Source organism: Furipterus horrens, unplaced genomic scaffold (assembly GCF_987537825.1).
Source record: "Furipterus horrens unplaced genomic scaffold, mFurHor1.1.pri manual_scaffold_2, whole genome shotgun sequence".
NCBI classification, from domain to species: domain Eukaryota; kingdom Metazoa; phylum Chordata; class Mammalia; order Chiroptera; family Furipteridae; genus Furipterus; species Furipterus horrens.
This window is the reverse complement of record NW_028327172.1, coordinates 157,596,365-157,668,453: the sequence shown is the minus strand read 5'-3', so window position 1 is coordinate 157,668,453 and position 72,089 is coordinate 157,596,365. Positions and strand designations below refer to the sequence as shown.

General features: G+C 40.2%; 2 pseudogenes; both read right to left on the bottom strand.

Moving 5' to 3' along the window:
- Window positions 1-23,379: 23,379 nt before the first annotated feature.
- On the bottom strand, window positions 23,380-23,701 carry LOC150019801 (COX assembly mitochondrial protein homolog pseudogene; annotated as a pseudogene).
- Window positions 23,702-41,727: 18,026 nt separating this feature from the next.
- Window positions 41,728-42,443, bottom strand: LOC150019800 (peptidyl-prolyl cis-trans isomerase A pseudogene; annotated as a pseudogene).
- Window positions 42,444-72,089: the final 29,646 nt, after the last annotated feature.

Genomic DNA, 72,089 nt, shown 5'->3' with positions numbered 1-72,089 from the left:
TATAGAAAGCCTGAAAATGCAGAACCCTCTTTGTTGCTGTGGCCAGAATTCTAACAGGTTCTTTTTACTGAACAGATGCATGAGCCCTGATTCAATCCACAAACTGCTTAAATGATGCATGTCAGTACTCCAAAGACAAGCAGTACAGCCGTGTGTATTTCATGAGGTGGTGAGTGAAGAGGATTGAGGGTGCCACACATTGTGTGTGTGTGTGTGTGTGTGTGTGTGTGTGTGTGTGTACACAGCTCTAGAGAAATTGGGGAGGTCTCTTTTTTATACAAAAAAGCAGAAAAATCTTCAAGACAGTGGAATTTACTGCTTGAGATTTAGAGAAGCAGCAGGCACCAGTGGTAAGAGCTTGACCAAGCCTACTAAAGGACACATTGAAGACTGGTGCCTTCTGAGGGTCAGACTTCTGTGAGATGGAGGCAATGGCTTGATGATGAAGTCTTGGGAGAAAGCAGGCACTCTGTGTGTGGTGTGTGTGTGTGCGTGTTAGTGGTGTAATGCAAGTACATGTGTACTCTTTGGATGAATGATTTTCAAGTTGCCAACTGAATTATAAAGTTAAGAAATGACACCTGAGAAACAGCTCTGGAGAATTGCTCACTCTACCCAGAGTTAGAAGTTACAGGTGGTGGAACACAGGTGAGGCTGGGGGATAGTTACAGCCTCATTTGTGTGAAGACACAGATTGTGGGTGACAGACGTGAATCAGGTTTTCTGTGCCTGCTGACAATAGGGGATCAATATACTTAAAATACAGTTGTTGGAATGAAATATTTTTGCCCAAACTGGAAGTTTTCCTAGGAATGTGTGAGATTTCCTTTAGGGTGTCCTGAGGAAAAGGGCAGGGGTTGTGAGAGTGGCTTCCTGAGAGTATGAGTCCTTGGCCCTGCTGGGAAGGAACCCACTGGGAGTGGTGGCTTCAGATCCTATTCACGAGCCTGCAGAACCCCAGACAAAGGGGCACTTCTGAACAAAGATTTGGGCCAACCAAGAATAGGAGATACTAACTGCTGGGCAAGCACTGGCCTAAGCACCTGCCCGTCCTTATTTTATTGATTCCCCAGAACAACCTCTTGTGCTAAGTACATGATATTCCCATTTTACAAATGGACAAACTGAGGCTGAGATAAGGTAAGTAGCTTATTCAGTGTCACTGAAGTAAATACGTTTTTGGATTTGTGGGAGTGGGTTTTCTTCAGCAGCAGCTCTGGGACAAGATGACATAGATGTCAGGGCCATCCTGGCCCCTGTCATTGTTCCCTAGCCATGAGCCAACACCCATCTAATAAATTTCCATTGGGCTGAAGTTAGCCAGAATTGGTTTCTGTCACTGGTGACCACTGAGCTCTGACTGATGTGATCACAGGTTGTCAAGCAGAAGCAGCAGAATTTGGATCCAGGCAGGCTGGCTCCAGAGTGTGTCCCCTTAGTCACTCTAGTCTGTGCCCAAAGGCAGCAGCCACAGAGGTATCTCTATGGACCCTCAGGGTGAAAAGAAGGCCCATTGAGAGTTGACTGAGAGCCACTGCTTTTCTGCCTGTCCATGTGCAAGTTATGTTCTCATCATTCTGGATGTGTTTATATCTTCTTCACAGAGGTGAAGAACTTGGTCCCATCTCCTCATGGCCGCTCAGGCAGAATGTTTTGTTTCTAGGGTGCTCCCTGGAAGCCACAGCCACAGCCCACCTTTTCCTCAGGTCTTTACTCAGACATGCCTTTCCTACAGGTTCCTTTAGCTTCTCTGCTCCTTCCCTCTTGCTCCTTAAAGGTCATGGTACCAGACACACAAGCTGTGGTGTGGTATTGTCCAAGGTTAATCCATGGTCATGCCTTCACTCTGCCGTTCATCGTGGAGGGAGGGCTTAATTGGCAGGTTCAGAAATATGATATTTCAGAAAGCAGGTGAGGGATGGGAGGTTGCAATCATACTTGTCTATGAGAGGTTGGTCTGTGCTCTGCTAATGGTAGCTGCCTTCAAGCAACTGTTCTCCACTTTTGTGGGCTTCTCTGATTCTCCCAAAGATTGTTCTGCCCAGCTGGCCAGATCTGCTACACAGGCAAACCAGTTTGGTCAGGAAAATGTCAGCCTGATTATTTTCCAGTCTTGTATGTTTCTTTGCCCACCCTAAGTCTCTTCCATCTGACTGAATTTTTTTCTATTTTTCCTGGCTTATTACATGGCTCTCTGGCCCATCCCTAGGGCATCAGGCCTCCTGGAGTGTTGCATTCCTTGTCCTGGGAAGCCAGCAATGGGGCCCAGGGTAGAAAATTGGACTTAAAGAAAAAGAAAACCTACTTAGTTCAAAAGAACAAAAGCATAAAATTTGTCATTCAATGAAGTCATTAGCAATGTGGAAGAGATTAATTTCTAATTACTTTAAACTTGAAAAACAAAATAAATACTAATAGACCAAAGCAATCAATTCATTAATTTTATAATGCCACTTTTCATTAGATATGTAGTATAGTTGATTAAATTCTATTTCTTTTCATTTTATTTTTGATTAGGTAAGATATGCACATGGTTCACAAATCATTAAGTATAAAAAATTATGCAGAGATAAGTTCCCTCACAACCTTGATCTCCATCTGCTCTGCCTCATAAATAATCAATAATTTGAATGTTTTTTTAAATTAAATTTATTGGGGTGATGTTGGTTAATACAATTATATAGGTTTCAGCTATACAATTCTACAGTACATCATCTGTATATTTTATTGTACGTTTACCTGCCAAGTCAGGTCTCCTCCCTCCATCATCATTTACCACTTTTTACCCTCTTCTACCTCTTCCATCCCCCTTTCCCCTGGCTATCACCATAGTGTGGTCTGTGTCCATAAGACTTTCATTTTTTTTTTTTTTTTTTGCTTAATCCCTTCACCCTGCTCACCCAGCTCCCAAAGCCTCTCCCTGTAACAGCTGTCAGTCTGTTTTCTGTATCTATGTCTGTCTCCATTTTGTTAGTTTATTTTTTTCATTACCACACATGAGTGAAATTATATGGTATTTGTCTTTCTCTGACCAGCTTATTTCACTTAGTATAATACTCTGCAGGTGCATCCATGCCATTGCAAAAGGTAAGATTGCCTTTTATTTTGACGGCAGAGTAGTATTCCATTGTATCAATGTACCAGTTTTTCTAGTCCACTCATCAGCAGATGGGAACTTGGGCCACTTCCAAATCTTGGCTACTGTAAATAATGCTGCAAAAAACATAGGGGTGCATATATCATTTTGAATAAGTGTTTTGGGTTTCTTTGGATATATTTCCAGAAGTGGAATTGCTGAAATATAAAAAAGTTCCACTTTTAATTTTTTGAGAAAACTCCATACTGTTCTCCACAAATGGCTGCACCAGTCTGCATTCCCACCCACAGTGCACTAGGGTTCCCTTTTCTCCACATCTTCGTTAGCACTTCTTGTTTTAGATTTTTTTATTCTATCTATTCTGATGGGTGTGAGATGGTATCTCATTGTGGTTTTAATTTGCATTTCTCTGATGATTAATGACATTGAGCATCTTTCCATATGTCCATTGGCCATCTCTATGTGCTCTTTGGTGAAGTGTCTATTCAAGTCCTTTGCCCATTAAAAATTTTTTTTTTTGATGTTGAGTTTTATAAGTTCTTTATAAATTTTGGATATTAAGCCTTTATCAGATGTATCAGTGAATATGATTTCCCATTCATTGGGTTGTCTTTTCATTTTGTTGATGGTTTACTGAGCACGAACTTTTAAGTTTGATATAGTCCCGTTTGTTTACTTTTTTGTTTCCTTTGCCCAAGGATATATATCATAAAAATATTGTTATGAGAAATTTCCAAGATTTTACTGCTTATGTTTTCTCCCAGTCTAACATTTAAGTCTTTAACCCATTTTGAGTTTATTCTTATGTGTGGTGTAAGAAAGGAGTCTAGTTTCATTTTCTTGCTTGTATCTTTCTAATTTTCCCAACACCATTAATTACATATACTATCTTTACCCTGCTGTATATTTTTGCCTCCTTTGTCAAATATTAATTGACTATAAAGTCATGGTTTACTTTTGTGCTCTCTGTTCTGTTCCATTGATCCATATGTCTATTTTTATTCTGATACCATGCTGTTTTGATTACTTTAGCCTAGTATTATACTTTAATATAAGGTAGCATGATTTGTCCAACTTTGTTCTTCTTTCTCAAAATTGCCATGGCTATTTAGGGTCTTTTGTGGTTCCATAGAAATTTTTGGAATACTTGTTCTAGTTCTAGTATCTTGACAGGAATTGAGTTGAATGTATAGATTGCTTTTGGTAGTATGGACATTTTAATGATGTTAATTCTTCCTGTCCATGAACATGGAATATACTTCCACTTATTTGTATCTTCTTCATATTTTTTCTTTAGTGTTTTATAATATTCCAAGTACAGGTCTTTTACACCCTAGCTTAAATTTATTCCAAGGTATTATATTTTTTTGGAACAATTGTAAATGGGGTTGGGTTCTTAGTTCCCCTTTCCAGTAAGTCATTATTACTGTATAAAAATGCAGCCAGTTTTTGAATATTTATTTTGTGTCCTGCTGTTTTACTAAATTCATCAATCAGTTCTAGTAGTTTTTTTGGCAGAATCTTTAGGGTTCTCTGAATACAGTATCATATCATCTGCAAATAATGACAGTTTTACTTCCCCTTTTCCAATTTGCATGCCTTTTATTTTTTCTTCTTGCCTGATTGCTGTGGCTAGGACTTCCAGTACTATGTTGAATAAGAGTGGTAAGAGTGGACATCCCTGTCTTGTTGCTAAAGTTAAGGGAAATGCTTGTAATTTTTGCCCATTGAGTATGGTGTTGACTGTGGGTTTGTTGTATATGGCCTTTATTATATTGGGGTATGTTCCCTCTATTCCCACTTTGCTAAGAGTGTTTATCATAATTGTTGCTGGATTTTATCAAATGTTTTTCTGCATCTACTCTTATGATCATGTCGTTTTTTATGTGGTGTGTCATGTTTATTGATTTGCAGGTATTGTACCAACCTTGTATCCCAGGAATAAATCCCACTTGATCATGGCATATGACCATTTTAATGTATTGCTAGATCCAGTTTGCTGATATATGGTTGAGAATTGTAACACCTATGGTGATCAGGGATACTGCCTATATATTTTTTCTTTGTAGTATCTTTATTTGGTTTTGGAATTAGAATAATGCTGACTTCATAAAATGAGCTGTGGGTCTTCTTTTTTCTTGAATTGTTTGAAATAGTTTGAGAAGGATAAGTGCTCATTGTTCTTTGAAAGTTTGGTAAAATTCACTTGTGAAGCCATCTGGTCCATGACTTTCATTTGTTGGGAAATTTTTTATTACTGCTTCATTTTCACTAGTTATAATCTGTCTATTCCAATTCTCTGGATTCTTCCTGATTCAGTTTTTGAAGACTGTATGTTTCTAGAAATTTACCCATTTCTTTCGGATTGTCCTATTTGTTGGCATATAGTTGTTTGTAATATTTTCTTATAATCCTTTGTTGTCAGTTGTTTCTTCTCTTTCATTTCTGATTTTATGTATTTGGGTCTTCTCTTTTTTACTTATGAGCCTAGTTAAAGATTTGTCAACTGGTTTATCTTTTCATTGGGTTCATTGATCATTTGTATTGCTCTTTTAGACTCTTTTTTTTTGTTGTTGATGATTTCTGCTCTAATCTTTAATATTTCCTTCCTTCTACTAACTTTGGGCTTTATTTGTTATTTTTCCAGTTCCTTTAAATGTAAAGTTAGGTTGTTTATTTGAGATTTTTATTGTTTCTTGAGGTAGGCCTGTAGTGCTAAGGATTTTGCTCTTATGACTGCTTTCACTGTGCTCCATAGATTTTGAGTTGTTGTGTTCTCATTTTCACTTTTTTCAAGGCATCTTTTGATTTCTTTCTTGATCTCTTGGGTAACCCATTCATTGTTTAGTCACATGTTATTTTGCCTCTATGGTATTTTGTGTTTTTTAGTTTTTTTTCTTGTGTTTGATTTCTAGTTTCATAGCATTATGGTCAGAGAAGATGCTTATTATGATTTTAATCTTCTTAAATTTATTGAAGTTTGTTTTGTGTCCTAACATGTGGTCTGTCCTAGGAAAATATTACATGTGCACTTGAAAAGAATATATATTCTCCTGATTTGGGGTAAAATACTCTGAAGACATCAATTAAATCTATTTGATCTAGTGTGTATTTAAGGTCACCATTGCCTCATTGATTTTCTGCCTGGAGGATCTATCCATTAATGTCAGTGAGTGTTAAAATCCCCTGCTATGACTTTATTATTGTCAGCCTCTCCTTTTATGCCCATCAAGATTTGCTCTATATATTTAGGTACTTCTATGTTGGGTGTATAAAGGTTTATAAGGGTTATATCCTCTTATTAGATTGCTCCCTTAATTGTTATGTAGTGTCCTTCTTTGTCTCTTATTATAGTTTTTGTTTTAAAGTCTATTTTGTCAGGTATAAGTATTGGTACCCCAGTTTTTAGAAAAATTACCACTTGCATGAAATATCTTCTTCCATCCCTTCACTTTTAGTTGTTGTATATTTATCATTCTGAAGTGTGCTCTTGCAGACAGCATATATATGGGTCTGGCTTTCTTATCCATTCAGCTACCCTATGCCATTTGATTGGAGCATTTAAGCCATTTACATTTAAAGTGATTATTGGTAGATACATACTTATTGCCATTTTAATCTTTATAACTATGTTCTTCTGTTTTTTTCTATCTTCTCCTTCTAACACTCCTCCTCCTCCTCCTCTTCTTTAGGCAGGCCCTTTAACATTTTTTGTAATACTGGTTTGGTGGTGGCAAACTTCTTTCACTTTTTCTTCTCTGGGAAGCTCTGTTTCTCCTTCAGTTTTAAATGATAGCCTTGCTGGATAAAGTAGTCTTGGTTGTAGGTTTTTGCTTTTCACCACTTTGGATATTTCATGCCCATCCCTTCTGACATGAAGTTTTTCTGTTAAGAAAATAGTTGACAAGTCTTATGGTGTTCCCTTGTAGGTAACTGTCTTTCTCTTGCATATTTTTAGATTCTCTCTTTGTTTTTAATCTTTGCCACTTTAATTATGGTGTGAGCCTCTTTCAGTTCATTTTGGGTAAGACTCTGCATCTTCTGGACTTGTGTATTTTTTCCCTTTACCAGCTTAGGAAAGTTTTCTGTCAATATTTCTTCAAATAGGTTCTTGATTCTTTGCTCTCTCTCTGCTCCTTCTGTTACCACTATGATGTGGTTGTTGTTACCCTTCATGTTGTCCCAAGGGTCCCTTAAATTATTCTCATGTAAAAAAAATTCTTTCTTTTTGTTGCTCTGATTGGTTTTTTTCTCTATCTTTTGTTTCAAATTGCTGATTTGATCCTCTGATTAATCCAATGTACTGTTTATTTCTTCCAGTGTAATTTTGTAATCAGATACTGTATTCTTTGTTTCTGACTGGTCTTTTTTATGTTGTCTATGTCCTTTTTCTTTTCTTTTTTAAAAAAGTTTTTATTTATTTTTTAGAGAGAAGGGAAGGGAGGGAGAAAAGGAGGGAGAGAAACAGTCATGTGAGAGAGAAACATTGATTGGTTGGCTCTCATACACACCCTGACCAGGAGCCAAACCTGCAACCCAGGCATGTACCCTGACTGAAAATTGAACCAGTGACCTTTCACTTTGCAGTATGATGCCCAATCAACTGAGCCACACCTTTCTCATGTTTTTGTAGTTTTCACTAAGTTTCTTGAGCATCCTTATATCATTACTTTGAACTCTATATCTGATGAATTGCTTGCCTTCATTTCACTTAGCTCCTTTTCTAAGGATTTCTATTTCATTTGGGGCATGCATTCTGTCTCCCCATTTTGGCTGCCTCTTTGTGTTTATTTCTATGTATTAGATAGATCTGCTTTGACTCCCAGTCTTCATGGTGTGGCCTTATATAGTAGGTGTCCTGTGGGACCTAGTGGCATAGTCTCCTTGATCACCTGATCTGAATGCTCTAGGAATGTCCCTTGTGTGGGTTATGTGGGCCCTCCTGTTGTAATTGAGTTTTGATTGCTATTGGCTCCTTAGTGCATAAAATTGACCCTCAGGTTGGCTGACTATTGGGCCCAACTCTGACCACAGTGTGTAAGCTGCTATACAGGTGCTGACCACATGAAGGGGCATTTGCCTCAGTTGGGTTCGGTGCCTGTTGAGATCTTCCTTTGGATATGCTGTTTGTGAAGCTTTTTGAATCCTGCTTTGATGATTTCTGAAGCTCGCTACTAGGCATGTTGGTCCTGGGCCTCATGGAAAGAGCTGGTGTAGACCTTGTCAGACACGGTATGTGCCTGGCCCTTGGCAACCTGTCTGTAGCTACAAGCAATCCACAATTTGTGGCTGCCTCTGCTAGGCTTGGGTTCATGTAGGCAGGACTGAACTGCACATCAAATTTCCTTTTTTTCCTGCACTGGGCCCTGAGAATAGGTCATCAAAAATCCCAAGGAACCCTGAGATCTGCCTCTGCCTGCTCTGTTTGCTGGCTGCCAGTTACACATCACTAAAAGAGCCTCTGGTGGAGGCAGGAGGATGGGGCTAGTCAATCTTTTTTTTTAAGGGTGAGTTCCAGTTAGGTTCATGGGAAAGTAGCAGTAATGGTCCTGCCCCAAAGCCAGACAACTCAGTCACTCATACCCCCTGAGTCTTCCCAGTTCAATACATGCTGGCCAAGCCAGCTGACTTCTCACCAAGGCCTAAGCTTTGCAGGATAGGGCAATAGAGAATCCAGAGGCTGAGACAATTGCTTTCTCCCATGCTGGTGCCAGAGAAAGGAGTGCTCCACCAAAGAAGAATGGCATGGACAAATAATTCAGCACAGAGTTCATGGCAGCTGTCTCCAAATTCTGCATCAGAACCACAAACCATAGACTTTCCTCCTGTGACTCTGGTCCACTCTGCCCTCCTTCCACTGGAGTATGAATGAAGTGTTTTTGTGTTGGCTCTTTAAAGAGGGTGCCTGTGTCTCCAGCAGACTCTGTTTTCCTGGAGGACAGAAATCTTGCTGCTTTTCACAGATATTTTGTGGGCACCTCTTACCAACTCTGGTGCTCTGGGCTAAGGAGCATGGTTTGGGGTTAGGCCCCATACTTCTCAGGGGGACCCTGCCCCCCCCCCCCATTGCTGAGCTATCCCTCTGGAACCTCAGCTGTTACCTGTGTGAGTGGAGCCAGCCTTTTTCACATCTCTGCCCTTCCTACCAGTCTCAATGTGGCTTCTGTAAATCCTTGATTATAAGATTTCTCTTCAGCTAATCTTCAGTTGGTTATTCAGGATAATTGTTTTTTAATTTAGTTGTAATTTCAGTTTGGTCCTGGGAGAAGGGGAGTATAACTTCTACTTACTTTGCTGCCATCTTGAAAAAAGAATTTGGATGATTCTGAATGACGAAAATCTATCTTTCAAACCCATATTCTCCCCTAGGCTTAGTTTTAACTTACTTTTATCCCAAATATTAAAAAACATTTTCTCACATTAACTTTTGAGATGATCATTGCTATAGAAATAATAAAAAATATATGTTACATAACTGAGACTGTATTGCAATCTTTGAAATTTTTGTCCCTGGTGTTTTTACAAGCCAGCATCTCCACTGACTTCAGATGTCCTTCAAGAGGGTTTTTATTTTGGTGGTGGTGGGGGAGTTCCCAAAATCCCAGAAAGATGTGTTGAGTGTCAGGTTGAATCTTTAGTACAAGTAGTCAATGATTAATACTATGAAAAAACTTATCCATAGTGGCACTCAAATGTTAAAATCTCCAAGAAGAAAAATCATAACATCATGCCTTTCATCTTCTCAGGGTCTCAAACTGTCAGTAAGAGTGTGTTCTGTCAGATCAAAGCAGAGAGATGTTGGAAGCAATGGTATCCTTGAGAAATGCCTTCAATTCAGATTAACAAATATGGCCTGAGCTCCACCATGTACCAGGTGGTGTGCCTGAGCCTATGAAGGGGGAAAAACTGTTTTAAGTAGTTATGAAGTTGGGTTTTTGGTTGGGGGTAGGTGTGTGTTTTTGTGGAGAGGGGGAGAGAGAGAGAGAGAGAGAGAGAGAGAGAGAGAGAGAGAGAGAGAGAGAGAGAGAGAGAGAGAAAACAAACAAACAATAGCAACAGAAAGAACAATATTCAAGCCTGGCCACACATTAGAATCACCTAGAGGAGCTTCTAAAAACAATTGGTCCCAAAGGCTCACATCCTAGATTTCTGATTCAATTGACTTGGAGTGGAGCTCAGGTATCACAATGTTTTTAAACCTTTCTAGGAGATTCTACTGTGCAGTCAGGTGACAAATCACTACTCTGAGCTAATTAGAGTCCACGATATTTACCTTGAATTGCACTGAGATCCAGAAGCATGTGATTACAACTTGTATTGTGCAAGTCTCACATTACAGACATCAATTTACTTTTCTATCAGAGGGAAAAGTGAACAATAAAAATGCTTATCTCTGATGTATCTGGATAAAACCATCTACTGTCTCTCTGCATTGACTACATAGCTTGGAGCTGTGGTTAAAACTGAAACAAGCAGTGCAGAACCCAACAGTTTGGAATAATATGGCAGTCCTGACTCTATGGCATGCTATCTTCCCATTCTGTTCTGGGTTTTTCTCCCTTCTCTTCTCTGTAAAATGAGCATTACCTTCTCTCTCTCCTTCTGAAGATAAACCTTCTGTTCAGAGCTTCCCAAAACACAGGCAGGATATTACTTCCAAAGTTGGTCTGAAGCTCATACTTCTCTACTCTTAGTGAGTCACCATACATGAATATGAGGAAATGAAGTGTGTAACTTTGTTTAATCCACTGTTTTCCAAGCTTATTTGATCATAGAACACTTCTGTATTCAAGGTAGTGAAGTGAGATTTCCCACAGACCTGACCTTGCATCCTGAATGAAGCACTTACCAGCTTCCAAGTGGTCCTCAATGCTTCTCAATTATGGTATTTATGCCTCAGTGTATCCCCTTGCATGCTGAACCAGAGATGACCTGTGTGACAATGTTTAATACTGTGTGAGTTATAGGGTGTGCCTTCTGAGGCTAGGTAATAAAGGGGTTGTGGCTCTGCCTTGTTTTCTTGGGTCACTCACTCTGGGGGAAGCCAGCTGCCATGTTGTGAGGACATTAAAGCAGCTCAGTAAAGAGGTCCACATGGGAGGAAACAGAGTTCTCCCACCAACAACAGCACCTGCGTGGTGAGTGGGTGAGCTGCCTTGAAAGAAGAGTCTCCATCACATTAAAGCCTCCAGCTGGCAGTACCCCTGACTGACATCTTGACTGCAACCTCAGGAGTCTATGAGGCAGAAGTGCCAGCTAAGCTGCTCCAGAATTCCTAACTCACAAAAACTGTGCGAGACAGACAAGTCACTCATGTGACCATGGTTCAGAGCCACAGGACAATCTGGTTCTTAGCCTTGGAGGTTCCATCTTGTCAGGTAAGGGTAGGTGGAGATCATAAGTGGTAGTGATGACCCAGAGCTTTAGGAACCTTACTACTCAAATACTATAGTTCCCACTTCCTTAGAAGTTCTCAACTTTCTCCATTTTTGTCTTTCCTCACAGTTAGTACTATAGGTCAGGCCATCATCATCTCTTGCCCAAACTATCAAATGGCTTCTTCCTACCTGGTCCCCCAGCTTCTGGGATTGCTCTTCACTCCCTACAATCATGTCCTGATCTTGCAGGTCAAATAATCTATTTAAAGTTTAAATGTTATTATGTCACTTCTATGCTCCAAACTCTTTAACATAATTTATAAGACATTGCAAGATCTGGTTCCTATTTATCTTTCATGTTCCACCTCCCAACACATACCTATCTGCAGTTCCCAGATGTGTTGATTTCTTCTTAGTCACCTGAGATTTGCACATAATTTTCTCTTTGCTTCAGATTGTGTAATGTACAGCACCAGAAGGTTCCCCACAAATGCCACGACCATCAAAAACCCACAGCTCTCTTATTCCAGATTTGCGGTGGTTGCGTAAAATCTCACCATTCACTGGTAGTGACACTCAAGAGTTTAATAGGTGTTTTCTCCTATTAGGTAGCAAATAACTTGCACAGGATAAGTGGATAGGGGTTGGAGAATTCTAAACAAGTATGATTTCTAGGCATTAAAGATCATATTGTCCACATGATTCCCCAAACCATTCTAACTAGCTGGAAACTAGGGCAGATTGGAGTTGTGGGGTGAGAGCAGTTAGCAGTGGACAAAAAGAAAATCAGGTTAGAATTCTAAGTTCCAGAGCCTACACAGGGAATTCCTCTTGGCCTGGACCCCTTATTCTGAACTTCAGACAGAGAAAGCCAATTGCCAACTGGTTGCAAGTTCCTCTTGCATGTTCTACAGACACCTCCAACTCCAAATGCTCACAACTGAACTAATAGTGGGCTCTCCAAACCTCTCCTCTTCTGGCATTTCCTATCTCTCAATTAATGGAGCCATTAACCACCCAGTCCCTGAGCTAGAACACCTGGGCATTACCCTGTGCCCACCTCTAAACCTCTGATACAGTCATTCACAATGCCTTGTGCATGCTGCATGTTAAGTATCTCTTCCTGGTTGATCTTCCCTTTTCCATCCATTCTGCTCCTCCTTGCTTCTGACGATCCTTATCTTTTTTCCTGGACTACCACTACATGAGTTTCCCGAGAGTTTCTCTGCTTCCCATTGTATCTTTCTCCATATTTTTCCATAATGATCTTTGAAAAATGCATCTCTCTCCTGATTAAAATTCCTCAATGACTTCTTTTGTCTTTAAGATTGAATTAGATCCTTGCCATTGTACACAGGGATCTGGATGAAGGGCTGCTGCCTTCCTCTGCAGCCTCACTTTTGACCTGCACAGCACTCACATCCTACAATCTGGCCATGAAGAGCTCTGCGTCCTATTCTACTGCTCCTGGATCAGACTGTGAGGTTTTATCCTTGTCTCACACTTTTTTCACACCTATGTGTGGAAAGTCCTTTTCCCCTCTTCCTTCCTTCATCCCTCCCTCCCTCTCTCTCTCTGTGTGTGTTTCTATCTCTGTCTCTCTCTCTTTCTGCCTTTCTTTTTGAAAGTCCTTTCTTATTTGCTGTTCCACACACTCCACAAACACCCTGTCAAAGGCACCTTCAAGTCCTGAAACAAAATCTTGAAGTATATTTTAAGACAGTGCAAGCATCAGAGGCTGGCCAAAACCTTTCACAGTCACCACCCCTGCCCTACCCCCTCTTGGATGAGCATTTACATGGTGGGTGTTCCCCATTTCGGCAGCAACCAGTGGAATGGGGGAGGGTGTGTGAGGGATATAGTTTGAGGCTGTTAGCAATGGTATGAAAGATTTGCTCAGTGGGAAACATCAGTGAGGGGGAAGGTGATCCAGAATTAACTCTACTGTGGATTTGGCACCAACGCTTTGGCCTTCAGCCTACATGAAATTGAAGTGGACCTAAAGGAGCTGAGGCCACTGAATGGAAGAAATCAGTCTGTGGGACAACAAAGAATGGAAGATATCCTCTCTGGCTCCTCAGACCCTCTGTACTTCTTGTTCTGGTGTTTGTGGAAATCTCAATGCCAATTTGTGTGCATGTGTTGGGGATGAGGGGAAAGGGGAAAAGCAGCAGAGGAAAGGGGAGAAAGGAGACGGATTTCTGAGCATATGCAGCCATATACTTGGAGGAGGTTGCCTTCAGAAAGGGAAGGAAGGGCCAGGACTCAGGATGGCTGAGGGGGAGGGAGAGTGTCACCCCATTTAAAAACTTTACCAGGTGATTTGATATTAAGGTCTGCACCTCCTTGCACTGCCAATCCAGAATCCAGCTTTAGGTTGACTTGGAAAAGCAAAGGTATGTGTGTGGGGGGCACATCCACGCTCCTGCCTCTAGCCACTTACCCCAAACACTATGACCACAGAGGCCCACTTCTCCACATCAGACACTGCAGTTTTGCAAATGGGAGAAAATTGGGCATAAAAAAGGAAACGTGCAGTGTGCGATGCCGCTGCTGGCTTGGAGGGGCTCCAGCGTGGCCTGTTGGCTGGGTTGCCTTTGCTTCACTCTGCTGGGACTCATCCATGCAGCAGGAGTGGTGCCTTCCCAAACACCACGTTTTTATTTAACCAATTCAGAAAGAAGTTAACTGCTCTCGGAGCATTTAATATAATTGGAAACATGCATTCTGGCAAAGAGGAATGGAGGAATTCTTGGTACAACTCCAGCAAAAAGGCCAATCTATCAACTGAGGGGCCCGACAGTGGCTGGCCCACTGGAGCCTGGTGAGTTTGTACAGGAGATGGAGCACAGTGCTTGGCTGTGTGAGCCAGTAACTGGTGAGCAGTGCTGCTGACCCTCACAGGAAGGCAGAAGAGAGAGCTCCGTAAAGAAAAGAAGGGGAGGACTAAAAGTAGGATAATTTTCCTTAATGTTAGAGCAAAATTTTTCCAATAAATAATGTAACACAGACTGGTGATATGTCAGCAACTTACAGAGTGCTTAATATTATGTTCAGGTATGCAGATGATAGATAAATATCTTGTCCATACTGCGTGGTATAGAGGGAAGAAGGTGGGTTCCCTCTGCTACTTATTAACATGTTTCTCAGCTTCTCTAAGCCTGTTTCCTCAGAGAAAAATTGAGGACACTGATGCCTATTCATAGAGCTGTCACTTGGTTAAAAATATGTATAAAATATGCTTAGTACAGTTAGTGGCACTCCATATTAACAAAACCTTGCAAGTAACTTTTGATGATTTCTTCCTACTAGTCAACTACTTATAAAATCTTGTTGGCCAGCTAATGAAGGGAGAGGAGATACCACCAGACATAACACTGAACATCCTAGGCAATTTTGGTGCCCGTGTAGCTCTCAGCTGGTTACACACTATCTGAGCCTCTGGGCTACCCCATGGTGAGGCCCCATGATGCTCTGCTTGACCTTGGTCCTTACTACTCTTAGCCTTGCTCTCAGAGCTCTGGCCAGCTTCCCCAGATTCCGATCCCTACGCCTCTACTCTCTGTGCCTCTCTTGACCCAAATCAGACTGCTCTCAGCTCTCAAAGGTTGGGGGTATCTTTATTCATCCTTCCTATGACTATTCCCTTCCCACTTGCAGGACACTCCCAGGAATCATTACAATGACAAAATTTTGTTGAAGAGAAAGTTCTCCAGCAACAGAGGACTTCCCAGGATGACTTCATTCCTGGATTTGAGAGTTTCTTGGTGGTGAAAAGTGAGTTTTTGAGATACCCAGGTCTGAATTCTAATTCTGGCTCAATTACCCATCATCTGTGGGCAAGTCACTTAACTTCTCTTAACTTCAGTATCTTCAATCATAGAATAAGAATAATAACAACAACCTCATGATGATATTAAGAAGTTGTAATTAGGACCTAGTACTTGGGAAATGTTTGATAGATGTAACTACAGAAAAAGGATATACCTATAGGTGTATACATATATATGTATTCACACACTTATACACACTTACATGTACACATACACACATATATATAGGGTTGGTCAAAAAGTTCATTTAGCTTTTTTTATAAAATGAAAGACATATTTTTCATTTTTACCAGTAACTTTATTGATTTGGATATTTTGAGTATGTTGGCTATCTCCCCTGTGGTATAATGTTGATTGTTCTCAATTAATGTCTTGATTTGACTGCTATCAACTTCAACTGGTCTACCTGACTGTGGAGCATTGTCCATTGAGAACTCTCCAGCATGAAACTGTGCAAACCACTTTTGATGTGTTTGATCAGTTCCAGCACCTTTTTCATACACTGCACAAATCTCTTTTTGTGTTTCAGTTGTGTTTTTATCCTTCTTGAAATAATAATACATAATATACTGAAGATGCTGCTTATTTTCTTCCACCTTCAATATTAAAATAGCTACACCGTTTTCTTTTAAATGCACACTGATAGGACAGCTGTCACAATACAGTCTAACAAAATTGTTTCAAATGAAGTTGAAGACAACTAAGCACTACTAAAGCCATCTTATGTAAAATAACAAACAAAGTTTTGTATATAACTCCCATTGGTCTTCAACACCCATCTTTACCATAGGGGTCAGAGAAGAGTAACACATACTCTAGAGCCAGGCCACTCAACTGGGACCTGGCTTCTAACTCTGCACTGTCTCTGATTAGTAGTGTGACTGCAGAGAAGCCACTTAACGTAGTGGGTTGTTGAGGCACTTGCTACAAACTGAGAGTCAAAGAGAAGCTGTGCTGGGGATTGTAGGGGCTAAGAAGCAAGGGTCCTGATGGGGTCTCACACCTGTCAAGACAGCTGTGGGAAAGAATGGGGAGGGACCACTGCGTTCTACCTTGTTTCCTCTCCAGCTTTCTCTTCAGACCACACTGTGGCCATAACAACCATGTGGACTGCAGAAAAGGGGCCTCTCATGCCTGCCAAGACTTTCCCTCTCTGAGCTGGAGGCTGCTGTCAATCTGAGGCTACTTATTTACTCAGAGACCCTGAGTTCCTGCCCATGTGGAAATGACTTCCCAGTTCACTGTAGGGCCATCTGCAGTCTGAGCATCTGCTGTGTGCTGTGAAGGGGTTTTCCCACTGGATCAGGCCTTTGAGGCTGTAGTAATCATGGTGTCTAAGTCCGACATTGGGACTCTAGGTATGACACATGGACAGAATGCTTAAAACTCTAGGCCCTGGAAAACCAGGAATAAGATAAAGTTGAGATGCAGAGAATGGGATCTAGAAGAACATCAACTTAGTGAAAGGGAAAGGAGTTCATGTGTATAAGGGCCCCACATACTACCTGGCACCGCATTGGCATTTACACACATTTGCATTTCATTTATATTTCTGCAGCAACCCTATGAAGTAAGCACTATTGGCAGTCCCATTTCAGAGAGAAGGGCTGAGAGCTTACATAACTTGTCCAAGGTGACCTAATCAGTAAGTCCTAGTGTCAGAATTTGAATCTAGGTCTTTCTGACTTTACAGTTTGAGAATGAAACCGCTAAGCCATATGGATGGCCAAGAGATAGTCAATTATGTAAGTAGCCTTGTGAGATGTAGGCATCATTATCCTTGTTTTACTCTTGAGAGAACTAAGACCCAGGCTTTCCCAAAGACTCTCAGCAGGGCTTTGAACCCTGGAACATCTCACATCCAAGTCTGTGTGAAAGCAGTACTCTTTTTTTTTGCAAGGGACAGAGAGAGAGCTAGCTTATGTTCACTTGAAACAGGGCATGCACAAGTGGAATTCTGTAGTCCTTGCATTACTGGGGACTCAATCATTTTCAATAGCACTGACCACTCTGTTTATTTACTAAAAGAAATTTAACATCAAGAGAAAGCATAAAATTTATGAGGGATTTATTTAATCTGGTACTATATAATGAGAGCCATTTCAACTCAAAGTATGAAAAGTATTTTGCATTTAAGTAAACAAAAGTCTGTGAGTCCACTGATAATTGTCCAATTCCAAATTTATGATTCCTAGGTCTTATTGAATGAAATGTAAAGTATAACAACAAACTTCCAAGATTATGACACATTAAATGAGGAATGTGAAATATTTATTAAAGCAACAGGCATTGATGCAATGGACAGTTTGGAGCCTGATTCTTGAGGATGACTATAAAAATTCTGAGCAAACACCAGTGTTACTTTCTACTCTTTTGTGACAGTCATTAACATCTGTCACATAAGGCCAGAAAATCTGCATGAAACTATTAGGACCCAGGGGGAAGAGAGCAGGGGAACCAGGCCCAGAAGAGGTGTGAAATACCTTCAGATTATCAAGAAATCTTCCTTTTTATATGTGTGGGCCAGGAGTTTAGAGTCAATATGTGGCGATTCCTCAGGCAAACCTCACAATGTGCCACTCTGAAGTCCCTGGAAAGGTGGGTTTTCACTGCGCCCCCTTTTGAGGGTGATGGCAAATGAAGTCATTTACAAGCCTCTGTGGTTTCCATCATTGTGAGCAGTGCCCCCAGCTCTTCATGTCCCCCAGCCATTTGAGTGTTCCTAGAATTCAGGGAGTAGGGGCCATTACCCCACTCCCCCCCCACTGCAACTAGGCTTTGCCCAAATTCTTGACCTGTAGACATGACAAATGATTGTGTTTTATGCCACAAAGTTTGGGTGGTTTGTTATGTACCAATAGATAACCAAAACAGGGTGGAGTCTCCTAAAATTTAGATGCAACAAACAGTTCAAGGTTTAAAAGTAACAACCACCATGCAACTACACTGGCCAGTATCAGGCAGGCCAAATGCAATTACTCAACCTGTCTCACAGGACAGCAGTTTGAGAACTCAGCTTAGAGGAATTATAAATGGTAGACAGTCGATGACAAATGAAACTGAAAGAGAATCAGCAGGGAGGGCAGAGATTTTCCATCAGAGACATGACAGGCACGGTGCTTAAAGGGGTACCCAGATTTATAGCAGGTTTTTGAAAAGTGAATATTAAATAAATGAGTGTTCTCATTGAGAGGACAGAGAACCCTGCCCAATTTGGAATACATCGGTCTCTCACGCACCATACACTAGGCCTTTCAGAATTCACTCAAGCAAATCACTAATATCTATTTTTAATCCACAAATTCCACATATTTGTTTCTTATAGGGTACCTCAGTTTGGAGAGTCTCATTTGGTTCTCCTTTACCTGGGAGCAGACAAATGCTGAGTTTTTCCTAGGTTTAGTTGCAGAAAAACACTGTGCTGGGGAATATAGAGGAATGTTATAAGGATATTGAGCCATTGCAAATAGAATTTATATAAATAAGTCTGTGTGAGGGATATGTAACAAACTCCTGCCTGGGCAAGACTAGTGTATCTTATGAGGAGTTTCTTTCCAGTCACCCCTAGGATTTTGAAATTCATTTATATGAAGGGACAGCCCAGGAGGACTCAGGCCATTCTAAAGGGCTAACCCAGATCCTCCCTGGCCCTCATCTCTATTCTTTCTGTAAGCTGGTTCTCTGAGAAGCTCTACCCAGCTCCTTCTGGAATCCTCACTGTCTCCCACAGGGAGGACCTCACTTCCCTCCTTTCCATGTGTCTACCCTAGTCTGGGCTATTTAGGCTGAAGGATGGAAGCCTGTTGACAGAACTGTGTTGGGCAGTGTAGAGGTGAGACTGGTATTCCTGGATGTGTCCTTCATGTCCAGTGGTCTTTATAGCTGCAGGTTGCCTTATTTTTTATTTTAGTTTTTGAGACTAATAGTTAACGAAAACACCTAGCTCAAGAATGGACACTTTATAGGGAAGCTGGCTAGTATCAGCTGAAGCCAAAATGAGAAGGAAAAAATTTTTTTAATTAACATCTTCCATTTCTCCAGACTTGTGAGCACTTGTTAGAGGGCAGAAGTGACTTAGTATTTGGTTTCTGTCTTACACTCCATGGTTTCCATAACAATACAGAAGCCACAGTATCCTTTTGGGTTGCTCTCTGTGACATCAGGAAGGGCATCCCAATCACAATTCTGATTCTTGGGTCATCCCACTCTTTCAAACTCACTTCTTGCTGTTGCTTCCTTCCATCACGCCTTTGTTCTAGCTGCCCTGCAACCTTGGGTGCTCTTGTCCTTGTAATTCTGCTGTGCCACCATTTCTATTTCCTATACAGAACTCTGCTAGTGACTTGGTAAAAGAAACTTGTAATCTCTGAGGGAGCACCTTATTGTGGAAGCCTTCACTGCTCTCCCTTTCCCTCCAAGTGCTTCCAGTGTGCTCTCATAGACCCCACTGTTTGCCTCCATGGTGCACTGATCAGAGACAAGTTCAAGGGCTTGATGATGAATAGTCATATCTTCACAGAGGCCTAGAGCAAAAAATATCAGAGCCCAAGTGATTGTATTGGGGAGGCTACAATATGATTCCAGATGGCCTGGAAGGAGCACGTGGGAAGGGATGGAGTGGCGGAGAAGCCTAAGAGAGTGGATGGGGTGAGAGTGGAGGGGGCAGAGCAACAGCCTATAGTGATCCAGTCTGGGAGGGAGAAGGACTCTCTTAGGAGATGGGGCTGGACCCTGGCAAGGAAACACTAAAGAAAAGAGGAGGTGAAGGAGGTGTACCAGGAAGATGCTTTGATCCCACAGGCCTGTAACTTGCAAAGTTTTTAAATCCTAACTTATAATAAGAAAAACACTTTACTTTACAACTCAGCAAACCCACATCTACACCCTATCTGGAAACAAATTTCACAAAATGTGAATGCAAAGCATTGATATTTTCTATTCTACTCTATTCAGGCCATTCTTCTTCTTCTTCTTTTTTTTTTTTTACAGCTCACTTTATTTTTTTTAAGTCTGTTTTATTGATTATGTTATTACAGTTGTCACTTTATTCCTCTTTTTCCTTTCCACCCAGTAACCCCCTTCCCTCCAGCAATTCCCCTCAGTTCATGTCCTTGAGTTGTGTGTATAAGTTCTTTGGCTTCTCCATTTCCTATACTATTCTTAACAGCTCCCCTGTCTATTTTGTGCAATTATGCTTTGTAATCCCTACACCTCTTCCCCAATTCTCCCCCTTTCCCTTTCTGGCTGGTAACCTTCCAAATGAGCTCCATACCTATGATTCTATTCCTGTTATGGTTATTTTCTTAGTTTGTTTTTTGTTTTTGCTTTTTGCATTCTGTTGTTGATAGTTGTGAGTTTGTTGTCATTTTATTGTTCACAGTTTTGATCTTCTTTTTCTTAAATAAGTTCCTTTAACATTTCATATAATACGGGCTAGGTGATGATGAACTCCTTTAGCTTTACCTTGTCTGAGAAGCACTTTATTTGCTCTTCTATTCTAAATGATAGCTTTGCTGGATAGAGTAATCTAGGTTGTAGGTCCTTACTTTTCATCATTTTGAATACTTCTTGCCAGTCCCTTCTTGCCTGCAAACTTTCTTTTGAGAAATACACTGATAGTCTTATGGGAACACCTTTGTAGGTAATGCTCTTCTTGTCTCTTTCTGCTTTTAAGATTCTCTCTTTTCTTTAACCTTTAGCATTTTAATTATGACGTGCCTTGGTGTGGTCCTCTTTGGGTGTAGCTTGTTTGAGACTCTCTATGCTTCTTGGACTTGTATGTCTATTTCTTTCACCAAAGTTAGGAAAGTTTTTTTTCATTATTTTTTCAAGTAAGTTTTTAATTTCTTGCTCTTCCTCTTCTTCTGGCACCCCTATGATTCATTTGTTGACACGTTTGGAGTTATCTCAGAGTCTTCTTATACTATGCTTGTTTTTTTGTATTCTTGTCCTTCATTCTATTCTGGTTGAAATTTTATTTCTTCCTTATGTTTCAAATTATTGATTTAAATCCTGGATTTCTTCACTTCATGGTTGGTTCCCTGTAGATTTTTCTTTATTTCACTTAGTGTAATCTTCATTTCTTTTTTTATGTTGTTGCTGTACTCAATGAGGTCTTTGAGCATCATGATCACCAGTGTTTTGAACTCTGCATCTGATAGGTTGGCTATCTCCATTTTATTTAGTTCTCTTTCTGGTTTTTTTTTTCCTTCTGTTCATTCATTTGGGCCATACTTCTTTGTCTCCTCTACTTGGCAGCCTCCCTATGTTTGTTTCTGTGTATTAGGTAGAGCTGTTTTGACTCCCTGTAAAAGGCACGTGTAAATTGTGTGGGGTAAAGCTTTAGGTAATTGCCAGGGTGGGCAAACTTACTTCACCACTTTGTGGTTCTGTGGCGTTGTGGGGAGGCTTGGAGAGGGGGACTGTGCTGCTGCCTGACTTCTGGGGTTTTGCTTGGCGTTTGACTAATTTCCAGTCACTTCACCCATTCCCCTTATGTTACTTGCGCCTTTCTGGCTGTTGCATTCGCATTGAATCCCAGAGTGGGTGGGCTTGGATATGTTTTAAGACCACGTGGGCCCTATAAGCTGAATTTTCTGAAAATCTGTCAATTTCTTCTGCTACCCCAAGCCCCACTGGTTTTTATAGCCAGAAGTTATGGGTATTTATCTTCCTGGCACTGGAACCCTGGGCTATGTGGTTTGGCCTGGGGCTGGAATCACTCACTCCAAAGGTTTTCCTCCCAATTTTTATCCACCACATGAATGTGGGACCGCCTGTGCCCATTCCCCTGCCACTGCCTCTCCTTGCCAAACCACATATTCTCACCTCTCTGCCCTGTCTCTACATTTCTGCCCCTCCTACCTGCCTTGATGAATGTTGCTTTTTTAAACCCTTGGTTGTTGGGTTTTCATACAGTTCGATCTTCTGACAGTTCTGGGTATTATTTGTTTTGAGACTTAGTTGTAATTCTTTCTGTGGTTGTGTGAGGAGGTGAAGCATGTCTACCTATGCCTTCATCTTGAGTGTAAGTCCCATTCTTTTTCATTTTAAAAAATGCTGATTGTACTTTCTAAATTAATTTTATGACCATTAACAGGTCACAAGCTACAGTTTATGTGTGTGTGTGTGTGTGTGTGTGTGTGTGTGTGTATGTTTTTTATTCCAACATTTTATTTTGAAAAAGTTAAATCCACAGAAAAATAAAAACCAGAACAATGAATATCCATATATTCTTCATCTAGTTAACATTTTGCCAATCTGTGCAGAGTATGTAAATAACACACACACACATATGTATACGTATATATGTGTATATAGTACACACACAATTGATTCTCATTACTCACAGTAGTTATATTCTATAAAGCTTCAGCAAACACTGAATTAACAAATACTGAACCATTACTCTTAGGAAAAATATATGGATAGGTTTCTGTCAGCCTTTGGTCATATTTTCACTAACTTTGTTTTACATGTGTTTCTTATTTACTGTATGTTGTTGATTCATTAACATTGAACTCACAGCCAACAGCGCTGTAAGTCCTGCCTGAATGAAACTTATCTAACATATGGATTTTCTCTGTGAGGTGCATTACAGAATCTTGTGATTAGGAACACTAGATAGCACTTCAACATTATGCATGGAGCCTTTTTAAATAACAAAATCTCCAACAAAAACACAAACATTTGAAAAACATGGCTCTAAATGGACTGTGAAAAGGATACTTGTTTATGGTATAAAGCAAGTGAAACAAGAAGGCAGAGTATTGCCTTGTCTGACCTTAGCTGGAAATGTGATTATTGAGTCATTGAAATTTTTCAGTACTCTGGGCCTGCCTGTAAATGTTCATGAAAGCACCATGAGTATTAATTTGGGGTTACAGATAAATTGTAGCAAGTAGGTAATTAGCAAATATGACATCTGTGAATAATGAAGACCGATGTATGCATTTTTTAATTTAAAAACATCTTTCTTTCAGATAAAACTAATATTTCTATAATTTAGGAAAAAGCAAACACACTTCCTTGAATCCATTATTTTAGGTAATTGTATCATTTGAATATTTGCCTACATACTTGTTGGAAGGTTCTGTAGCCTTTTCTTGGTAGGAATTCCAGTTTTTCTGAATGTTTCCCTTTCCTTCTGGTATTCTGTTTTGCATTTTTCAGAGAAAGCAGGATCATAACAGTAAGCAGTTAGACATTCTTTTAATGCAGAATTTTCTTTCTGGCCTTTTACTGCCATAAGGATTCTAGACTCTTTGCAACATTTGGTAAGATCTTGAACTTGTTCAGAACATCTCTCTTGGGTCTTTTCTCTCATTATTTTAGGGATTAACACATCTTTTTTTGACATGTCTGAGATGCTGCTCTGCTGGGTCAAGCACCATCTTAGCGACAGAGACTGTATCTTCATCCCCGAATGAAACTCTTCAGAGTAAAGACATTCTCCAACAAAACTGCATTGCCATTATGCTACTCAGGAAAACTAACCCTCATCCAATTTATATTCAAACGTTTCCAATTTTTCTCAAAAATTTTAAGAGCTATTTTTGAGGAACCAGAATCCAATTATGATTCATCCACACACGCATTTAGTTACGTGTCCTTTTCTCCTTTAATGGAAAACAGTCTCCCACCTCTGTTTTTTAAAAAATGACACTGATACTTGCAGTGTCCAAGCCAGTTGTTTCTTAGAATGTCCCATTTCTAAATGTGTCTGATTGCTTCCTCATGATCTGATCCTGGTGAAACATTCTGGCAGGATGACTGCACAGGTGATGCTGTGTACTTCTCTTTGCATGCCACAAGAAGTCACAATATCAATTTGTGCCTCTACTGGTGAGGCTGAGTGGAGTTGTAGGTTAAGAAGATGCCCCATAGTTTTAAAAGGATAGTTTTGGGTGACATGGAAGCAGTGCTGGTAGTTGCAAGAGTGGAGAGATTGAGGGCCCAAAGAGAGGAGACAGGGCCAGAAATCACTGTTGTGATGAATGGGGCAGATAGGCAAGAAGTCCCAGCCCTGAAAAGCAGCCATCTCCCTCTGAGCCTTTAGCTTGCCAAGAGCATGAAGAAACATAGTGTCAGTGTCTGGGGGATGAGTCTTTATTTTCAGTGAAATTGGGACAAAGTTCCTTTAGGATAGATATAATTTCTTTTAAGCCTTAGGCTCAAACTTGGAACTTTCTAAATAGTTAGGCATTTGTTATGAATAGTAATGAAAGGCAGAATAGCTAATGTCTGACATAGTGTTTTCTATGCCAGTACCACTAGATGATTTAATATTTAATGTGATTGTGGTCAAACTGAGTCGGAATGGAACAAGCCTGAAGCACTCCTAGTATTGCAGCCAAATGGCCAGGAGCCCAAAGTGATATAACCATGGTTTACTCACCAACCTTGAGAGTCACCTTAGGGGCTAGTTGAACTCTCAGACACCACTTGGTATTTCCTAACAACGACCTGTAATGCATTTGGGAAGCGCATCTGAATCATCCAATTAGGTCATGTTTTCCAAGGGGCCTTAATGCAGAAATGTTGCCAACGAATTTGTCAGAGTGAAGCAGAGTCCCCTTCACTTTACAAGGCAGTTTCTGTCACTTGCTTGTAAAATGAGGTCCACTCTCGGTCATTCATTTGATTCTCACCACAGCCCTGTGCAGTATCCTGAGCTGATGATACTATTCCCATTTGTGGATGACAAAGCTGAAGCTCACAGAAGGTAAATGACTTGGGCAAAGTCACAAAAAGCATTGAATGGATGCCATGAGCCCAGGCCTTGACTTCCCAGTCAATTGTCCTTCCTACTGTGGCTTTGGGAGTTAAGCAGGAGTGACAAATAATTAATTGTTCAGGAGATGCTCATGAACCAATGCCAGCCTGAGTTTTTAGGTTGGACTTCAGCAGTCTTTGTCTGATCAGAGAGAGAGGCAGTGTGGTTAGACTGGTGTAAAGGCATCCGCTAAGACTCTTTAATAACTTTCCACAAGGTCCAGAGGACTCACTCTATTGTCCCACCTAAAGTGATCCCATAGCTAGGTGGTTAAGACCACTGTTTAGAGTTGGACTGAGATTGGAACCCCAGCTCTGTCTCTTACTCATGAGTGACCTTGAGCTTGTTATTTGACCTTACTCAGTGTGCAGTCTTCTCATTTGTAAAATATGGATAACCCTAGGACCTACTGCTAGGTCTTATTACACAGGAGAATAATTTTCAACATAATTCCTGTTGAGTTTGATTTTTCAGCTGTTTTAGACTTAAATACACACGCTGATTTCAAAACTGCAGTTAGTTTTCTTCTACCATGTCAGGATTTTCTCTGCAGCTTATCTTAATGCTACCACTCTAGGCTGGATCAAGCCTGGATTGAGGGAAGCACTAGTGCTCTCCTATTGGCTGAGAGCAAACCTCCCTCAAGTGGGGAGGGGTGGGGAATGACCTTGGAGATCAGCGACAGGTTCCTACTTGTCTAGGCTATTCAGTTACACATGAGACAGTGTGGTGAGAGGTTGTGTGCCACTCTATATAGTGAATCATATTCCAAAGTGTAGTCCTAGTTCTTTTCTGTATATAAGGAGTTAGCAGAATTTATATTTTTATTTACATATATCCTTATTTCCTTTCCTTCAGATCATGTCTGCCTCTGCTCTTTCTCATCGTGAGTGCCTAAACAACCCTGAATCGTTTTGTTCTATCTGTGGCAGTTTCACAATTCCCAGTCAAAGGGCAAACATCAGTACACTTGTCAGGCAAGCCTATTTTGCATATTTTAAAGTAAAACTTGGTGATCAAGATAAGTCTTGGACCCCTCACAAGTTGTGCAGGCAATGTGTCAAGAGATTATGGATGTGGGAGGGATCCAAGATGGCAGAAGAGTAAGTAGAAGCTACACTAACCTCCTCCCAGGACTAGTCTGGATTTACAACTTAATTTTGGAGAAATCATCTGGAATAACCAACTGAACACTAGCTGGAGAGAAGTCTTATAACCACAGAGAGACAGAAAAGGCCGCTACATCACAACGTGTCTGATAGGGAGTGCGGAGATGAAGAATGGCTGGCTAGGCTCCCACAGGTGGTGGATGTAGGGACTGAGAAACAGCTCAGCACCTGGCGGTTCCCCTTGACAAGGGCAGGGTCTAAACCTCCAGCTGAGCTTCCCAGCCTACAGCAACAGAGTGGAAAGTAAAATAGTATCCAGCTGTGAAAAATGAAAAGCCACAGGGTTTCTTGCTAGCTGGAGAGAAACAGCTGGAGAAAGAGAGCTCTTAAGCGGATCACATACAAAAATATTTTGTCCCCCACTTACCCTGGGCTCAAGCAGAGGGAAGGCAGAGAGGACTAGAGAAGCTTGGGGAGAGTTTGGTATGGTGGCTTTGAGAGGAGAACTGGGGAATCAACTGACCGGGTCCCAGTGCTGATTCATCCCCAGTACTGCAGGCAGATTATTCCTCTCCAAGTGGCATCAGCCTGAGGGGAAGCAAAAGCCCTGCCTACAGGAATTAAGCTGCCACACCCTCAGTCCTTAAGCCTGACAGCTAATCACAGATTGAATAGATTAATAACTAAAGGAGACAGACAAAGGCAGTAGATCCCTGGAAGTCTCCAACAGGCTGCCTACGCCCAGACTGGTACACGATCTGAAGCCACCAGGGGCAGATCCAGAAAGTGCAGATCATTCTAAGCAGCAGCAACAAACAATAAGAGTCACAAAAACGGGAAGACAGAGAAACAATCCCCCATCAAAAGGAAAAGTAGAATCCCCAGAAAGAGTGCTAAGTGAAATGGGAGCAAACTATCAGATATGGAATTCAAAACATGGATTATGGAGAAGCTCAATGAGCTCGGCAGAAACTACAAAGAACTCCAGGGAAACTACAAGGAACTCCAGAAAAACTACAAGGAACTTACTGAGAATTACACCAGCATGAAAAAGGACATAGAAGCTATCAGTAAGAGCCAGGAGGAAATGAAGAATATGATCTCTGAATTGAAGAACACAGTAGAAGGAATTAAAAGCAGGCTAGAGGAAGCAGAAGATCAGATCAGCGAGCTGGAGGACAACTTAGACAAAAACTCCCAGACAGTGCAACAAAATGAAAAAAGACTGAACAAGAATGAAGAGGTTCTAAGACAGCTGCAGGACAACATGAAACATAATAATATCCATATCATAGGAATTCCAGAAGGAGAAGAAGAGCAAGGGATAGGAAACCTGTTTGAAAAACTAATGACAGAAAACTTCCCTAACATGAGGAGAGGAAGAGTCATGCAAGTTCAGGAAGCACAGAGGGTCCCAATGAAGATGAACCCCAAAAGGCCCACTTCAAGACACATCATAATTAAAATGGCAACATTCAAAGACAAAGAGAGAATCCTAAAAGCAGCAAGAGAGAAACAGCTAATAACATACAAGGGAGCTCCAATAAGGCTATCATCAGATTTCTCAGCAGAAACACTACAAGCCAGAAGGGAATGGCAAAAAATATACCAAGCAATGAAAAACAAAGGCCTATAACCAAGAATACTCTATCCAGAAAGGCTCTCATTCAAAATGGAAGGTGAAATAAGGAGTTTCCAAGACAAAAGAAGGCTAAAAGAATACATCTCCACCAAACCAGCATTGCAAGAGATGCTAAAGGGTCTGCTTTAAGCAGTGATATTTACAATAGCCAAGTGCTGGAAACAGCCGAAGTGCCCATTTGTAGATGAGTGGATCAAAAAACTGTGGTACATTTACACAATGGAGTATTATGTAGCAGAAAGAAAGAAGGAACTTCTACCATTTGCAACAACATGGATGGAACTAGAGAGAATTATGCTTAGCAAAATAAGCCAGGCAACTAAAGAAAAACACCTATGCTATCACCTATTACAGGAAACTAATGAACAACACAAACAAATGAGCAAAATTGAACCGGAGGTATGTAAACAAGGAATAAACTAACAGTAACAAAGGGGGAAATGGGAGGGAGAGAAGGGGGTAAGAAGGTGAAGGGTCTAATGAAAGAACATGTATAAATGACCCACGAACATGGACAACTGTGTGGGGACTGAATGTGGGAGAAGGGAGAACAGGGTGCGGGGAAGCAAGAGGGGGGAAAAATGGGACAACTCTAATAGAAAAAAACAAAAAAAATTTTTAGTTGGGGAAAAAATGAAAATATAAAGAATGAAAATGCAAGTTCAGCGAATATTAGAAGGACAAGAATTTTCCTTCACACTGTATATTTTTCTCCCTATCTGATCCCTCCAGAAGTTGGCATTGTAAAGAAGTAAGTAATGACATAAGTTTCTTTGCATAAAACTAATAAGGCCAGTTGTTAATAGAGGTTTTTTTGACCAAGACTTTGACTGGAATGTCATGCCTAAAGGAGACAGGCTTGGGCTCTGGTTGTTACCAAAAAGCCCTGAGGAACTGGGATTGATTTTCAAAGGTAATAAAAGCCCACGAGATAAAAGGCCTGATACCTTGGTTGGATGTGCAGTCCATGGCAGTCTTTCCAGGGAAGGAATGAAGGTTGTTTTCCTGAAAGATGGCTAGAAGGGACCTTAAGGCACAATGGAAAACCAGAAGGACTTGGAAAAGACAGGTGTTTACAGGCAAGGCTGAATGCCAGGTATGTGGTTCTGCTTCTGTGCCCTGAAGGGCAGAATGAAGGTCACCCTAAATGTTCCTTGCATAAGTTCCAGCAAAGCAGAACTAAAGATCATAAGTGATTATTTGATGCTCTTGTTGTGTTTATGCAAATGAACAGGACAAATTAAAAATGGACTTAATGCAGTCCCTTTAATGACAAGGAGGGTAATCTTAGGGAGAAAAATTGTGATTCAAGGAAAATCACAATGCTCAGTGGTAGACTATAAAGTAGTGCAGCTAACCATCTTTAAAGTTTCTTTTCATTAAAAATTTGTCTTCATTTGAAAGTTAAACTATGTCTATGGTATTATCAAAGAAGGTCAAATGCCTTGCAACTGGATGTCTTTCCAATAAGACAGTCTTACAGATTTAGAGACTTGTATGTTGGTTATATTACATAAATAACATGTGTTTTCTGTTTTCAAAGGGCATAAGGCTATGATCTGATTACCTGAGTGATTGTCTGTACATATAGGCCTCACTTAATTCTGTCTGCATCACTGCCTCCTGAGACTCAGTGGTTTGGCTGAACTAAGCGGCTGGGTTGGTGAAGAATGGGGTGGTCTGTGGGCTTCATTTTAAAACTGGTTTCTCTTTTCTATCCTAATGGCTTGGACAGAAAGAGCCCAGAGGTCTGAAAGGGGGGAAACCTAAAATATTTCCCTCATCCCAAACTAAGTATAACGGGCAAAAGTGTTTTGGACAGGTGAGATGAACCTGGCACACCTTCCTCCAAAGAAGCCCTTCTTTTCCCTAATGTGGGACATTGAAAAGTTAATATTTGGCTTTTGTCATCTAGTGGTTATGGATTGAATGATGTCTTTTAACCCTGTTGCCAAATCTGTTGCCTCCAGAATACAGTAAGAATGCCAGCCTGTTAAATCAAGCATGCTGTTGTCCGGGGACAGCCAACTGACCTGGAGTCTGCACGATCCTTCACCATGTGGGAAGGCCACCCTCCCATCAATACCCCCACAATTTTAGGGATTTCTTGACCCAAGGGTAGGTGGGACGATGACCATGTCCAGCTTGAAGCAGCTAGGGGAGCGCGAAACCCTCGTCCATTGTCCTTTATAAGATTATAAAGGGTCTTAAGTCTGAGAGGGAGGGATTGTTATTTTTTAGTGTTAAATTAATTAATTAATTAATTAATTTTTAAAAAAGAAGAAGAAGAATATATGAAAGGGTGAGGCAGGAGAGCTTGTATGTACGACCCATGGGCGTGGACTTGGGGGGGGTGTTGAAGGAGGGGCGTGCTGGGCAGAGCGGAGCAAAGGGGAAAAAATTGGAACTATTGTAACAATGTAATCAATAAAATATACTTTAAAGAAAAGAGTTTATGGATGTGGACGAAGGGAACTTGTGATAAAGTACCATTTGGTATACCTATGGTTTGGCGAGAGCTCAGAGATCATTCAAGTAAGTGTTACTTTTGTATAGTGGAAATGTCAGGATGTAACAAGAAAAATAAATGTAAAATAGAGTATTCTAGTCTACCATCAGCTTTACACCCAGTGCCTCATTCAGCTGAAATCCCAGTGCCAGTTTTCATTGAACTACCCTCTTTTGAAAAACAGGAGTACGGTGAAGAACTAAGTGACAACAACAATGAAGATTTTGAAATTGAAGATGACTCAGTTCATAAGGAATTTGATCAGCATGAGTTAATGATTTGGCATGAGATTTGGGATTATCCAAAGAGGCTTCAGGACTCCTAGCATCAAGACCGCAAGAGAAAAACTTGCTTGAAAAAGGAGTGAAGGTATCCTACTTTCGATCAAGAAAAAGTGCATTTCTGCAGTACGATTGAAGTGACGCTGGCTTGTGTATTGCCATAGCATACATTGTTTAATGGAGGAATTGGGAATTCCAATCTAGAATGCAACTGAGTGGCAACTGTTCATCAATAGCTCAAAGCGGAGCTTGAAGTGTGTCCTCCTCCACAATGGCAATTTATTTGGTGCGGTCCCAATTGGCCATTCAGTTTGTTTTTGTGAAGAATATGAAGACATAAAGAGAGTCAGTGATCTGTTGCAATATCACAAGCACAATTGAATCATCTGTGTTGACTTTAAAATGGTCTGCTTCCTTCTTGGTTAGCAATGCGGATACATCAAGTGTCCCTGTTTTCTGTGTATGTGTGACAGCAGAGCTCATGAGAACCATTGGCTGGAGTCAAGTTGGCCTCCAAGATGTGACCTCAAACCTGGTGATCCAAACATTCTACATGATCCACTTGTTGACAAAAAGAACATTTTATTTCCACCTCTGCACATAAAACTGGGTCTCATGAAGCAATTTGTGAAAGCTTTGCCAGCTGAAGGAGACTGTTTCAAGTACCTCATCTTGGCATTTCCTAGCCTGTCGTTGGAAAAGATAAAATACCTTAATATGTATGTTTGGTAGCAGAACTTTACTACTTGTACACAATTTGACTTACAGTACCAATATATAGCCTTTATATGAATAAAATAACTCTAATTAAACAGTATATTCAGGTAATTTTTTTCTTTATTTTCCTTTGTATGTACATTTTTGTATGATATTTGGGACAAAGAGTGGGTACCTGTCCCTTAAAAAGTTGACGTGATAGAGAAAAACTTGGGTCATGTTTGGATTCAGATTCCAAAAGTTAGTCAAAAACTAGTGTCAGATCTAACTCAATGACAACTGTGTTCCCCAGTGTTATTGATGAAGATTGAGTTATTAGACGAAAATTACTTAGATCATTGATTAGCTCTTATTATATAATGTGTTTAGTGAGCACTCAATAAATAGACATTGGGTGGCACTGGGACATTTTCATAAACAGTGGTTGCTATTTGCAGATGGTGTCAATGAACACTGCATGTATTTTGTGACAGTGCTTGAAGAGGCTAAAGAAAGTTCCCTAAGTGTAAAAGTCCATGAGTTGCACTTATCATGCCTTCCATTAGGTAATTTTCCATCTTGTCATTAACATGCATTGAGGTAAGTGCTAGATCAGCAGAGGTAAGAAATGTTTCTTGTCCTCAGGGTACTTATAGTCTGACTCAGTGGCAGGTAGAGATGTGAGGTGCAAAAATCCATTCATAAAATATAGAAGTTAGATAAGATAATGTTGGCCAGTGAATAGGGTTAGGAGTATGGAGAACAAGGGATGTGGATGGCAAGAAGCAAGGCAGCATAACAAGGCCTAGTAGAGAAGGTGGACTGGAGCAGTGGTCTTATGTTTGTATTAAGCCATTCCTACACCCTCCTTACTTACCAGTGATGAAAGAGCCAACTCAGTAACAGATGCCAAATTAGTATGACTTCAGAGGACTTCTCAGGCCTCTCTGCCTTCAGAGTGGTATTAGCTTGTATGTCATCTGCTATTCTCAGAGGGTCCAGGCAGCGGGTGTGTGTGTCAGTCAGAGACAGTATACACATGGGTCATGGCAACTCTGTTCATTTATTTATCTGTCTGTCCATGTGTTTGTTTGTCCATCTCTTTATCCACCTGTGTACATCCATCCATCCACCCATCCAGCAGTCCAGTCACCCATCTATCTGCCATCTGTCTCTGTGTCCACCTGTCCTTTCTATATTTCTATTTTCCATCTCACTCTACAAAGATTTGCAGCGGATTGCAGAAATCTCACACCATAATAAAAAAAAAAAAAAAAACAAGCAAATACACACACAGAGGGTTTGAAAGCTGTAGGAAGCCAAGAAGTAGAGAATGGGAATGTGAAAATAAAACTCAGAGTATGTTGAAAGAACATAACTGGCTGCTGCTGTAGTTGAGCCACAAATTGTCTCTTAGTTATTTTTACATTTATCTTCACCAAAGTAGGGACAATCTACCTTGTGTTCAGGGGAATATAATCTTTTTCTTGTTTTCAGTTCAAAAAAGACTTTGTATCATGAGACTTCCTTCAGTTTCTGGGAGGAGGCAGCGGTCTGGTGATTCCAAACAGGGGCTTCTAAATCAGACAGGCCCAAGTTCAAATCCTATGTCTATTTCTCAACAACTGCATAACCTCAGACAAGTCACTGAGTCTCTCTGAGCCTTACTTTCCTCATCTTAAACATGGGATAAGCATGGTACCTGGCCTCAAAGGGCTGCAGGCAGGATTAAGATCATATATATATATAGGGTTAAAAGGTGCTGGATGCATAGTTAGCCTTCAATAGGTGGCAGCAATGATTATTTTTGAACAATCTGTTGAATGTGGTTGGCTATTGGCATTCTCCCAGCTTCTGCATATAGAAGCCATGGGGAGAGTCAAGGCCAGAGTACTTGTGCCTGTTAGCCCTGGTTAGACAGGGAAGATACTGACATTCCTCCGATCATTTCTGTCAGTTAACAATCTGATTTTTCCCTTGCCCCGAAGGTTCAGGCGAGTAGGAGGGCTTTATCTCACTGCTATGATTCCATGGCCCTAGTTAGAAAGCAGAGACTTAGCAAGCTGCTGAGACTCTCCTAATCTTCCAGTGCCATCCCATTGCATTTACAGATGATTAATTGCATAGAAGAGCAAGCGTGCATCCCTCTCCTTGGCTGGGATTCCCTCTATCCCTCAAGCTCCTTAGAGCTGACAGTAATTCACTCTTAACCTTTCAGTTTTCCTGGGTCTGACTTGCACTCATAAAGTCTGTATATCCTAAATATGAATTGAATCATTTCTTTTTGGACATCAAGGAGTGGGAAGCAGGGGCAAGCAGTAGGTGGTGTGGCTTATTCTGTCTGAGAGCAAGAACCCATGGCTTGGTTGTGAGTGTGTATATTTCTGTGTGAGGGAGGGTAGGGTGAGAGCAGAACCATTTCATTTTGTTTTCGCCTTTAAGTATTATACAAATGGTCTCTGGAATCCTCTGGCAGCTGGTGGACTTTGATTCAGCAAGCAATGAATTATATCCTCCAGTTGGTGTAAAGTTACAAATATCTTCAAGATGTTCTGTGCTCTGGAAAAGGGCAGCCAATTCATGTTGGCAGGGTGTGCTGCCCTGTCCGGAGGAGAATGCAGTGGCTCTCTCTCTCTGGAGAGGGGAAATGGGAAAGTGGGCAGCAGTCACTCACAACAGAGAGACCAGAGAGGAGTATGTGTCAGGACAGCCTGTGCCAAATACGGGGTCTGCGGGAAGGGGAAGGCAGGTTCTGTAGTTGACAGCCACTCAAATTAGTGTCTAGGGAGCAGCTCTGTGGTCACCAGCACTCAGTAGAATGGACAAACCTACTTTATCTCAGCAGCAAATACTTACCAAGTGTCCCCATGTGGGAATAGATAACCTAAAATATATTGTCACCAGAGCAAGACCAAGACATATAGAGGCTCTCAAGAGAGCAGTTGTTTATTCACAAAGATGTGCTTTTAAAATGATACATAATGATATGCTGATACTGAACAATGTTTTCTATTTCTGTTATTTGGGAAACTAATTCACTCAAAGCGTGTGTCATCTGGGCACACAGAACACCTCTTCTTGCTTGTTTTGAGACTGCCTGTGGGGTGACTGTTGAGAGTGGCTTTGCCCCACCAGCCTGTGGACCACGCAAAGCAAAGACTGGGTTTTGTTCATCTGACATCATAATGGCCTCTCCTCTCCTCAACGTTTTTTTGGTTTGGTAACTAGTAGCACTTAGTAAAATTTGTCAAATGAGTCAGATAAACTTAGCTATCCCTTGTCTTTGTTGATGGGGTCAAGCAAAGGCAAAGAAAAAGCAAAAGTGAATAATTCCTTAGGCACTTGTGATTGACTTTGTTATCCAGAGTTTTAACAGGCTGCACCCTCCTTCTACAGTTACCCCTGATCCCCACCCAGTTAGGCTCTACCACGAGCCTCTTGGCACCTTCTTGTGCAGGGAGCTGAAGAGGTCATGAACATGTAGTTGTTGATAAGGTATTTATTAAATAGAACCATGGGCCTAACACTGTGCTGGTGCTGCTATGGATGGGAGATGAGTGGCTTATTATAATAGTAGCTCTCTGTTCTTAGGTATTGAGCTTGTAAGATGGGCCTGGCACCCTGATAAGTGTTTTATATGTATCACCTCATTTGATCCTCACATTGAAGTATGTTCAATTGGTATTTTTTTAAAAGGATCACATCTTCTTGGTACAATTGAACATATTGGAAAAGGGGGATAAGGCAAGATGGTTGGATGGGGAAGGCAACAAAAATGAAGCCACAGGTGACGTATTCAGCTTTTACATGTTTCAATATTCTTTTCTCTGTGAAGAAAGAAACTGACTTTTATTAACAAAAACAATTTTTAAAAAAGATACCAGTTATGGACAAGCTAGCATTGTGTCCTCTCTGGGAAGAGTGAAGACTAGTCAGTTTTAGTTGTGGCTGTGCTAATTACTTTTTTATCACCTTAGTATTAGGTAGTACTTCATGTTAGAGCAGTGTTTCTACTATAATACTGTTTTTATTTTTGATGACAAATATGGTAGATTGAATTAATGGTTCCAATTCATTATTGCCTGTGATAGGATTATACATACACACCCACTGTCCTGCAACTCAGTGTCTCTGGCTGAGAGCAGACTGTACTTCTTTTCCCATTGATGTTGAGCTTGGCCATGTGACTGGACCCAATAAAGTCTTAAAAAAGTGCTGTGTCCTTTGGGTTGGTTTTGTTTTCTCACCTGAAAATTAGGTTCCAGTTCTGTCCTGAGGAATAAAGATGATTGTAAAGCACCTAACTTAGTACTTGCTACATAATGGAAATAAAGTTATTTTTTAATTTAATTTATTGGGGTTACATTGGTTAATAACATTATATAAGTTTTAGGTGTAAAACTTTATAATATAACATCTGTATACTCTATTGTGTGTTCACCTCCCAGAGTCTAGTTTCCTTCTGCCACCATATATTTGACCCCCTCTACCCTCTTGGTCTTCTCCCACTCCTATCCCCTCCAATATCTATGAGTTTGTTCTGTTTGTCTATTTGTTGATTTTGTTTTATAGCTCACAAATGAATGAGATCATATAGTTCTTGTCCTTTTCCAGCTGACTTATAGAAACACAGTTTTTATCATTATTTTTGTGATTGTTGGGCAAGTTAATTCAGAGAGCAGTGTCTGGCATGGCTCTTACCTCAAAGCCTTTGCCACCAGCCCTCAGAAACATCCAGCTTTGAGACCGCTATGTGGTGCTTGACCCTCCTGTTCCCTCTTCCCACAATAAGGCCCTTTCATGGTCCATTCTTGGGGTTCTCAGCTCTCCTTGCTCCTTTCTCCATGTACCCGGCAAGGCTTAAAATGTACACCTTAGATCTAATCATGGGAATTGCTTTTCCTGGTGCTATTTTGTGTTGTGGTCATACTCACCTTTCTGATTACCTCCCTGGAAGGGAAACTTGGCCCCTTCCCAGCTCACCGTTGTGGCCAGCATCTTAGCTACAGGGCCCTCAGCCCAGGGCCTAGGAGTGGGAAGTCATCTTAAAAAATATAGCTACTGGGTACCTATGAAAAAACAGATATTAAGAAGTAATTTGTCTAGGGAGTTAAAAAAAAAAACAATTAATTGGCTTAATGAGTGAATGATTTTTTAAAAATCCAAAAACAATGAAATTTCATCAAACACATATTTAATATATGACAGTTCAACAATTTGCTATATGAAAGAGAAAGAGGGAAAGATGCCAGGGTGTTTATGTACACACACATGCACACATACTCACTGTTTAATGATTCGGGCCATTCTAGCTGGCAATCCTTTCAGTGGTTACAGACCTAGTGAGCATAGATGGGAAAACAGAACATGACCTTTTTCGGTTGGACTCAGTTTTTTTTTTTTTAACCTTACAGAGAGGAAATGTTTTGTCATTTTTGTGTTTAAAGGCTTTTGTTTTTGTTTTTAACATGATCCATCTACTCCATTTTATACTCAACTGAAGAAACAGATCTATTGTAATCATGGAGGAAACAGTGGCTCTACTGGACTTCCCAAGATATGTGGTCTGCAACTCGGTGCTGTTCTAAGGAATGTTTAAGAATGTTTTTAATCATTTGTGATTTTTACCAACTCTTTTGGGTCAGGGACCCAAACTGAGGTCTTCTGTCCAATGCTGTTTGCGTCATAGAATGAGACTGAATTTGGTAAAGCACAGCAGAAACTCTATCCTTTGATCAAGGAGTCAAGAAAGATGAGCTCATGCTCTAAAGGCACCTTCTCCCCAACTGGAGAGGAGCCTTCTGTAGTTATAGGCTGCAGACTGGAGTGATTACATTCTTTTAGGCATCTGCAGTCATTCTTCTATTGCACTCAGCCCTTCTGGGCATGGTCCTTTTTGCAAATGCCGCCTCATCACCATCTTAATTTTTGCACTCAGCACCCTAGTCTTCGCACTTTGGGATCCTTTTCCGTTCCTGTAAGCAAGCATAGCTCATGACATAGCTTATGTATTAGAAAACGTTAGGGTCTTTTGGATGACAGCTCAGGAACATGTGCAGATACCACTAGTAAGAATTCTAAGTCTTTATACAATTCACTAATAAAGTGGGCAATCATAATGACATTTTAATTTTAGTTATGGAATATTTCAAATGTATGGAGAAATATAAAAATATAACCAATCACATCCACATACTTGCCATCCAGATTGTGCCATATTTGCTTTTGAATTCAATAAATGTCAAGTGATGGTGAGAATGTAGGATGCTGGTGGGAATATAAACTGATGCCACCACTTTGGGGAGAGACTGTAAGCAATTCAAACGGAGTTAAAGATTGAGACGCCACTCATACCCTTCAACTGAGAAATCTCATTTCTAGGCATGTACCCGAAATAGAGTCTCACATGCAATAGAGCTAAGTACCTCACATTATAATAGCACAACACTGGAAATAACTTAAACATACCTCGATGTAGAGTGTCTATAGAATGAAATATTGTTATTAAAACAAGCCCATAAAATTTATCAACATGGATAAATCTCAAATGTATAATATTGAATGAAAAGAAGCAAGTTGTAAAAGAGTGCTTCTGATATGAAGACATTCATAAGAGTTTTAAAAAAGAAAGAAAAATACTGCAGTTATTAAAGTACTTGGTGCTTCACATGACCTTTGGAGCCCCACTGACCTGGGTGAAACCCTGGCTTTGAGTTTCACAACCAGAGATGAGTTGTAGAAATTCCCTGAAAATCAGTTTCTTCATCTAGTAAATGGGAACAAAAATCATACCTATTTTACAGACTTACAGCAATGAGGATCAGATAATATGTATATAAATTGTTTAGCACAGTAATAAGTGCTGAACAAATACTAAATTCTGGTTCCTTTCTTCTTGCTCAGGCTAGTGAAATGTAAGTAGAAACAGGTAATAGCAGCAAATGTAGGTGAGAGGGCAGGGAGGAAGCTGGTCACAGTTGTTTCATTCACAACTGGTGCTGGGAGTGGCATCATGGGAGAGAAGAACCCCATGCCTGAGAAAGTGCACATAAGCAGAAGGCAGGGAGTGAAACAGCTGGAAGCATTCAGAGAAAAACAACCCAACCCAGTGGGTAACCCAATCCAGTTGAATGAGCTGGAAAGCGTGGCAAACTGGAGACTGAGAGAAGAAAACATTTGTACTCTTGGAAGAAAATGCAAGTGGAAAAGCAAAACCCCAGATTAGGACTGAGCTAGCTTGTGCCCAGATATCTGTCTTGCCCCACAAGGCCTTCCCAGTCCCTGGTTCCATACCTTTTAGGTTACATCTTTATGAACCCTCTTCAGCTTTATTCAGGTTTCAGTCTGGAATCTAATGGGATAGAATGGCCCATGCTCCCCTGGAATCAATCTTCACTTACCCTACCTGTGTTTTCAGGGAACACATAAACTGTCGTCGTCGTCGTCGGCAGCCGTCCGTCTCGAGAGACGATGGTGTAGCTTCTTAAGAGTCTATCTGCACCGCCGAGAATGGCTGTGCAGTCCGACTCGGGAGTGACACGGTATCTGTCTCCTCCCGTGTTGAATCGACATCTTGCGATGACGCTGGAGTGTCCTCTCCAGTGAAGCTGAAGCTACAGAGCCTGGGCAGGGTGATATGGAGGGTCTGCTGTTGCCCATGCAGCAGACCCCCCCTCTCTTCGCAGCTGAAGGGTCCAAGGGAAAGACGGAGTCAATACAGCTTGGCTTCAGGTGCGCCGCAGGAGTTGCCGGTGTTGACTACAACGTCAAACAGCCTTAGGGACTCCGGCTCCGGATTTTCTGTCGGGGTTTACTTCCTTAGCCTTTCCCCTGAAGAGGTATGCCGCAAGGCAGCGGAGGTTTTTTGGAGTCAGTTTTCCTTCTCTGATGTGCCCTGACTGGAAGATCGAACCAGCACATAAACTGTGATGACCTTATAAAGTCATACTTTATAAGTATGTGAGACATTTCAGAGATAACCCATTGCTTCAGGGGGAGAAGAACAAAGGTTGGTCAAGATAACTCTTATTACCTTGAAAACCACCCTCTGTTCTCCAGCACCTTCTCCCTCTCCAACCCACTCCAGTAGCTCTTAGTTTTATTTGCCATATTGTCCACAGCACAGCCCCAAGGACTGGAACAAGGTCTGGCACAGAATTGGCATTCAGTAAAAGGTTTTTTGAGTGGATGAAGGCATAGATTGCATGGAAGGTTTGACGGTGAAAGTTCACTAGTGGAGGGAAGAGCATTTTGGGCAGAAGAACTAGTGCAAGTGAAAAGGAATGATGACGAGACTGGTTAGATAGCCTATGTACTTCCCAGTTGTGGCATTTGGTTTACTTCATTGGAATTGCTCACCTACTTCGCTGTTTCCCCCAAAGATTGTAAGTTTCTGAGGGCAGAGGCCCTATTTATCTTGTTCACCTCTGTATTTTCAGTGTTTTAGCCCATCGTGGGTTCCCAATACCCAATGATTATTGAATGAATAATGAAGGGTCTGAAGGAAGAACAATGGGGTATGAGGCATTGTTAAGCGCTTTGGATGTTAAGCAAAGGAGTTTGTATTTTGTTCTATAAAAAATGGGGAGCCTTGGGCATTTTATCTTGTTGCGTTTTTAACTTTTGTTTTTGTTCTTTATTTCTTTGTTTTTAATTATTTTTAAGTAATTTATCTATTTAGGTTTTAACTTTTAATTTTGAAATAATTATAGATTCTCAGAAGGTTGCAAATAAAGGTACAGGGAAGTCATGCACACCCTTCCCCTAGCTTCTTTCAATATAACCAAGGTCATGTAAGATATTTAATCACACTACAATAGCAAAACCAAGAAATCAACATTGGTACAATAAAGCTTGCTCAAATTTCATCAGTTTATATGTGCTAATCTGTGTGTGTGTGATAGCTATTTTATCACACATGTAGCTTTGCATAACCACCATCACAATCAAGATACTCAATTGTGTCATCACCCCAAGACTCCCTTGTATCACCTCTTTATATTCACACCCACTCCCTCATTTCTTTTTTTAAAATAATTTTTATATCTTGTTTTATTTTTTTCTCAGAGTTATATTGTAAGCTTTTTGTGTATATATTATTAATTATGTTGTTACTATAGTTCCAAATATTTTTCCCTTTTTCTCCCCTCTGCCCAGTAACCCCCTTCCCCCAGCAATCCCACCCCCCTTAGTTCATGTCCATGGGTCATGCACACAAGTTCTTTGGCTTCACCCTTTCCTATATTCTTCTTCTTCTTCTTTTAAAAATAAATAAATAAATAAATAGTTTATAACAATAAAAAATAACATTTCCCCCCTCTTAGGCTTAAGACCCTTTATAATCTTATAAAGGATAATGGGTGATGGTCTCATGCTCCTCTAGCTGCTTCAAACTGGACATGGTCATCATCCTACCTTCCCTTGGGTCCAGAAATCCCTAAAAATGTGGGGGCGTGGAGGGGAGGGTGGCCTTCCCACATGGGGAAGGATCTTGCAGACTCCAGGTCAGTTGGCTGTCCCCAGACCATGGCATGCTTGGTTTAACAGGCTGGCATCCTTGCTGTATTCTGGGGGCAACATATTTGGCAACAGGTTTAAAAGGCATCATTCAATCAATAACCACTCGATGACAAAAGGTAGGGATTAATTTTTCAATGTCCCATATTAGGGGGAAAGAAAAAAAAAGGATCTTTGGAAGAAGGTGTGCAAGGCATGGCACACCTATTCAAAACCCTTTTGCCCACTATACTTAGTTTGGACTGAGGGAAATATTTTAGGTTTTCCATCTCTCAGACCTCTGGGCCCTTTCTGTCCAAGCCATTAGGATAGAAAAGAGAAACCAGTTTTAAACTGAAGCCCACAGACCACCTTATGCTTCACCAACCCAGCCACTTAGTTCAGCCAAACTGTTGAGTCTCAGGATGCAACAATACAGACAGGATTAAGTGAGGCCTATTTGTACAAACAGTCACTCAGGTAATGAGATCATAGGCTTATGCCCTATGAAAACAGAACACACCTGTTAATTTATGCAACATAACCCACAAACCAGTCTCTATGTCTGCAAGACTCTCTTATTGGAAAGACATTCAGTTGCAAGGCATTTCACATTCTTCTTGCCTGTAAATTAAGCATCTTTGATGATGACACAGACCTAGTTTAACTTTCAAATGAAAACAACCTTTAAATGAAAATAAACTTTACAGAAAGTTACCTTCACTACTTTATAGTCTGCCACTGAGCATTGTGGTTTTCCCTGAGTCTCAATTTTTCTCCTTACTATTACCCTCCTTGCTATTAAAGGGACCGCATTAAGTCAAGTTTTAATTTATCCTGCTCGTTTGCATAAACACAATGAAAGCAGCAAATGATCACATATAATTTTTTTTTTGTTGATTAGTTTTTATTTCATAATCATAAACTTAACTCTGCAATCCAGCTAGACTTGGAAGGGGTAAGGAAAATATGGAACCCAATGAACTGCGGCGAGAGCACAAAGATTACAGAACATTTCCAAGCAGAGAGGGGTGAAGGGGTGCTCTCCTGAGCTACAGAAGGAATGGTCTGGTGGTTAAAATAAAACCCACGTCAAATGTATTAGAGTTGTCCACAGTCAGTAATGGTAATCTTCTTGCTGGTCTTGCCATTCCTGGACCCGTAGCGCTCCATGGCTGTCACAACACCCATGCCATCTTTCACCTGGCCAAAGACCACATGCTTGCCATCCAGCCACTCGGTCTTGGCCGTGCAGATGAAGAACTGGGAACCGTTTGTGTTGGGTCCAGCATTTGCCATGGACAAGATGCCAGGACCTGTGTGCTTCAGGATGAAATTCTCATCATCGAATTTCTCCCCGTAGATGGACTTGCCGCCTGTGCCATTGTGGCGTGTGAAGTCCCCACCCTGGCACATAAATCCCGGAATAATTCTGTGAAAGCAGGAACCTTTATAACCAAATCCTTTCTCCCCGGTGCTCAGAACACGAAAGTTTTCTGCCGTCTTTGGGACTTTGTCTGCAAACAGCTCGAAGGAGACACGGCCCAAGGGCTCACCGTCGGCAGCGATGTTGAAGAACACGGTGGGGTTGACCATGGCTGGATGCGGGAATATCCGGGGCGGCGGCGGCGGCGTCTGCAAGGCCCACATATAATTTTTATGTCTGCTTTGCTGGAACTTACACAAGGAACCTTTAGGGTGACTTTCAGTCTGCCCTTCAGGGCACAGGAGCTGAGCTACATACCTGCCATTCAGCCTTGCCTGTAAACACCTGTCTTTCCCAAGTCCTTCTGGTTTTCAATTGTGCTTTAAGGTCCCTTCTAGCCATCTTTCAGGAAAGCAACCTTCGTACCTTCTCTGGAAAGATTACCATGGACTGCACAACCAACCAATGTACCAGGTCTTTTTTCTCATGGGCTTTTATTACCTTTGAAAGTCAATCCCAGTTCCTCAGGGCTTTATGGTAACAACCATAGCCCAAACATGTCTCCTTTAGGTATGACATTGCAATCAAAGTCATGGTGAACAAAAGCTCTATTAACAACTGGTCTTATTAGTTTTATGCAAAGAACCTTATGTCATTACTTACTTCTTCAGAATGCCAATTTTTGGAGGGATCAGGTAGGGAGAAAAATATACAGTGTGAAGAAGAATCCTTGTCTTTCTAATATTCACTAAAATTACATTTCCATACTTTACATTTTCTTCTGTTCACTGTCTTACATGTGAGGTTTTTTTAGTTTGTTTGTTTTGCTATTACAGTTGTCCCACTTTTTTCCCTATTTCTTCCCCACACCTTGCCCACCCCTTCTCCCAGAGTCAGTCCCCACCCAGTTGTCCATGTCCATGGGTCATTCATGCATGTTTTTTGACTAGACCCTTCCCATTCTTACCCCCTTCTCTCCCTCCCCCCTCCCCCCTTGTTACTGTTAGTCTACTCCTTGTTTACATGCCTCTGGTTCAATTTTGCTCATTTGTTTGTGTTGTTCATTAGTCTCCTGTAATAGGTGATAGCATAAGGTATTTTTCTTTCATTGCCTGGCTTATTTTGCTAAGCATAATTCTCTCTAGTTCCATCCATGTTGTTGCAAATGGTAGAAGTTTCTTCTTTCTTTCTGCTACATAGTATTCCATTGTGTAAATGTACCATAGTTTTTTGATCCACTCATCTACAGATGGGCACCTAGGCTGTTTCCAGCACCTGGCTATTGTAAACACCGGTGCTATGAACATAGGGGTGCATAGGTTTTTTTGAATTGGGGTTTCAGAATTCTTAGGGTATAGTCCTAGCAGTGGAATTGCTGGTTCAAAAGGCAGTTCCATTTTTAGTTTTTCAAGGAAATTCCATACTGTTTTCCATAGTGGCTGCACCAGTCTGCATTCCCACCAGCAGTGCACCAGGGTTCCCTTTTCTCCGCATCCTCACCAGCACATGTTGTTTGTTGATTTGTTGATGATTGCCATTCTGACTGGTGTGAGATGGTATCACATTGTGGTTTTTATTTGCAACCCTCTGATGGCTAGTGATGTTGAGCATTCTTTCATATGTCTATGAACCCTCTGTATGTCCTCTTTGTAGAAGTGTTTGTTCGGGTCCTTTGCCCATTTTTTAATTTGGTTGTCTGTCTTCTTGGTGTTGAGTTATATATGTTCTTTATATATTTTGGAGATCAATCCCTTGTCTGAAGTATTATTGGCAAATATATTTTCTCATATGGTTGGTTCCCTTTTCATTTTCCTGATGTTTTCTTTTTCTGCGCTGAAACTCTTTAGTTTGATGTAGTCCTATTTGTTTATTCTTTCCTTCATTTCTCTTTAGGAGATATATCAGTGAAAATGTTCCTACACAGGATATCTGAAATATTCCTGCCTATGTTTCCTCTATGATTTTATGGTGCCATGGCTTACATTAAAGTCTTTGATCCATCTTGAGTTTATTCTGGTGTATGGTGTAAGTTAGTGATCTAGTTTCATTTTTTTGCATGTCCCTGTCCAGTTCTCCCAACATCATTTGTTGAAGAGGCTCTTTTCACTTCATTTTATGTTCCTTCCCCCTTTGTCAAATATTAGTTGACCATATAGACCTGGGTTTATTTCTGGGCTCTCTATTCTGTTCCATTCATCTATATATATGTCTGTTCTTATGCCAATACCAGACTGTTTTGATCACAGTGGCTTTGTAGTATAGTTTGATGTCAGGTATTGTGATTCCTACTGCTGCGTTCTTCTGTCTCAATATTGCTGTGGCTATTTGGTTTTTATTTTGGTTCCATATAAATTTTTGAAATATTTATTTTAGGTCTGTGAAATATATTATTGGTATTTTAATACGGATTGCAGTGAATCTATAAATTGCTTTGGGTAGCATGGACATTTTAATAATGTTGATCTTCCCATTCATGAACATGGTATATGCTTCCATTTATTTGTATCTTCCTTAATTTCTATCTTCAGTATTACATAGTTTTCTGAGTACAGGTCTTTTACCTTCTTGGTTAAGTTTATTCCTAGGTGCTTTATTTTTCTCGTTGCTATGGTAAATAGGATTTTTTTTCATGTTCTATCTCTGATATTTTTTTGTTCATGTAAAGAAATGCCTTTGATTTCTGAATATTGACTTTGCATTCTGCTATTCTGTCAAAATCACTTATTATGTCAAGTAGTTTTTAGTGGAGTTTATAGGGTTTTCTATGTACACTATCATGTCATCTGCAAATAATGACAGTTTTACTTCCTCTTTTCCAATTTGGATGCCTTTTATTTCTCTTTCTTGTCTGATTGCTGTGGCTAGAAACTCCAAGGAGTGGAGAGAGTGGACATCCTTGTCTTGTTCCTGATTTCGGGGGGAATGCTCTCAGTTTTTGCCCATTGAGTGTGATGTTGACTTCAGGTTTCACATATATGACCTTTATTATGTTGAGGTATTATTCCTCTATTCCCACATTGCTGAGAGTTTTCATCATTAAATGGGTGTTATACTTTATCAAATGCTTTTTCTGTATCTATTGATACGATCATGTGGTTTTTGTCTTTCATTTTGTTTATGTGGTGTATTACATTTATTGATTTGCTAATATTAAAGCATCCTTGCATCCCTGGGATGAATCCCACTTGATCGTGGTGTATGATCTTTCTAATGTTTTGCTGGATCCTGTTTGCCAATATTTTGTTGTGGAATTTAGCTTCTATGTTCATCAGTGATATTGGCCTGTAGTTTCCTTTCTTCGTTGTGTCTTGACCTGGTTTTGGAATTAGGGTAATACTGGCTTCATAGAAAGCGTTTGTGAGTCTTCCCTCTTCTTGGATTTTTTGGAATAGTCTGAGAAGGATAGGAGGTAGTTCTTTCCTAAATGTTTTGTAAAATTCACCTGTGAAGCCATCCAATCCAGGGCTTTTGTGTGCCCGAAATTTTTTGATTACTGCTTCAATTTCATTAGTTATTATTGGTCTGTTCAGGCTTTCTGCTTCTTCTTGATTCAGTTTTGGAAAATTATATGTTTCCAGAAATTTGTCCATTTCATCCAAGTTGTTGAATTTCTTGTCAGAGAGTTGTTCATAATAATTTCTTACAATCCTTTGTATTTCTGTGGTATCGGTTGTGATTTCTCCTCTTTCGTTCCTGATTTTACTTATTTGAGCCCTCTCTGTTTTTTTCTTGATGAGCCTGGTTAAAGGTTTGTCGATTTTGTTTATTTTTTCAAAGAACCAGCTCCTACTTTTATTGATCTTTTGAATTGTTTTTATAGTCTCTATGTCATTTAATTCTGCTCTGATGTTGATGATTTTCTTCCTTCTGCTTGCTCTGGGCTTTGTTTGTTGTTGTTCTTCTAGTTCTTGTAGCTGTAGGGTTAGATTTTTTTATTAGAGATTCTCCTATTCTTTTTATGTAGGCCAGTATTGCTATGAACTTTCATCTCAGGACTGCTTTCACTGTATCCCATAGGTTTGGGGTTGTTGTGTGTTCATTATCATTCATTTTCAGAAACTTCTTGATTTCTTCTTTGATGTCATTGTTAACCCATTCATTATTTAATAGCATGTTATTCGTTCTCCATGAGTTTGAATGTTTTTGAGTTTTTTCCTTAAGGTTAATTTCCAATTTTAAGCCATTGTGATCTGAGGAGATGTTTGATATAATTTCAATTCTCTTAAATTTGTTGAGGATTGCTTTGTGTCTTACAATGTGGTCTATCTTTGAAAATGTTCCACGTCCACTTGAAAAGAATGTATATATTGCTTCTTTGGGTTGAAAAGTTCTATATATATAAACTAAGTCCATTTGATCTAGAGTATTGATTAATGCCTCAATATCTTTGGTGTTTCTTTGCTTCAAAGATCTGACCATTGTTGACAATGGGGTGTTAAAGTTTCCTACTATGAATGTATTGTTGTGTATATCCTTCCTGAAGTCTTTCAAATTTTTCCTTACATATTTGGGTATTTGGGTGCTCCTATGTTGGGTACATATATGTTTACAAGGGTTATATCTTCTTGATGGATTTCTCTTTTAAGTATTATGAAATGTCCTTCTTTTTCTTTTTTTATGGCCTTTGCTGTGAAATCTGTTTTGTCTGATAAAAGTATTGCTACTCCAGCTTTTTTTCATGTCCATTTGCTTGAAATACTTTTTTTCATCCCTTCACTTTCAACCTGTGCAGATCTTTTGTTCTGAGGTGGGTCTCTTGTAGACAGCATATATGTGGGTCATGCTTTCTAATCCATTCAGCTACCCTATGTCTTTTGAATGGTGCATTTAATCCATTTATACTTAAGATTATCTAAGGTACTTATTCATTTTCATTTTCCCCCTTTGTACTTGTGTTCTTCTCTGTCTCTCTGTCTCTTTATCTTCTTAAATCAGACCCTTTAGCATCTCTTACAATGCTGGTTTAGTGGAGATGTATACTTTTAGCCATCTTTTGTCCGGGAAACTCCTTATTTCACCTTCCATTTTGAATGAGAGCCTTGCTGGGTAGAGTATTCTTGGTTGTAGGCCTTTGTTTCTTATTTCTTGGAATATTTTTTTGTATTCCCTTCTGTCCTGTAGTGTTTCTGCTGAGAAATCTGATGATAGCCTTATTGGAGCTCCCTTGTATGTTATTAGCTATTTCTCTCTTGCTGCTTTTAGGATTCTCTCTTTGTCTTTGAATGTTGCCATTTTAATTATGATGTGTCTTGAAGTGGGCTTTTGGGGGTTCATCTTCATTGGGACCCTCTGTGCTTCCTGCACTTGCGTGACTCTTTCTCTTATAAAGTTAGGGAAGTTTTCCGTCATCAGTTTTTCGAACAGGTTTTCTATCCCTTGCTCCTCTTCTTCTCCTTCTGGAATTCCTATGATATGGATATTATTACGTTTCATGTTTTCCTTCAGCTGTCTTAGAATCTCTTCATTCTTTTTCAGTCTTTTTTCATTTTGCTGCACTGTCTGGGGATTTTTCTCTAAGTTGTCCTCCAGCTCACTGATCCGATATTCTGCTTCCTCTAGCCTACTTTTAATTCCTTCTACTGTGTTCTTCAATTCAGAAATTGTATTCTTCATTTCCTCCTGGCTCTTCTTGATAACTTCTACGTCCTTTTTCATGCTAGTGTAATTCTCAGTAATTTCCTTGTAGTTTTCCTGGAGTTCCTTGTAATTTCCCTGGAGTTCTTTGTAGTTTTCTTTGAGCTCACTGAGCTGATTGAGCTTCCCTGTAATTTATCTTTTGAATTCTATGTCTAATAGTTTGCTTTCCTCTATTTCATTTAGCATTCGTTCTGGGGATTCTTCCTTTCCTTTCAATGGGGGGTTGTTTCTCTGTCTCCCCATTTTTTGTGACTCTTCTTGTTTGTTGCTGCTTCTTAGATTGACCTGCACTTCCTGGATCTGTCCCTGGTGGCATCAGATTGTGTACCAGTCTGGGGTAGGTAGCCTGTTGAAGACTACCAGAAATTTACTGCCTTTATCTGTCTCCTTTAGTTGTTAATCTATTCAATCTGTGATCAGCCATCAGGCTTAAGGACTGTAGGTGGGGCAGCTTAATCCCTGTAGGCAGGGCTTTTGCTTCCCTTCAGGCTGATGCCACTTGGAGGGAGTTATCTAACTGCAGTATGCGGAATGAGTCAGCACCAGGACCCGTTCAGCTGCTGCCTCAGTTCTCCCCTCAAAGTCAATGCCTCACATTCTCCCCAAGTGTATCTAGTCCTGTCTGCCCTCCCTCTGCTTGTGTCCAGGGTAAGTGGGTCCAAAATATTTTTATACGTGATCCAGTTAAGAGCTCTTTTTTTCTAGCTGTTTCGCTCCAGTAGCAAGAAACCCTGTGGCTTTTCACTTTTCACAACTGGATACTATTTTACTTTCCACTCTGATGCTGTAGGTTGGGAAGTCCAGTTGGGGGTTTTGACCCTGCCCTTCTCAGGGGGGACTCTGAGCTGCTGAGCTGTTTCTCTGTCCCTTCAACTGCCACCCGTGGGAGCCTAGCCAGCCTTTTCACATTTCTGTATTTCCTACCGGTCACGTTGTGATGAAGCAGCCTTTTTTGTCTCTCTGTGGTTATAAGACTTCTCTCCAGCTAGTGTTCAGTTGGTTATTTCAGATGATTTCTCCACAATTAAGTTGTAAGTCCAGACTGGTCCTGGGAGGAGGTTAGTGTAGCTTCCACTTACTCCTCTGCCATCTTGGATCTCCTCCCACCCCTTCATTTTTTATATTTTGTAACTAGGCAGAAGACTAAATGGAGAAGCAACCAGAGTGCAAGTTATATTTGCATCTAGGAGATTGATGAGATTGTCCAAGGGGTGACAGAAAGTTGAGCAGAGACTGAGGACATAGCCTTGTGAAACACCAACCAAGATACTGAACACAATAAGGAGGAAGCCACTGTGCTGGCCATTAGGTGATCAATGTTTGATCTTTGCAGGAATAAGCCAGTGTACCGAAGCATGGTGGAGTGGGCAAGGTAATAAAGGAGAGGTGAAGAAGTGGAGGCAAAGAGTATAATGTGAGCTTTTAAGAACTCTGACAACAAAGACAGAGAGAGAGAGAGAGAGAGAGAGAATGAAACAGGGCAGAACAGGAACTGCAGGTACCCACCCAGAGCCCCACATTGTGTGGTGCTCTCTGTGACTGTGGGCAGACGTAATAATCCATTGGGTATATCTTTTCTGTGAGCTGCTGTGCTCAGGAAGCTGCTATCAATTGATCCCAACTATCACTTGACTAATACCTACTTGCTATCTTGGCAGTAACGAAGAATTGTTGCTTTAGGACTATGAGAAATGAACAAGTCTGTGAGTTGAGGACAAGCTAATGAATGAGGAGAGAAAAAGTGGGGAGCATATGGGCTGGCCGAGCTTATGGAGCAAGGCCCCAGAAGTGGGGTTAGCATAAGTGGAGAGGTCAGTCTTTAAGGAAGAATCAGAAACTAACTCGGTAAGAATGGGGAAAGATGATGGAGATTAGGATGTGCAGGGGAGGGGGACTGAAGCCACAATTTTCTCCTTGATGTGGGAGGTCATTGTAGTTGAAAGCAAGAGAAGAGGAGCTGTAGGCTTACTTGAGGAGAATTATAAAGAGCCAGAGCAACTCTATTTCTCTGTAATACCAGTCACCAACTGACAGATATTATAGTCAATATCTGTTTGCCGTTTAGCTGTCTTTCCTCTTTAGGACATGTCCATAAATTCCATGCGTACAAGGGGTTATTTTTTATTTACTCTATATCCCTGGCATTTAGAACAATTCTTGACACATAGTAGGACTCAATATTTATTGAATGGATGAAAGACTAAATGGGAAGAGAAACAAAATGACTGGTGAGCATCATGGAGGACCTAGCTGAGGCTGGAAGTAATCTCTCCCTCTCTTACCTGCACTTGTCTATTGTTACCTTGCATCTGAGTTATAGTCACATCTTGTCTCCCATTTTCAGTGAACATTCTTCAGGGCCAAGTCTACATCCTGGTGTGTGTACAGCATTGTGGGTATTCACAAATTATTGACTGAATTAATGGATATGTGACTGAAATGTTAAGCAGCTTTGGTTGTTAACAAAGGGCCTCTTTATGTTGCATTAAAATCCAGTTTCTTGTGACTTCTATACATTAGTTAAAGTTTCATAGTTTGAAATAAATAAAGCCTGTTTCTTCTTCCTTTCTATACCCCTTCAAGTATTTTAATGATTGTGGTGTCTCCCCACACTTTTTCCTCAGTAAAGGCACATGATTCTTGTGATTGTCCCTCACTTGACTGGTTTCCAAGCCCCCTGACATCCTGTTGTCTCTGGGATGGGAACTACCTGGCCCTCAGGGGTTGTTTAGATATCATCAGACTATGCCTCCCCAGGGAACCTATGTGTTCTTGATCTAGGAACATACAGGTATTGCCGGAACCCCTGCCTAAAGTTTTTAAGTCAATTTCTGTGCAAGGTCCAGTGACTCCTAAAATTATGAGTGAGGGTGTCATTAGAGCTGACTTCTATACCAACAATAAAGTGCCTCCCTGTCCAGCATGACAGGTGACCTTGGGCCTGTTAAACCAGCTGCACTCCACAGTTGTACCTTATTCCTTTTTGGAGGACAGTGTGGAATGACTGCCAAGCACCTCTGATATTTGTCCTCTGAGTTTTAACAGATGAACGTAATAAATAATAGGTCAGTTTGCTCTGGGGTGAAGGTAGAGAGAAGGAGCTTTTCCAGCACCGAGATGCAAAAAGGCCTTTTGGTTAAAGTTGTTTTGCAGGAACTCTTCATTGTCTTCACCCCTTAGGTCCCGGCTATTCAAGGATTTAATTAGCTCAGATCTCAGGTTTCTGTCAGGAGAGAAGAAACTGTCCTCCAAGGGGCAAAGCCATAATCCCTGTAGTTAACCTGGCAGGGTCTCTTTTAAAAATAATTTATTGAGATATAATTAACATACAATAACATACATATATTTTAAGAGTTCAGCTAAAAGAGTTTTGATAGTTTGAGACATCCATCCTGGTGTGTGCATTGCTCAAAGTAAGAGAACATTTCCATTACCCTCCTGTTGTAACTGAGCTTTGATTGCTATTGGCACAACAATGGGAGAGATTAACCCCCAAGCCAATTAGCTGCAAGCACTGGCTGCAATCACCAATCACCCTGGAGGATCAGCTGTGCAGGGGCTCACTCCACAGAGGACTGACTTTGTGAGGGTTCTGGAGCCTGCTGAGTCTACCCCTTGAGTGTGTTGCTTGTGGAGGTGGTTGGGTGGTGCTTTGATGTGGTCTGAAGCTGTCCACCTGGTGTGCTGGCTCTGGGGCCTCATAGGAGGTAAAGGCCAAGGTCAGATGCTGTCTTTTTTTTTGCCTGGGGCCAACCAGAGTGAGCTACAAAGTGATTTGCAGATGGCTGCTACCTGTGCTAGGCTTGGAGGTATTCTGGCTAGACCAAGCTGTAAACAAGGGCTGGCTACTGCTAGTGCCATCCCTGGGGCCAATTAGCAAGAATATGGGACATGCAGAGGCCAGACACTGCTTATTTGACAGATTTTAGGAAAGTCTGAAGCATGAACCAAGACAGACCATTCATATAGTATAGGCACTGGAAATAACTTAAGTGGGCCCACAAGTTCGATGGGGCAGTGTCTCAGGGAATCATCAGGCAGGGGGAATTTTGGGGACCAGGTTGATGGAGACTCAGATATGGCACCTGCCTGCTGGCTCTGCGTGTATGTGTGCATGGGGGATAGTTTCAGAAATGGACAATGGCCTCTGTAGAAAGCTGCTACGCAGGTCTTGTCCCAATGCCAGACAGTTCAGTTCCTCCCTGTATGTCCCTTGTTCCTTTCAAGTTGCTGCCCCAGCACCAGATCTTAGAGGGAGTGAGTCTGTGTAAGTCCATGCATGGGCCCTTTAAGAGGAACTGCCTAGGACTTCAAAGGTCCTCTGTCTCCCTCAGCTACAATCCCTGCTGGTTTTTACAGCCAGAAGTTAAGGGAACATCTCTTCCTTGCACTGGAAAACTGAGCTGGGACATCGGGCATGGGACTGGGACCCCTTGCTTTTTAGAGGGGTACCTCTGCCGCCAAGATAACCCTCCTGATTTTTATACACCACATATGGGTGCAAGACTAGCCTGTTCTGTGTCTCTGCCCCTCCTCCCGTCTTGATGTTGCTTCTTCTTTAATTCCATTGTTGTAGGACTTCATACAGCTAGATTTCAGGTGGTTCTGAAGGTGGTTGTTCTGTAGTGTACATCTATCCATTTTCTTAAAGGTATGTTTTGACGAAGAGAAATGTTTCATTTTGATGACATCAATTTTTTCCTTTTATTGTTAGTGCTGGGTGGTTTATTTTTCATCTGAGTGGTCGTTTTCAGCCATGAGATAAAGTCTAGAAACCCAAAACGAATCTGGAATAATTGGGAGTCAGGTGGGAGTAGAAGACCTTTGCCCTTTAAGTAAACAGTAACTCTGCAGCTTGGAGCTTTGAAAAGGCACAAGGTTAGTGAGGAGTAATCAGAAGATCAGAGTCAAGCCTTGGCTCAGCCATTTACTAATTGAGTAACCAATATATTCATCTGCAAAATGGGGGTAATCATGCTTGCTCTTGACATCATAATGAACTTTGAATAATGGGATTTGAATGAACTCTGAAAGCCATAAGATACTCAACAAGTGATTATGAGTATTATGTGAATAGCTACCACTATTATTATCATTAGGCCTACAGATTTTCATTATCCTGCTTGTGTTATCTTATCCATCCTCCTCCCCCAGCCCTTACTCCTGAGCATCCCACTGCTCAAGAGCATCTTTTTGAGGGACAGGCAGAAAGAAATGATTGTAAACTCAAATCCATTATATCACTTGCTTGTATTTCCAGGAGAAGTATGTGTAGTGTATTAGTACCAGGGGGCTGTGCGTGGTGCCTGTCGTGAGCTCTCTGCAGTGGGAGGGCTACGTGAGAGCCTGAGGGGTTGACAACTGATGGGGATTTCCACACAAATCCCTGAGCAAGTTGCCAAAGGTGTCTTGTCTTTTCACCTCTAATGGCTTCTTTCATTATTCTCCCCCTGCTTATTGCAATTTCTAAGATATAATTTTATATAAAAAATTAACCCTCAAAATACTCATTCAATTGTAAGTAGTTTTTTTTTTTTTTTTTGGTCAGGTGACAGCCCTTATTTTCCTACAAGTTAATGTATTATACTAAATTCATTGATTACAATCACAAGTAAAGAATGGTGCTGATATTGCCATTAGCCAGTGTAGTTTTATAACTGGCTTTTTTTTAAGTTGAAAATTATGTGGGTATCTCCATTTCTACCTCTGAGAGGTCTAAGCAATTGGGGACCCCTGATGAGGAGAGTCTGCTCATTGTAGTCAATGTCTTTGAGAAGAACTATGTAGCAATTTTTTTCTCTTCCTTCAAAGCACAGTCTTCCTTCTTGGAAGGACCAAAGTGAAAGCAGGACACTTGGGAAGTTTTGGATAGTTGGGAAAAAACACCTACTCTCATTGTGCTCCTGCTGAACTGGTAGCTTAGGGTTCCTTAAACCCGGGAGTGTCAAACTGGACCATACATGCCGTAGCTCATCGGGCAGCCACCCACCGGCCAACCTGGGGGGCCACCAGACTGTGGTAACTCCTGAAGCTTCCCCGCAGATGGAAAATGTTTCCTCTTCTGTGCTCTGTACAGGACTCCTTGTTATTCTCCTCCAGAAGAAGCTTACAAAATATAAAAACCGTCTAAGACTGTCAACAGTCTTGTTTTTCATATCCGTCGAGTTTATGGAGGAGCTGAAAGACTCCAGACCAAATATTCATATCTAGGCCCTGTTATACTCTCTGAGATGAGGGCTTGGTGGACTGCCTGAGTGAGGCACCTTATAATCGGGGAGGGAGGAAATGAAGGCAGGATACAGGCAGAGGGGTGAGGGGACAGTTTATGGTCCTTGCCTGGCTGCACCATCATTAAACAATGAGCCCAGCAGATGGGAGGAGGGTGGTAAAGCAAATGACATGATCCTTAAGTTGTCTAAGCAGGAGAGGTCTCTGTTCTCTGTGTGGATCTGAGAGAGGAGAGTTGGGAGGTGGGAAGAGGCAGCAAAGATAAGAAACCAGCAGCTGGGTGTCACATTACAAAGCTGAAAGGAAGATGTGGAGAAACCCAGAACTTGCAAAAGATCAGAGAGAGCTATTATTATGCAATATGCCCATTGCTGACAGACAGGCGGCACTGGCCCTTCATCTTTCCCAACCTCAGATTCCAAGAAAGCCTTTGTTGTAGCCTGGTCAGTCACACAAAGGCACAGACTGTGGTGCATGTCAAGTCTTAGAAAATCCCACTCTGGATAAGAGGATGAACTTGGGAAAGATCTGAGACTTTTTCAGGTTAGGGAACTGACACATTTAGCCCCTATCCTAGTTCAAACTTAGCTCCCTTCTATTGCCCTGGCCTCCAAACCAAGCATCTCAAGCTACTAAGACAGTGGGAAGATGGGGCTGCTGCCTGCCCCACAAACAGCAGTGTGTGCAGGGCCCCAACCTGCCCACATACTTGGCAGGCACCACTGTAGACTCATGCCAACTTGAGCTGGTTGGAAAGTGAAAACCCGGTCCTTTAAACAGTTGTTTTGTCTACATGACACCTAACCAACCACTTATTTACATCGATGCCACATGGCACCAAGAGTTATTTTGACTGAAAGAAGCTACTCTGACACTGGGAGCAGCTGTAGCCTGTATTTGACACCTTGCAAAGGGAAGGTAGAGCCTTAAGTGAGAGAACTCCTCAGACCCAGATGGAGTCAAACATAACTGCCCCGACTGAGACTGGGAACTGTTGTTGCATGCCCACTCTTAAAGAAACAAGGAAACAAGTGTTGTTTTGTCCACTGCCACAGCTCTGAGTATATGTATGGCATCAGTGGGAGGCCCTGAATGGAGAGTGTTGCAGAGGGAAGCAAGCTGAAGGACTACCACCCTGAGCTTGAAAATGCGGGATTAGAAACCATAGCTGGACAGAAAAATCCTCAGCTAAGAACGTGTTGGCCATCTGAGAAATGTCTTATGGAGGCTAGTCTGGGTCACAACCTGGACTTGGCTTAACTCAGTTACAGGTGCTAAGTGAGCCTTGAGGGACAAGCTTCTCAGGTAAGCAAATGCCAGGGTGCAGGTAGCCCATGGAAACAGCTCTGGGAGACACCCTGTCATTTCCCAGCTGTGGAACCTGTGCTTGATGTGGCTTCTCTGAGGGCCATCTGATGTTGGCTTGTTGATTTGTTAGGTTCTGTCAAATGGCTCTGATTCTTGATAATATTCTTAATCTTTTGACAAAACCTAGAAACAACAGGAGGAAAAAAAGACCACAAGATATCAAAGACATAAAATTAATTTTCCCTCACTCACACACACGTAACAGCGTTTTAAACTTTTGACAGTTTTTCTCATTCATCACATTGCTAGGAATGCTCTTGCCCTAGATGTCCACTAAGCTCACTGCCTGTTTTCCTCACTTCTTCAACTCTTTACTCAAATGTACCTTTTCTGGGAGACTTTCCTAGACACCTGCTCTAAAATTTTACCCTGACTCTTCTGCTCCTGCCACCTTCATGCTTTATTTTTCTCCACACTCATCATCATTTGATACAAGCACACCTTGGAGACATTACAGTTTGGTCCCAGACCACTGCAGTAAAGCAAGTTGGGACCTTTTTGCTGGTGGAGTGTCTTGCCTTCAATTTGTAAAAAATGAAGCATCTGTGAAGTGCAATAAAGTGACATGCAATAAAAAGAGGTCTGCCTGTACAATAAATATGTTACCTGTCCTATTTATTGTCTGCCTTTCTCTCTAGAATGTAAACGCTACAAGGGCAGGGAAATTTTTCTTGTGCACTGCTTGTTCACTGTTGTAACCAGCCACGACAGCACCTGGCTCATCTCAATATGTATTTGTTGAATGAGTTAGTAATTATTTCCTATCCTTTCAGTAGAGCAGATATCTTCAGTGTGTAAATGGGTATTTAAGGCAGTTTCTATGCTCCTGACTTCAGCATTTTGAAGAAAACAAAAGCAAAAACAAAAATGTTTCCAATGACTAGGTTTTTTTTTTTTTTTCTTTTCTCCCTCAGGTGTGATAGGAAATGGTCTGCAGTGGCGCATAACCTTTCCCCCAGGATGGTTAGGCTCAGGTAAAATAGTTTTCCTTGAGGGCAGGCCTTGTTAAAAATAGAATGCTCAGGGCATAGTTCAAAATGGCTACTTTCTCCTCTCCTGGGACAATGAGGGGATCTTTTTCTGGTCTTCACTGTGAGAACCTGGTGGGGCTTCTGGAGGTAAAACTCATAAAAGTGTGGTGGCCCTGGAAAGACTGTGCCCATTGGAGCTCTTGACTCTCAAAGTTGTCTACACTGGGCTTCCAGCAATCCATCAATTACAGTTTAAGCTTTTCTCTCCAGGACTGGGTCTAACAGATGTTTTTGCTTCTGGGTTCTGCTCTGGTAAGCTGTGATTCTCTGTATCTACTTGTCTATAATATTTGGGGTGGCAAGTTCCTCTGTGACCTCCATTCTTTAGTGGATCTGAGTTTTTGATTTTGTTTGTTTAGCTCTTTTCTTGTTGTGAGGATAAAAGTGATGACTTCCAACTACATTACATGTCAGACCAGCCAGACTATATAAAAAACTTTTACTGTTGAATTATGAGATTTTATATATACATATATATACAGACACTTACATTCTAGGCAGTAGTCCTTTGTCAAATAGGAGGCTTGCAAATATTTTTTCCCAGTCTGTAGCTTCATCTTCTCTTCACACATTCCTTCACAGAGCAAAAGTTTCCAATGAAGTCCAGTTTATCAGTTTTTTCTTATATAGATTATGCTTTTAATATCAAATCTAAAAACTTTATGCCTAGCCCTAGATCTTGAAGATCTTCACCTGCTTTTTTTTTAAAAAACAGTTTTTATAGTTTAAAATTTACATTTTAACATTATAGTTTAACATTTTAAACATAATTTGCATTTTACATTATAGTTTACCATTTATATTTAAGCTCATGATCCATTTTGAATCCATTTTCTTATAAGGTATGGGGTTTAGGTTGAGTTCCTTTTTTTTTAATATGCTTTATTGATTATGCTGTTACAGTTGCCCCGATTTCTTTTCCCTTTATTCCTCTCCACCCAGTGACCCCCTCCCTCCAGTTGTCCCCTTCTAAGTCCATGCCCATTGGTTGTGCATATGGTTCTTCTCATCATCTTCCTGTCTACTCCACTCCCTCCTACTATGCTTCTTAATTCCTGTACCATCTCCCTCCTTTTCCCCCCTCCTCCATCCCTGCTGACCTCCCCCCCATAATGTACCCCATACCTGTCATTCTTTTTCCACTCTCGTTGCCTACTTAGTTTGCCTTTGTTTCAGTTCCCTAGCTTCTGTTATTGGTTGTTGTGATACAGTTTTCATTTTAGGGTTCATAGTTTTGATCCTCTTTTTCCTAAACAAGTCCCTTTAACATCTCATATAACAGTGTTTTGGATCTGATGAACTCCTTCAGTTTTATTTTGTCCTGGAAGCACTTTTTCTGCCCTTTTATTCTGAATGACAGCTTTGCTGGATAGAGTAATTGTGGTTGTAGGTTTTTTGCTTTTCATTACTTTGAATATTTCTTGCCAGTTCCTTCTTGCCTGTAGAGTTTCTTTTGAGAAATCAGCTGACAGTCTTATTGGGACTCCTTTGTATGTAATTCTATTCTTCTCTCTTGCTGACTTTAGGATTCTCTCTTTATCCTTAATTTTTTACATTTTGATTAAAATGTGTCTTGGTGTGGTTCTCGCTGGGTCGTTTTTTTGGAACTCTCTGTGCTTTCTGGACCTGTAAGTCTATTTCCTTCCCCAAATTACAGAAGTTATGATTCATTATTTTTTCACATAATTTTTCAATTTCTAGTTCTTCTTCTTCACCTTCTGGCAACTCTATGATTTGAATGTTGGCTCACTTATAGCTGTCACATAGGTTTCTGAGCCTCTCCTCATTTTCCTCACTTTTTGTTTCCTCTTTTTGCACTGGTTGACGGTTTGTTCCTTACATATGCTCTGAGTTGTTGATTTGATCCCTGGTTTTCTTTCCCTTACCACTAGTTTTGTATGTGGTTTTGTTCATTTAGCAGGACTAGCCTTCATTTCTTCCCTGTCTTGTTTAATATTTGCTGTTAGGTCTGTAAGCATTCTTATAACCAAAGCTCTGAACTGTGTCTCAGAAAGATTTCCTATCCACTGCTTTGTTAGATTAGATATTTGCTGTCTGGTCAGCTGCGTCACCAAGATCATGATCATAATCTGTGTGATCCTGACAGTTTTGTGTTTGCCTTTGCTTCCTGGGTAGGGCTGTCACACCTCCTATGCTACAGAGGGTGGAGCCCCATGCACTCGTCACAACGGGGCAACCCTTCTCACCACGCTGTGGTGTTTTCTGTGGGGGTGGGGGTCCAAGATGGCTTCCTGACATTCACTCTCCACTGAGAGACTGGGAGCCTCCTCCTCCATCCCCACCCCCTCCAGGCCTCACAGTCGAAGGCAATGGGGGTCTGCCTTCCCTGGTGTTGGAATTGCAAGCTGACAGGTCTGGTCTGCAGCTGGGGATGCTCCCCAGGTGCTTCTCGCCTCCCCCTAAATATGGGTGTCTGTGTTTACCGCTGTCCCGCGCCAACGCTGCTGCTGCTGGCACCACCAGCACAGCTTGACTTCTCTGCCCAAGCTTCGCCCCTCCTACCTGTCTGGATGAGCACCACTTCTTTATAACTTCATATGTTAGACTTCCATTTATTTTCTGGAACTTCTGGTTATTTCTGGCTTTGTGGTAGTTGTATTCCTTCTTAGTTGTGGCCAGAAGTCTCCTTTGTGCCTTTAGATATCCAGATGCCCCAGCACTATTTGTAGAAATGGCTGCCCACCCCTCCATTGACTCCCATTTGTACCATTGTTAAAAATCAGTTGATCATATTTGTATGGGCCTATTTTTGGGTTTTCTATTCTGTTCCATTGACCTGTGTGTCTGTCTCTCCACCAATACCACCTTGTTTTCATTGTTGTAATTATATAGTAAGTTTTAATATTGGGTAGAGTTAACCCTCTCACTTTATTCTTTTTTTTTTTTGTCGAGATTATTTAAACTGTTCTATGACTCCTGCCATGGCCTGTGTGACTCAGTTGGTTGGAGTGTCATCCTGTAAATAGAAAGGTCATGGGTTTGATACCCAGTCATGGCACATGCCTGGGTTGCGAGTTTGGTCTAGGCATGTATGAGAGGCAACCAATTGGTGTTTCTGTCCCACATCAATGTTTCTCTATCTCTCTCCCTCCCTTTCCCTCTCTCTAAAATCAATGGACACTTCTTTGGGTTAGGATTAAAAACAAAAACTATTCTATGGCTTCTGCTTTTCCATATATTTTTAGAAGAAGCTTGTCTATGGCTACAAAAATCCTGAGATCTTGGTGGGAATTACATTAAACCTATTAGCAATTTGGGAAGATTTAACATCTTTACTGTGCTGAGTCTTTCCAGCCATGAACATTGCATATCTCTAAATCCTTTAATCAGAACTTTATCAACATTTTGTAATTTTCAGAACACATATTTTATACACCTTATGTTAGGTTTATATCTAAGCATTTAATTTTCTTTGGAGTTATAAATGGTATTGTTTCAAATTTTATTTCCTGCATTATAGCATACAAACGTACAAATGATTTCTATGTGTGGATCTTGTGTCCTGAAATCCTGCTAAATTCAGTAGTTTGTTTTTGGAGTAAATTTTTTTGGTAGATTTCTCAGATTTTCTATGTAAGCAATCATATCAGTCATGTCATCTGAAATGTTGAACCTCCTTGCATACCTGGAAAATAATTCCACTTGGTCATAATGTATAATTCTTTTTATAAATTGTTGGATTCAGTGTACTACCTTTTTTATTCTTTATTCTTTTTTTTTTTTTTTTGAGAATTTTGGCATCTGAGTTGATAAGAGACATTGTTCTGTAATTTTCTCTTTTCTGTTTTTGTTTGATTTTCTTATAAAAGTAGTATTGGCCTCATAAAATGAGTTGAAAGTATTTCCATCTTTTCTATTTTATGGAAGATATTGTGTAAAATCAGTGTAGTTTCTTTAAATGTTTGTTGGAACTTTCCAGGAGTTTTTAAATTGTGAATTCATTGATTTATAATCCTGTTTTGATTATCTATTTAATCTTGGTTGAAGGTTGGTAATTAGTAGTTTTTGAGAAACTGTACCATCTCTTTTAAGTTGTCAAATTATGAGTGTAAAATTATTTGCAGTATTCATTTATTATCCTCGTTTATTTTTTATATATTTTAAATTTAAATTTTAATGTTTTTTATTATGGGATATAATACTTTTTTATTTTAGTTTTCCAAGGGATTCTTTTTTTCAATTAGCAAATTATTTTTTTTATATTTTATTGTTATTCTATTAACAGTTGTCCTAATTTTCCAACCTTTGCCTTCTTTCACCCATCCCAGCCCCTGCTGCCACAGGCAACTCCCATACTCTTGTCCATGTCCAGGGCATTCATACATGTTCTTTGACTAGTTTCTTCCCCTTCTTTCCATTATTATCCCTTTCCCACCTCCCCTCTGATAACTTCAGTGTGTTCCATGTTTCCATATCTCTGGTTCTATTTTGTTCATTAGATTCTTCTTACATGTGAGATCATATGGCATTTGTCTTTTACCAACTGGCTTATTTCACTTGGCATAATATTCTCCAGTTCCATCCGTGCTGTCGCAAAGAGTAGGAAGCCCTTTTTTCTTTCTGCCATGTCATATTCCATTGTGTGAATGTAGCACAGGTTTTTAATCCACTAATTTTCTGATGGGCACTTAAATTGTTTCCAACACTGGGCTATTATATATAGCACTGCTATGAACATAGGGGTGCATAGGTTATTTTAAATTGGTGTTTTGAAATTCTTTTGGTATATTCCCAAGCAGCAGAATTGCTTGGGTCAAAAGTCAGTTCCATTTTAAAATTTTTAAAGAAATTCCATTCTGTTTTGCACAGTGGCTGCATTAGTCTGCATTCCTTCCAAAAATGCACTAGGGTTCCCTTTTCTACACATCCTCACCAGCACTTGTAGTTTGTTGATTTATTAATGATGGCCATTCTGACGGTTTGAGGTGGTATCTCACTATGGTGTTAATATGCATTCTTCTGATGGCTAGTGATGTTGAGCATCTTTTCATATGTCTATGAGCCCTCTGTATGTCCTTGGAGAAGTGTCTATTCAGGTCCCTTGCCCATTTTTTAGTTGGATTGTTTGTCTTTATGGTGTTTGGTTGTATGTGTCCTTTATGTATTTTGGAGCTCAAACCATTGTCCTATGTATCATTGGCAATTGTGTTCTCCCATACAGTCAGTTCCCTTTTCATTCTGATGATGCTTTCTTTAGCTGTACAGAAACTTTTTAGTTCGATGTAGTCCTATTTATTTTTTGCTTCCTTTGTCCTAAGAGATATATTAGCAAAAATATTGCTACATGGGATATCTGACATTTTACTGCCTATGTTTTCTGTCAGGGTGCTTGCACCACTATCTCCAGTGAGCCTCAGTCTTGGGTTCACACCTCTGGGCTTCCACCATGGCCTCTGCAGCCAGATGCCTCAGGTGCCTCTCACCACCCCTGATACTCCTGGCTCTTCCACCAATCTACAACCTCCTCAGACTGTGTCTGGTTTGTGGTTCTAGTGGTGCTTTGGAGCTGGGGAGGTGACTGCCCCCTCTCTGACAAGTATTGCAGTCCCTAGATACCAGCTCTCAGTGGTGGTGGGGTGTGAGGCTTGGCTGGGTGCAGAGGGCATGGGTGCCAGCCTGGGTGCCAAGGTGTGGCCACTCTGGTGGCTTCTTCCCAAGGGGGATTTTGTAAATTCCACAAAATGGCTACTGCTCCAAATCTGCACATCCAGAAGAGCTGAGATGGATGGTGGCAGTGATAGTGGCTCTCCTAGGAGAACCTGGCCTGCGAACCCCCAGGTGCCCTCACAGGCGGACAGGCCCTTGCACACTCACATGCATGACTGCATACTCACCCACATACACGTTCACTCACACATGCTTTCACTCACATTCAACTGGATTTTCAAGTTGATTACTCTGTAGTTTAGCTGCAAGACCACTCTGGGACTGGGAATAAGTCAATGGAGCTTCCAGCTACTTTGTAGCCATCTTGGAACTGCCACCCTTTATTTTTTTATTTTAAAAAATTTTACTTTTCAGTTACAGTGGATGTGTAATATTACATTAGTTTCAGGTGTACAACTCAGTGATTAAACATTTTTATAACTTACAAAGCGATCACCCTGATAAATCTACTACCCACCTGACACCATACATAGCTATTACAATATTATTGACTATACTTCCTATTCCGTACTTTACATCCCCATGACTATTCTGTAAGTACAAGTTTGTACTTCTTAATCACTTCACTTTTACACCCATTTCCACCAAACCCTTCCCCTCCGGCAACTGTCAAAATGTTATCTGTTACCTATGAGTCTGTTTCTGTTCAGCTTGTTTGTTTTTGAGATTCACATATAAGTAATATCATATGGCATTTGTCTTTCTCTGTCTGACTTATTTCACTCAGCACAATACCCTCTAGGTTCATCCAGGTTATTGCAGATGGCAAGATTTGATTCCTTTTTATGGCTGAGTCATAATCCATTGTATTGTATGTGCAGCACTTCTTTATCCAGTCATCTATTGATGGACTCTTAGGTTGCTTCCATATTTTGACTATTGTAAATATGGGGCAATAAATATATGGATGTATATGTCTTGGGTTTAGTATTTTGGATTTCTTCATATAAATACCCAAAAGTGGAATTGCTGATCTTTCTTTGTCTCTTGTTATAGATTCCGTTTTGATATATATATATTTTTCTGGTGTAAATATTGCTACCTTGGCTTTTTCTGTTTGTTTTCATTTTCATGAAATATCTTTCTCCATTCCTTTGCTTTTAGTCTGTGATCTGAAGTGAGTTTCTTGTAGACAGTGTATGTAAGAAACTTGTTTTGTTAGTCATTCAGCCAGCACATGTCTTTTGATTGGAGCATTTAATCCATTTGCATTTAAAGTAATTATTGATAGACATGTATTTATTAGCATTTTATTATTCATAATTTTTTATTTTTTCCCTTCTTCTTAAGAGGACTCTTTAACATTTCATATTATACTGGTTTGGTGGTGATGAACTCCTTTAGCTTTTTCTTGTCTGGGACTCTCTTTATATGCCCTTTCATTCTAAATAATAGCTTTGCTGGAGTCTTGGTTTTAGGTATTTGCTTTTCATCATTTTGAATATTTCTTGCCTTCTGGCTTGCAAAATTTCTGTTGAGGAATCAGCTGAAAGTCTTAAGGAAGCTCTCTTGTAGGTAACAAAGTGCTCTTCTCTTGCTGTTTCTAAGATTATCTCTCTTGTCTTTAACTTTTTGCATTTTAACTGACGTGTCTTGGTGTGGGCCTCTTTGGGTTCATTTTGTATGGGATTCTATGCACTTCTGGTCTTGTATGCATATTTTCTTCATCATGTTAGGGAAGTTTTCCATCATTATTTTTTCAAATACATTTTAAATTTCTTGCTGTCTCTCTTTTCCTTTGGCATTTCCATAAAGTGAATGTTGGTATACTTGTAGTTGACCCAGATGCTCCTTAAACTTGTGTTGTTCTGATTAGATGTTTTCTTCTTATCTTCCAAACCACTGATTTGATGCTCTGCTTCATCTACTGTAATGTTGATTCCATGTAATGTATTCTTTATTTCAGTTACTATATTCTTCATTTTGGACTGGTATTTTTTATGTTTTCTATCTCCATCATTATGTTTCTTATCTTTTTTGTTGAAATTTTCACTAAGTTCATCCACTTTTTCACTAAGTTCATTGAGTATCTTTAGAAGCAGTATTTTGAACTCTGAATCTGGTAGATTGCTTGTCTCCATTTGTTTAGTTCTTTTTTCTGGGGTTTTGTTCTGTTCTTTTATCTGGGATATGGTTCTTTGTCTACTCATTTCAGCTGTCTGTGTTTGTTTCTACACATTAGGTAGATTTGCTATGTCTCCTGGTCTTGGTAGAGTGGCCTTATGTAGTAGGTGTTCTGTAGGGCCCAGTGGTATAGTCTCCCCAATCATCCAGGCTTGGTGCTCCAGGTATGGCCCCTGTATGGACTGTGTGCACCCTCCTGTTGTAGTTGAGACTTGATTGCTGTTGGCATGTCAATGGGAGAGATTGACCCCTAGGTTGATTAGCTGCAAGGTCAACTGCAACTACAGCTGAATATCTGTTGTGCAGGGGCCATCCCCACAGAGTAGGACTTGCTTCAGCAGGACTCTGGTGCCCTTGCATGTGTCCCTTCGGAAGTAATTGGGTGGTGATCTGGTAGTTGGATAGTTGGGTCTGAAGCTGTCCACCAGCTGTGCTAACTTTGGTGCCTCCTGAGATGTTCAGGCCAACCTCAAACATTGCCTATTTCCTGCCTGGGGCCACCTGGTGTGATCTACAGAGCAATCTACAGATGACTGTTAGTTATGTTGAGCTGAAGGTGCACCAGGGAGTCCATGTTGTGGACTGACTCTAGCTATCACTATGCTGGGCCTGGGGTCACTTAGCAGGAGGTACAGGGCATGCTGAAGCCAGATGCTGCTTGTTTGAGAGATTTTAGAAGAGCTCAAAGAATGAACCAAGACAGGCCATCTGTATGGCCAAGCCATGGTAAATAGTCAGAGTGGACTCACAAATTTGGGTGTAATAGGGTCTCAGGGAATCACAAGGGGGGGGTGAGACCACTGCTAACCAGGTTGGTGGAGTCTCAGATACGATGCCCATCTGCCAGCTCTGTTTGGGAAGTGCTCAGCAAAGGAATAATGGCCTTTGCCAGCACTTCTGTCTTGGAGAAAGGTGCCCCTCTAGCCCTTGCTCTGATGCCAGACATCAGTTCCTTCTCATATGTTCCTGGTGTCTTTCAAGCTGCATCCCCAGAGATGGAGCTCAGGGTAAGTGATCCAAGTAGGTTTGTGGGTTAGGGTTAGGGTTAGGGTTCGGGTTAATTAATTTTAATTAATTTTTAAAAATGCCCTGACTGCTGTGGCTCAGTGGATTGAGCTAAGTGTCGCTGGTTTGATTCCCAGTCAGGGCACAAGACTAGGTTGCACATCAGGTCCCCAGTTGGGGGCGTGAGTGAGAGGCAACCACACAGTGATGTTTCTCTCCCTCTCTCTCTCCTTTCCCCTCTTTTTAAAAATAAAATAAATAAATAAACAAATTATTTTTAAAAATTAAAAAATGAACTTTTAATTATTTTATCTACTATTTCCCTATGTTTAAGTTTATACAGAGCAGGGTAGAGTTAGGTTAGAGTTATTCATATGAAAATAATGCAACAATTAATAAATAATAATATAAGAATAAACTTTCGCATACTCATAACTGTAAACCTACCTTTGCCTCACCCTATAGATTTCTGCTCTAATCTTTTATTCTTTCTTATGCCTGCTTTGGGTTTATTTTGCTCTTCTTTTTCTAGTTTCTTGGTGTAGACAGTTAGTGTATTGATCTGAGTTCTTTCAAAGTGTAAGCATTTAGTGTTATAAAATTTCCTCTCAAAACTGCTTTAGCAGTATCCCACGTATTTTGATATGTTGTATTTTCATTTAGTACTATAATTAAAAAGAATTCATTTGAAACTTCCTCTTTGACCAACGTATTATTTAAAAGTGTGTTTTAAGATTTTTCTATCTGTTATTGATTTCTAGTTTGATTACATTGTGGTCAGAAATCATATTCTGTATGATTTCAATTATTAAAAAAATGCTGGTGTTCGTTTTGTGGTCCAGGATATGGTACATGTTGGTTTATGTTCCATGGGCAGTTGAAAGGAATATGTATTTTTCCATTGTTGGATGGAGTGTTCCATAAATGCCAACTATATCCTTTTGGTTCATGGTGGTAAGTTCTATATAATTGCTGGGTCTTTGTCTAGTTCTATCAGTTGGTGTTAAAGTCTTCAACTAAAATTATGATTTTACTTATTTCTCCTTTTAGTTATGTCATTTTTTTTATTTTACATATTTTGAAACGTTGTTGTTTTTGCATACATTCAGAGTTTCTTCTTGGACTGAGGTTTTTAGTAGTATACAATGTCCCTTCTATCTCTGGTAATTTTCTTTCCTCTGAAGTTCACTTTATTCAATTTTACAAAGGGGGACCCAAAGAAACCCAGAATTTGTTTTTATAAAAAGTTATGTATTTATTCTTACATGTTTAAACTTCAATTACATTCAAAATACTCTCCATTTGATGCAATACACCTATCAAGACATTTTTTCCTTTGCTCAAAACAGTTTTTGAACTCATCAATTTTGATGCCTTTTAGTGCTTCTGCCATTTTTTGTTTCACCTCTTCCACATCGACAAAGTGTTTCCCTCTGAGAACTTCTTTTACCCAGGGAAACAAAAATGTCTCTCAAGGTGAGATCAGGTGGATAAGGAGGGTGGGGTATGAAGATTATGCTGTTTTTGGTCAAAAAATTGCTGAACCCTCAGCATGGTGCAGGCAGGTTCACTTGTAAATCATTCATCATGAATCAGGCAGATGTGTTGAGTCTTCAAACAAAACTCACTGAAGCCAAACATAGCCCCTCACAACAATGCCAGCTGGTGCACTGATGCAGATGGTTTCCTAGAACACTCACCTAGTAGGGGAATCCTGTATTACAAGGGGCCTGCCCTCCAGAAGATAATTTCATTTTGTGGGGAGCCCTCCCTTGTAATATAACCACTTCTGCTTTCTATTAATTTTTTGTGGTGTATCTTTTTCCATCTCTTTACTTTCAACTACATATGTCATCAAATTTAAGTGAGTTTCTTTTAGGCATGATATAATTTAGATAGGTTTTCTTTAAATTAACTCTGTCAATCTTTGTATTTTGATTGTCATATATATGTCATTCATATTGAAGGTAATTCTTGATATGTTAGAGCTTAAGTATGTCATTTTATTATTTCTTTCCTCTGTTTTTATCCCCTTTCTCTCTCTTTTTTTTTTTACCTGCTTGTGGGTTAAACATTTTTTTAGGAGTCCATCTTGATTTACTTATAGTGTTTTGGAGAGATGTACTCTCCAATATATACTGTTTATAGTTGCTCTGAGTATTACTATATATATAGCATATTACATTCTACTGGTATCAACATTTTGTCACTTCAAATGAAGTATGAAAATCCCACATTATTTAGAACCTTTTGCTTTTCACACTTTTAAATATCATTGTCCTTAGTGTCAAAATGGTGTTATAATTTTTGCTTGAAGCATCAAATATGACTTGTGAAACTCATGAGAAGTATGGTCTATTATTATGTACTCTTCTATGTTCAGTTGTCCTTTCTTCCTTCCTGATGCTCCAAATTTCATTCTGTTAGTATTTACTTTTTGTTTAAAGAAATTTCTTTAGCCAGTCTTCAAGAGTATGTCTACTAGTGACAAATTCTTTAAAGTTTGTCTTCATCTGAGGATGTCCTTATTTTTCCTTCACTTATGAAGAATAGTTTCACTGAACATAGGATTCTTGATTGACAGTTTTAGCACTTGCAAAATGTGCCTCTTTCTACTGGCCTCCATCTTTGCAGATAATAAATCCTATTATTTAAATTGGTTCCCTTATAAGTAAGGTGCCATTTCTGTGTGCTCTCAGCTTGTTAGATATGTAGGTTTGTCTCTTTCATCAAATTTGGGAAATTTTCAGCCATTGTTTCTCTGAAAACTGTTTCAGCCTTATAGAACTCTCCTAGAACACTGATGATATGAAATTTGGAACTTCTGTTATTGTACCACAGGTCTCTGAGACTCTGTTCATTCTTTTTTTTCAGGCAATTTTTTTGTGTTCAGACAGTGTAAATTCAATTTGTCCTCAAGTTCACTGATTCTATCCTCTGTCATTTCCACTCTACTATTAAATCTACACAATGCATTTTTAAAATTTGTTACTGTATTTTTGAATCCTATAATTTTCACTTGGCTCTTTCATAGAACTCCTTCTTTGCTAAAATTTTCTATTTTTTGTTTCAAGAAAATTTGCTTGGTTGTTCGCACATTTTTAAGATGCCTGTTTTAAAATCATCTTGATCTTGGTGTCAGTTGTCTCCTCTCATTGTGATTTTTTTTGGTTCTTGGTGTGACCGGTGATTTTCTTGTGTTATAGACATTTGTATGTTATGTTAGAAAACTCTACATCCGATTTAAATTATTTATTTTAGGGGGCCATCATCTCGTTTTGTCTGGTCTATATTTGGGGGTGTGGGCCCAAAGTTTAATTTTCAGAGGCTTTGTGGTGAAATTTTGATCTGTTTTCTGCCAGAGAAGCCTCTTTGTCCCATGGCCTCAGATTCCCCTGGCTGGGTGCTTTCTGTGGTGAAATTCTTCCGATCTATCTTATCTAGGCATCCCAGTGTGCTTGGGTGGGGTTAGGGAAGTGTTAGGCCTGCTGGGGCAAAGATGCTCCTCAGGCTGAGCTGCTTCTTGGGCTAAGTCCTTCTTTCTGTTGTTGCCCAATTACTTTATCTTCCAGTGCGTGGAGTCTCAGGCTTAGCAGGAAAGAGTAGTTCTGCCCCTTGCTACTTAATGTTAGTGGGGCACTCATCTGTCCCTCTGTGGGTGGTGCCTGGCTTACCCAATGGTGTCAGAGGGACTTCAATTGATCAGGGGAGGAATGAGCATATCTTGGTTGTCTTCTGTTGCTAGATTGGGAAAGGTCAGGCCTGAGTTGCCTTTTTCTTGGTTGAGGGGATGTAAGATGCTCTGCTACTGTGTTTCTGTGGTCCTAGGGTTTGGACCAATTTGCCTTTCTATTATTACCTTTTAAGGTTCTCTTTTGGTTGACTTCCCATATATAAATTATACCTGGTTTATTATGGAGGAAGTATTATTTTAATTCTTATTTTAAGGTGCAAGGGTTAAAAAAAAAAGAGTCAAGGTCAGAATGAGGTTCCAGATGAATGTACCCACTATGTAGGGCTCCTGTGATCATTTAATGAGAAAAATACATATATGCATTCATCCCCAGTGCATGCAGGCAATCATAAGTATCCAATAAATGTTAATGTTCCCTTTCTTCTACACAGTCCATTTTCCCTCCTTAGTTGTTTAAAGCCCCAGAGGACAGAAACAATCTTTTTGTACCTTGTATCCCTAAAGTCTAGACTAGTACCTGGCAATAAAAATTAAACTTCCTGAATACTAATCATATAATTTCTAATACTTCTGTCTCCTCCCAGCCATGCTATTTCCATCTTTTCAAATTTCTGTGACCTCCTTGTGATTCAATTTCTTGCTTGAATTAACTCATTTTTAGCTTTTGTCCCTTCTGTTCATTTGCTCTGCCTCAAGCAATAAGCTTCTCTGTGCTCATATATTTTGATGAGTCTCTGTTTCTCAATCTTCCCATTCTTGGGCAAATATATAAAACAGCTATTTTCTTCCTGAGTTTTAGGCAGTGACAATCACAGCCCTTGACCTGGCAGAGAAGGAGTATTTCTTTATGGCATCCATTTTACTTGCTCAGAGTAATAGGCCTACCTCACAAATACAGGTTTTTAGCCAATTTATTCACTCCTCATAGCAGATCAAGGGGCTGCAAGATGTTCTAAATTTAATTCCAAGTTTGTAATGTCAAATAAAACCTAGATAAGTACAATCAGCATTTAAATCTTCATGTCTCCCAAATCTGCACCACATATTGCCATGTAAAATCGAACTCCAGAAAATGTATGTACTTTGCCTTAACAAATTAATTAGGTTAGAAAAACACTTTAAGTTATTTAAAAATGTGTGCCCTGGCACTGCACAATAACACACTGTGCAGATTGAGTAACAATATACATCCAATATCAGCATCTGTGTATTATTTCTGTGGGACTTCAAAACAAAAATTTCCAAACTACATCAAAAGTCTTCTGCTAATTCTACCACGAACATGACATCATGCAGAACTGAAGCTCGAGGAGGTCACTCTGTTTAAAAAACAAAACAATACTCAAAGGATTTATATTCATAGGCAGCTTAGAAACACAGTAGGATTTATACTTGGAGTAGATAGCACACATAACTCAGTGGTATTCTTTCTTTCAGCAGAAAACTTAGTTTTTAAGATATCCTCATAACCAGGAGAGATACTAAAGTTAACATTTTACTCAACTTTTATTATTTAGTTTTTTCTTTGTATTGAAATAAACAGTTTGCAAAGATTTTCTCTCAAGTCATTAAAAACTGACCAGGTAGGAAAAGATAAATTAAACACTTACTACCATAATTTGGCTTAAGATAAATAATATTTCTAGTTTCTTTTCAACAAACAAAATATGCCATTGGTTCCAGGAAATATTACATCTTTTCAATTCAATGTCATGTCATGAAGAGTAGAAAAACACAATGTGAGATGATTTCTAGAATCCAATGATTTTAGTAGATTAACACTCTTCTTAAATAGTAATCTTTGTATTTTGTAAAATTTAGGGAGAAATTAACATCAGCGTATGTGTACACTGCCCATCTAATCAGCGACATGTTTGACTGTGGGGTTGTGGTCTTCACTGCTGATAGAGCAAACAGTTCTTCTGCACTAAGGTATTATATTTTCTTGAGTCTCTTTGAAATGGTGTTTAAAGATACAAAGTGTGACCTCAACAAACTCTGAGAAGTGAAGATGCAGCAGTCATGAGAAACCAGTAATATTCATTAAGTTGATATGACCTGAGAAGTACTGATGTCTGGGGTCAAAGAGTCAATTTGGTCAGAATGGTTCAAATTTAGGTAAGAAAATTTTATACAATCAATTAAAGTGAGTTGATGGTTCTTTTGATATGAGAATATGGACTGTATCTGATTCTAGGAGCACAATGAAAACACAATGCCTTAAAAATGATGACTGTGTCTAAAACAAGACTTGTTTGGTAGATGTCAAGATTAGAAAAATATAAAAGAAAAAAAAAACTTTTTTTCCTAGGAAGACTGATCATGGCATATGACTAAAAGCTTAAAGTTCCAATTCCACATTAATTACATTTTATAAAATTTCCAATGTTAAGGAGAAATTGGGCTCATTAACTAAAAACAATTCTACAAAGGCAGTATTGTTCTGGTGAGACTGTTAACTCTGGAGAATATTTTATTTAATAGACAGCATGGACTTCATACATCTCCATTATCAGTGCCTTGAAAATCAAACAACTTTAAAAGTTAGCAGCAGTTTCTGCAAGTACAAAAATACACATTTATTACATAACATGATAGTAAAATTTGTCGATATATTATACAAACTCAAAGCATTTTAGATAAAGCATCAGTCTAATATATTATAGATTAACAGAGTATAATAAAATGACGTGTTCTTCAAATCATATAATACTTTACAGTAATATTAAACTATTCACATTAAGTATACAGGAGTATACTAAGGGAACACAGAGAGTAGGAATGGTTATTTAAGAGCCTCAACATCTACTTTCTTCTATGCTTCAAATTGGGTAGGTGATTTTCTATTCATCTCTACACACACACACACACACACACACGCACTCACACACACATATATATAAATATATATGCTAGAACTATTATTTTGTAAAGTAGAGAAGAAATTTCTTCCAGAAAGACACTCTAAGCTGGAAGAGTTTCATTCACATCTTGCAGTTCTGACAGTAGTTTTGCCCTAAGGGTAAGGGACACCCCTGTTACCTTTATATACCACAGAAAATGCATATGGACA